Below are 72089 nucleotides of genomic sequence, written 5' to 3' on the forward strand. Positions count from 1 at the left end.
CCCGCAAAACAGTGAAACAATCAAAATAACTAAGAAATCGCAGAAAACTAGGAAGAAACTAAAGAAACTATATATAGAATATGAATACTTAAGTATCACAAAAATAAACAAAGCTAGGCTGTCCAAATTAATCGATATAATATCTAAAACAGAATATAAATATGTTTGTTATCTAAAGGATAAAAGATGAATAAAGAAGAATTCGCATTAGAAGAGAAAACATATGAGAATCCAGAAGGATTAAAAATAACAATAATATTTTCCAACTTAGGAAGAAGATATAAAAAAATAGGAAATAACCTAAACTTAATGTTAGAAAAAGAAACTGTAAAACTAGAGGATAGTTTAACCGCCATGGTTAGAATAACAAAAGAAAACGAAGAAATAGATAAAAAACGAGAGATTAAAGAAATACAACAGCAAGCTAAAGAAAAAATACAACAGATAGAGGAAGTAAAAAACACTAAAATAACTGAATTAGAAAAAGAATTAGAGATGCTAAAACAGATGTATGCAAATAAACTAAAAGAAAAGGAAAAACGTAAAGAAGAAGAAGAAGAACTAAAACTAACAAATGAGATAGAAAGATTCAAATTACAGTTAGAAGAAGTACAGGAGAGTCCATCAAAAATAAGTATAAACGAAATAAATGACCAAAGTGATAAAGACACAGAACTAGGAGAAAACTATTCAGAAACAAGTGAAACATACACAGAACTTATAGAAAAAACAGAAAAGATAAAAATAAACCCAGAAATAAATACAGGAGATATGAACGAAGATAAACCAAGCATATCAGGAATAAAAAATCCAAAACAATTAAACCCAACCTATTACAGAGTAAGTTATGATGCATATGACAGAAACAAAACATTATGGGATAAAAGGTTAAATAAGAAATGGGCACCAAGACAGACAACTGAACAATATAATTTTTTAGATCTAGATTGTGTAGCAGATATAAATAAAACAATACAATTATGGATAGGATATATCTCAAAACAACTAATAGATAATAAAATAACAATAGCGGAAACACCAGGATATATAGAAAGAACATTAATAGGAACTGTAAAATTATGGTTACAAAATTTATCAAGTGAAAGCTTAGACACATGCATACACATTGTAGACACATGCACCAGGTAGGTATCAACATTTTATGGATAATTACTTCAACCAATTAGAAAATTGTATAATATATATAGATGATATATTGCTATATTCTAGAACAGAGAACGAACATATAAAACTACTAGAAAAATTCATACACATTGTAGAAATATCAGGAATAAGTTTAAGTAAAAAGAAAGCAGAAGTAATGAAAAATCAAATAGAATTTTTAGGTATACAAATAGATAAAAACGGGATAAAAATGCAAACCCATGTAGTACAAAAAATAATTAACTTGAATGAAACACTTGATACAAAAAAGAAGTTACAATCATTTTTAGGATTGGTTAACCAAGTAAGAGAATATAGTCCTAAATTAGCAGAAAACTTAAAACCATTACAGAAAAAATTAAAAAAGGACATAGAATATCATTTTGACGAAAAAGATAAAATACATATACAGAAGATAAAAAATATGTGTAAAAAATTACCAAAACTATATTTTCCAGATGAAAAGAAACAATTTATATATATTGTAGAAACTGATTCTAGTGATCACAGCTACGGAGGAGTTCTAAAATATAAATATGATAATGAAAAAATTGAACACCATTGTAGATATTATTCCGGATCATACACGGAACCACAATTAAAATGGGAAATAAATAGGAAAGAACTATTTGGATTATATAAATGTTTGTTAGCATTTGAGCCATATATTGTTTATAACAAATTTATAGTAAGAACAGATAATACACAAGTAAAATGGTGGATAACTCGGAAAGTACAGGATTCAGTAACTACAAAGGAAATAAGGAGACTTGTATTAAATATACAAAATTTTACATTTACAATTGAAGTAATACGAACTGACAAGAATGTTATTGCAGACTACCTATCAAGACAAAGGTACCCAAACAGATGAAAGCCAAGAATCAAAAGACATATTTACAGTCCTTACTACTCTATCCTTACAGATGGAGAGTATGGGAAAAAGATTACAACAGCTAGAAAGTCAGCAGCATGACTATAAAAATGCGGAGCTAAGTCGATCGGAAGACTCTAAACTTCCAGAGGTAGAAGGAGACGTTGGGAAACTCCAAAAAACCCATAACACAGTTGCTTTATATACAGCTGCAGGTACAAGCAAACAAGTTAGCAAAAAACCACATATCAATGTAAACCTAAATACCGTATTTGATAAGCCATTTACATCAAAAAAGCCAAGAGAAGCAATAGTTATAGCCCCACAAACTTCAACCTATGCTAATAGCCTACACCACAACAAAAAGGTATATAACCATATTACTCAAACATATATTGAGAATATATATAAAATCCAGACATTTCTGAACCTAAACCCTAGATCAACGACTACTACAGATCCAACACAAGATTATGTAACCCAAAAACTACAGGGATATAATAGGCTTATAGCCCAGCCAAAAACAAAAGCAAACCTAGTAAAAACATGTTACAACTACGGACTACTTAGCACAGTATATACCCATGACGGAGAAGAAATAATTGGAATACCAGAGCTATACAAAGCATTTGTCACCTTCAAGAGAATTACAAAAGGCAACCTATTCTTCATCAAATTCTATACAGCACCAGCGGAAATACTATATGATGAAATAAAACCCATAATACAGGTGATAAAGATAGGACTAACACGAGATATGATAATACCGGAAGAGATAGAGAAACAACCGGAGATACAGAAAATGGAGATACCAAGTTTCTATGCTAATAAAAGAATAATTGGTATAGCAACTATTATTCAAGAACTAGCTAACAATTATCTACAAGGAAATGCTATCTGGAGCTACTATTCCAGAGACCAGTTGATGATATATGCCAACTCGAAGGAACTACGACAAGGAGATATGGATGAAGTCCAGAAATGGATTTTATCATTATTAAAGCCAGAAATGCAACCAACTACCAGAGCATTGAAAAAAGAATTTATTTCAAACGAGTTATTAACAAGATACTGCAAACTAGTAGGACACAAATATCCAGACCACATATGTTCAAAGTGCAACGGAGATGATAACTATGTACCAGAAGTCCAACTAGAATGAAGGTATCAACAAGAAGACAAAAGAAGAAGACAGCTACTGGAAACATATAATGTAAAGTAAATAGTACTAGTCGCATTCATGAACAGTAAAGGTCGTTCATGAATAGTAAGAGTCATAAAGTAAATAGTATATGTCATAATCATGAACAGTAAAGGTCGTTCATGAATAGTAAGAGTCATAAAGTAAATAGTATATGTCATAATCATGAACAGTAAAGGTCGTTCATGAATAGTAGGAGTCATTTGTAAACAGTAAGAGTCGTTTTAATTTTCTTTATATAGAATGTAAATCCGAGGAAGGAGGACATCCTCACCCTTACCTTCTCTCTCTAATATTCTCTCTTATCTTCTCTCTTGTAAGAAATATCTGAGTTATTTACAAGTATCTAAAACAGCTATGGAGCATTCAAACGAGTTACAAAACCAGGTAAGTTTATTTATAATCATGTTTAACTAAACTCTTATATTCCTTATAATCTCTTAAATATCATAATTGTTTATCATGTTATAGTACTGTTATAAAGAACATCTTGAGAAAGTTTGCCTGTCTAATAATGCTGAGAGTAGTTAAGCCCAGACTATGCCATCCTAAAGTGGAAACCAGTAGGCAAGGAAGCCGTTTAGGGGAGTACACAGAGTTGAGGCGCTGTTAGGGTAAATGATTGAAGCATGAAAAACATGGTAGTGACCAGAAAAGATTGTTCAGTATAACTTATTAAAATATGATAAACTCTATGATAAACAAAGAGGTTAGAGGGAATATGTTTAGTAAACACATGATAAGGATAAATAATAAATCTAAATGAACAACCACACGTATTTATTAGAAGAAAATATTGACTACAAAATACTTATGTTATATATCTTTAAGAGACTTAATAACGATGTTAAAAGAAAACTTTACGATATTTTAGTTACTTTTGAAATAATATATGTAATGGAACAAGCATTTACGGAACTAATTGTATCACATGAAATAGATATATTAGATCTATATGAACTAGATTTATATTCAGACTAATGATCACATATCGATTTAATAAAATCTGTTTATAAATGAAACATAACACTTTTCATTATATAAGATTCTATAATACCCAGAAATGGAAACTTCTTAAAAACCTCAGTAACATAAATAGAAAAATAGATTGTGTTAAATACAATATTAAAACCTGCAAAGATATTATTAGATATAATAAATTACGTAATAAAGCTTTATTAACTATAGAAAATGAAATTGAATTTTATGAAGATAAACTTGAAAGTTATCAACACAGAAAAGAAATAACACTGAGAAATATAGAAACCATGGATATATGTATCAACAGGTATACATCTCAGTATTAATATGAACAAATCAAAAATTGATAGTTACAAATATTTTAAGTACTGGTTAGAAATTCTAAAACATATAAATATGTCAAAAATAATATTAGAAAAAAATATAGAAGAATATCAAAAAACTAAAGATATTAAATACTTAGAATACACACTTGAAAATATAAAAAAAATTTCAAGGTTAATTTCGTTAGCTACAGATAATCATGAAAAAGCATTTAATTCCACAACTACATAAAAAAGATCCTATGAAAAATAAGATGAACTCAAACAACCCCCCCCCCCCCAAATAAGGGAATACAGTTCAAGTTTTGGCAATCAGGTGCCCACCTGAAAAACAAGGGAATATAGTTCATGTTTTTTGCAATCAGGCATCCACCTGGAGAACAAGGGAAAATAGTTCACGTTTTATGCAATCAGGCGCCCACATGGAGAAAAAGGGAATATAGTTCAAGTTTTGGCAATCAAACGTCCACCTGGACCACCTAGAGGACAGGGGAATACAGTTCATGTTTTGTCAATCAGGCGCCCACCTGGAGAACAAGAGAATAAAGTTCAAGTTTTTGCAATCAAGCGCCCAACTGGAGAACAAGGGTATACAGTTCAAGTTTTTGGCAATCAAGCTCCTACCTGGATCACGAGGGATTACAATTTATGTTTTTGGCAATCATGTGCCCACCTGGAGAACAAGCGAATATCGTTCGTGCTTTTGGAAATCAGGCGCCCACCTTGAAAACAAGGGAATATAGTTCAAATTTTTGGCAATCAGGTGCCCACCTAGAGAATAAGAGAATACAGTTCAAATTTTGGCAATTAGGTGCCCAGCTGGAGAACAGGGAAATGTAGTTCAAGTTTTGGCAATCAGGCGCCCACCTGGAGAACAAGTGAATACAATTCAAATAATGGCAATCAGGTGCCCAGCTGGAGAACAGGGGAATATAGTTCAAGTTTTGGCAATCAGGCGCCCACCTGGAGAACAAGGGAACAATTCAAGTTTTGGCAATCCAGCGTCCACCTGAAAAACAAGGGAATATAGTTCGAGTATTTGGCAATCAGGCACCCACTTGGAGAAAAAGGGATTATAGTTCATGTTTTGGTAATCAGGCGCCCACTTGGAGAACAAGGGAATACAGTTCAAGTTTTAGCAATCAGGTGCCCTCCTGGAAAACAAGGGAATAAAATTCAAGTTTTTGGCAATCAGGCGCCCACTTGAAGAACAAGGGAATATAGTTCAAGTTTTTGGCAATCACGCGTCCACCTGGAGATCAAGGGAATACAGTTCATGTTTTTGGCAATCATGCGCCCACCTAGAAAACAAGGGAATACCATTCGAATTTTTGACAGTCAGGCGCCCACCTAGAAAACAAGGAAATACAGTTCATGTTTTGGCAATCAAGCGCCCACTTGGAGAACAAGGGAATACAGTTCAAGTTTTTGGCAATCAGGTGCCCACCTTGAGAACAAGGGAATACAGTTCATGTTTTTGGCAATCAGGCGCCCACCTACAAAACAAGGGAATAAAGTTCGAGTTTTTGGCAATCAGGAACCCACCTGGAGAATAAGGGAGTACAGTTCAAGTTTTGGCAATCAGGCATCCACCCAGACCACCTGGAGAATAAGGGAATACAGTTCATGTTTTGTCTATCAGGCGGCCACCTAGAAAACAAGGGAATATAGTTCGAATTTTTGGCAGTCAGGCACCCACCTAGAAAACAAGGGAATACAATTCAAGTTTTGTTAATTAGGTGCTCACATGGAGAACATGGGAATATAGTTCATGTTTTGGCAATCAGGCGCCCACTTGGAGAATAAGGGAATACAATTTAAGTTTTAGGCAATCAGGTGCCCACCTGGAGAACAAGGGAATACAGTTCATGTATTTGGCAATCAGGCGCCCACCTAGAAAACAAGGGAATACAGTTCGAGTTTTTGGCAATCAGGCACCCACCTAGAGAACAAGGGAATATAGTTCAAGTTTTTGGCAATCAGGCGTCCACCTGGAAATCAAAGGAATACATTTCATGTTTTTGGCAATCAGGCGCCCACCTAGAAAACAAGGGAATACAGTTCGAATTTTTGGCAGTCAGGCACCCACCTAGAAAACAAGGGAATACAGTTCAAGTTTTGGTAATTAGGCGCTCACCTGGAGTACAAGGGAATACAGTTCATGTTTTGGAAATCAGGCGCCCACTTGGAGAACAAGGGAATACAGTTCAAGTTTTTGGCAATCAGGAGCCTACCTGGAGAACAAGGGAATACAGTTCATGTTTTTGGCAATCAGGCGCCCACCTAGAAAACAAGGGAAATACAGTTTGAGTTTTTGGCAATCAGGCACCTACCTGGAAAACAAGGGAGTACAGTTCAAGTTTTGGCAATCAAGTGTCCACCCGGACCACCTGGATAATAAGGAAATACAGTTCATGTTTTGGCTATCAGGCGGCAACCTAGAAAACAAGGGAATATAGTTCGAATTTTTGGTAGTCAGGCACCCACCTAGAAAATAAGGGAATACAGTTCAAGTTTTGTTAATTAGGCGCTCACATGTAGAACAAGGGAATACAGTTCATATTTTGGCAATCAGGCGCCCACTTGGAGAATAAGGAATACAATTCAAGTTTTAGGCAATCAGGTGCCCACCTGGAGAACAAGGGAATATAGTTCATGTTTTTGGCATCAGGCGCCCACCTAGAAAACAAGGGAATACAGTTCGAGTTTTTGGCAATCAGGCACCCACTTGGAGACAAGGGAGTACAGTTCAAGTTTTGGCAATCAGGCGTCTACACGAACCACCTGGAGAACAAGGGAATACAGTTCAAGTTTTGGCAATCAGGTACCCACCTGAAAAACAAGGGGATATAGTTCATGTTTTTGGCAATCAGGCACCCACCTGGAGAACAAGGGAAAATAGTTCAAGTTTTTGGCAATCAGGCACCCACCTGGAGAAAAAGGGAATACAGTTCAAGTTTTGGAAATCAAGCGTCCACCTGGACCACCTAGAGAAGAACGGAATACAGTTCAAGTTTTGGCAATCAGGCGCCCATCTGGAGAATAAAGTTCATGTTTTTGCAATCAAGCGCCCACCTGGAGAACAAGGGAAAACAGTTCAAGTTTTTGGCAATCAAGCGCCCACCTGGATCACAAAGGAATACAATTTATGTTTTTGGCAATCAGGTGCCCACCTGGAGAACAAGCGAATATCGTTCGTGTTTTTGGCAATCAGGCGCCCACCTAGAAAACAAGGTAATATAGTTCGAATTAGCAATCAGGTGCCCACCTGGAGAATAAGAGAATACAGTTCAAATTTTGGCAATCAGGTGCCCAGCTGGAGAACAGGGAAATGTAGTTCAAGTTTTGGCAATCAGGCGCCCACCTGGATAACAAGTGAATACAGTTCAAATAATGGCAATCAAGAGCCCAGCTGGAGAACAGGGGAATATAGTTCATGTTTTGGCAATCAGGCGCCCACCTGGAGAACAAGGGAATACAGTTCAAGTTTTGGCAATCCGGCGCCCACCTGGAAAACAAGGGAATATAGTTCGAGTATTTGGCAATCAGGCACCGACCTGGAGAAAAAGGGATTACAGTTCATGTTTTGGCAATCAGGCACCCACTTGGAGAACAAGGGAATACAGTTCAAGTTTTAGCAATTATGTGCCCTCCTGTAGAAAAAGCGATTACAGTTCATGATTTGGCAATTAGGCGCCTACTTGGAGAGCAAGGGAATACAGTTCAAGTTTTGGCAATCAGGTGCCCACCTTAAAAACAAGGGAATATAGTTCATGTTTTTTGCAATCAGGCATCCACCTGGAGAACAAGGGAAAATAGTTCACGTTTTAGGCAATCAGGCGCCCACATGGAGAAAAAGGGAATACAGTTCAAGTTTTGGCAATCAAGCATCCACCTGGACCACCTAGAGGACAAGGGAATACAGTTCATGTTTTGTCAATCAGGCGCCCACATGGAGAACAAGAGAATAAAGTTCAAGTTTTTGCAATCAATCTCCCACTTGGAGAACAAGGGTATACAGTTCAAGTTTTTTGCAATCAAGCTCCCACCTGGATCACAAGGGATTACAATTTATGTTTTTGGCAATCAGGTGCCCACCTGGAGAACAAGCGAATATCGTTCGTGTTTTTGGCAATCAGGCGCCCACCTGGAAAACAAGGGAATATAGTTCAAATTTTTGGCAATCAGGTGCCCACCTAGAGAATAAGAGAATACAGTTCAAATTTTGGCAATTAGGTGCCCAGCTAGAGAATAGGGAAATGTAGTTCAAGTTTTGGCAATCACGCGCCCACCTGGAGAACAAGTGAATACAATTCAAATAATGGCAATCAGGCGCCCAGCTGAAGAACAGGGGAATATAGTTCAAGTTTTGGCAATCAGGCGCCCACTTGGAGAACAAGGGAACAATTCAAGTTTTGGCAATCCGGCGCCCACCTGAAAAACAAGGGAATATAATTCGAGTATTTGGCAATCAGGCACCCACTTGGAGAAAAAGGGATTATAGTTCATGTTTTGGTAATCAGGCGCCCACTTGGAGAACAAGGGAATACAGTTCAAATTTTAGCAATCAGGTGCCCTCCTGGAAAATATGGGAATAAAATTCAAGTTCTTGGCAATCAGGCGCCCACTTGGAGAACAAGGGAATATAGTTCAAGTTTTTGGCAATCACGCGTCCACCTGGAGATCAAGGGAATACAGTTCATGTTTTTGGCAATCATGCGCCCACCTAGAAAATAAGGGAATACAATTCGAATTTTTGGCAGTCAGGCACCCACCTAGAAAACAAGGGAATATAGTTCAAGTTTTTGTAATTAGGCGCTCACCTGGAGTACAAGGGAATACTGTTCATGTTTTGGCAATCAAGCTCCCACTTGGAGAACAAGGGAATACAGTTCAAGTTATTGGCAATCAGGTGCCCACCTGGAGAACAAGGGAATACAGTTCATGTTTTTGGCAATCAGGCGCCTACCTAGAAAACAGGGAATACAGTTCGAGTTTTTGGCAATCATGAACCCACCTGGAGAATAAGGGAGTACAGTTCAAGTTTTGGTAATCAGGCATCCACCCAGACCACCTGGAGAATAAGGGAATACAGTTCATGTTTTGTCTATCATGCGGCCACCTAAAAAACAAGGGAATATAGTTCGAATTTTTGGCAGTCAGGCACCCACCTAGAAAACAAGGGAATACAATTCAAGTTTTGTTAATTAGGCGCTCACATGGAGAACAAGGGAATACAGTTCATGTTTTGGCAATCAGGCGCCCACTTGGAGAATAAGGGAATACAATTCAAGTTTTAGGCAATCAGGTGCCCACCTGGAGAACAAGGGAATACAATTCATGTTTTTGGCAATCAGGCGCCCACCTAGAAAACAAGGGAATACAGTTCGAGTTTTTGGCAATCAGGCACCCATCTGGAGAAAAAGGGAATATAGTTCGAGTTTTTGGCAATCAGGCGTCCACCTGGAGATCAAAGGAATACAGTTCATGTTTTTGGCAATCAGGCGCCCACCTAGAAAATAAGGGAATACAGTTCGAATTTTTGGCAGTCAGGCACTCACCTAGAAAACAAGGGAATACAATTCAAGTTTTGGTAATTAGGCGCTCACCTGGAGTACAAGGGAATAGAGTTCATGTTTTGGCAATTAGGCGCCCACTTGGAGAACAAGGGAATACAGTTCAAGTTTTTGGCAATCAGGAGCCTACCTGGAAAACAAGGGAATACAGTTCATGTTTTTGGCAATCAGGTGCCCACCTAGAAAACAAGGGAAATAAAGTTCGAGTTTTTGGCAATCAGGCACCTACCTGGAAAACAAGGGAGTACAGTTCAAGTTTTGGCAATCAAGCGTCCACCCGGACCACCTGGAGAATAAGGAAATACAGTTCATGTTTTGGCTATCAGGCGGCAACCTAGAAAACAAGGGAATATAGTTCGAATTTTTGGGAGTCAGGCACCAACCTAGAAAATAAGGGAATACAGTTCAAGTTTTGTTAATTAGGCGCTCACATGTAGAACAAGGGAATACAGTTCATGTTTTGGCAATCAGGCGCCCACTTGGAGAATAAGGGAATACAATTCAAGTTTTAGGCAATCAGGTGCCCACCTGGAGAACAAGGGAATATAGTTCATGTTTTTGGCAATCAGGCGCCCACTTAGAAAACAAGGGAATACAATTCGAGTTTTTGGCAATCAGGCACCCACCTGGAGAACAAGGGAGTAAAATTCAAGTTTTGGCAATCAGACGTCTACCCGGACCAACTGGAGATTAAGGGAATACAGTTCAAGTTTTGGCAATCAGGTACCCACCTGATAAACAAGGGGATATAGTTCATGTTTTTGGCAATCAGGCACCCACCTGGAGAACAAGGGAAAATAGTTCAAGTTTTTGGCAATCAGGCGCCCACCTGGAGAAAAAGGGAATACAGTTCAAGCTTTGGCAATCAGGCGCCCACCTAGATAATAAGAGAATAAAGTTCATGTTTTTGCAATCAAGCGCCCACCTGGAGAACAAGGGAATACAGTTCAAGTTTTTGGCAATCAAGCGCCCACCTAGATCATAAAGGAATACAATTTACGTTTTTGGCAATAAGGTGCCCACCCGGAGAACAAGCGAATATCGTTCGTGTTTTTGGCAATCAGGCGCCCACCTGGAAAACAAGGTAATATAGTTCGAATTTTTGGCAATCAGGTGCCCACCTGGAGAATAAGAGAATACAGTTCAAATTTTGGCAATCAGGTGTCCAGCTGGAGAACAGGGAAATGTAGTTCAAGTTTTGGCAATCAGGCGCCCACTTGGATAACAAGTGAACACGATTCAAATAATGGCAATCAAGCACCCAGCTGGAGAACAGGGGAATATAGTTCATGTTTTGGCAATAAGGCGCCCACTTGGAGAACAAGGGAATACAGTTCAAGTTTTGGCAATCCGGCGCCCACCTGGAAAACAAGGAAATATAGTTCGAGTATTTGGCAATCAGGCGCCCACCTAGAAAACAAGGGAATACAGTTCGATTTTTTGGTCGTCAGGAACCCACCTAGAAAACAAGGCAATACAGTTTAAGTTTTGTTAATTAGGCTCTCACCTAGAGAACAAGTGAATACAGTTCATGTGTTGGCAATCAGGCGCCCACTTGGAGAACAAGGGGATACAGTTCAAGTTTTTGGCAATCAGGTGCTACCTGGAGAACAAGGGAATACAGTTCATGTTTTTGGCAATCAGGCGCCCACCTACAAAACAAGGGAATACAGTTTGAGTTTTTGGCAATCAGACACCCACCTGGAGAACAAGGGAGTACAGTTCAAGTTTTGGCAATCAGGCGTCCACCCGGACCACCTGGAGAATAAGGGAATACAGTTCATGTTTTGGCTATCAGGCGGCCACCTAGAAAATAAGGGAATACAGTTCAAATTTTTGGCAGTCAGGCACCCACCTAGAAAACAAGGGAATACAGTTCAAGTTTTGGTAATCAGGCGCCCACTTGGAGAATAAGGGAATACAATTCAAGTTTTAGGCAATCAGGTTCCCACCTGGAGAACAAGGAAATACAATTCAAGTTATAGGCAATCAGGTGCCCACCTGGAGAACAAGGGAATACAGTTCATGTTTTTGGAAATCAGGCGCCCACCTAGAAAACAAGGGAATACGGTTCGAGTTTTTGGCAATCAGGCACCCACCTGGAGAACAATGGAGTACAGTTCAAGTTTTGTCAATCAGGCACCCACCTGGAGAACAAGGCAGTACAGTTCAAGTTTTGGCAATCAGGCACTCACCTGGAGAAAAAGTGATTACAGTTCATGATTTGGCAATTAGGCGCCCACTTGGAGAACAAGGGAATACAGTTCAAGTTTTGGCAATCAGGTGCCCACCTGAAAAACAAGGGATTATAGTTCATGTTTTCGGCAATCAGGCACCCACATGGAGAACAAGAGAAAATAGTTCAAGTTTTTGGCAATCAGGCGCCCACCTGGAGAAAAAGGTAATACAGTTCAAGTTTTGGCAATCAAGCGTCCACCCGGACCACCTAGAGAACAAGGGAATACAGTTCAAGTTTTAGCAATCAGGCGCCCACCTGGAGAACAACAGAATAAAGTTCAAGTTTTTGCAATCAAGCGCCCACCTGGAGAATAAGGGAATACAATTTATGTTTTTGGAAATCAGGTGCCCACCTGGAGAACAAGCGAATATCGTTCGTGTTTTTGGCAATCAGGCGCCCACCTGGAAAACAAGAGAATATAGTTCGAATTTTTGGCAATCAGGTGCCCACCTGGAGAATAAGAGAATACAGTTCAAATTTTGGCAATCAGGTGCCCAGCTGGAGAATAGGGAAATGTAGTTCAAGTTTTGGCAATCAGGCGCCCACCTAGAGAACAAGTGAATACAGTTCAAATAATAGCAATTAGGCGTCCAGCTAGAGAACAGGGGAATATAATTGAAGTTTTGGCAATCAGGCGCCCACCTGGAAAACAAGGGAATACAGTTCAAGTTTTGGCAATCCGGCGCCCGCCTGGAAAACAAGGGAATATAGTTCGAGTATTTGGCAATCAGGCACCCACCTGGAGAAAAAAGGATTATAGTTCATGTTTTGGCAATCATGCGCCCACTCGGAGAACAAGGGAATACAGTTCAATTTTTAGCAATCATGTGCTCCTAGAAAATAAGGGAATACAATTCAAGTTTTTTGCAATCAGGCACCCACCTAGAAAACAAGGGAATACAGTTCGAGTTTTTGGCAATCAGGCACCCACATGGAGAACAAGGGAGTACAGTTCAAGTTTTGGCAATCAAGCGTCCACCCGGACCACCTGGAGAATAAGGGAATAAAGTTCATGTTTTGGCTATCAGGCGGCCACCTAGAAAACAAGGGAATACAGTTCGAATTTTTGGCAGTCAGGCACCTACCAAGAAAACAAGGGAATACAGTTGAAGTTTTGGTAATAGGCGCTCACATGGAGAACAAGGGAATACAGTTCATGTTTTGGCAATCAAGCGCCCACTTGGAGAATAAGGGAATACAATTCAAGTTTTAGGCAATCAGGTGCCCACCTGGAGAACAAGGGAATACAGTTCATGTTTTTGTCAATCAGGCGCCCACTTAGAAAACAATGGAATACAATTCGAGTTTTTGGCAATCAGGCACCCACCTGGAGAACAAGGGAGTAAAGTTCAAGTTTTGGCAATAAGGCACCCACCTGGAGAAAAAGCGATTACAGTTCATGATTTGGCAATTAGGCGCCCACTTGGAGAACAAGGGAATACAATTCAAGTTTTAGGCAATCAGGTGCCCACCTGGAGAACAAGGGAATACAGTTCATGTTTTTGTCAATCAGGCGCCCACTTAGAAAACAATGGAATACAATTCGAGTTTTTGGCAATCAGGCACCCACCTGGAGAACAAGGGAGTAAAGTTCAAGTTTTGGCAATAAGGCACCCACCTGGAGAAAAAGCGATTACAGTTCATGATTTGGCAATTAGGCGCCCACTTGGAGAACAAGGGAATACAGTTCAAGTTTTGGCAATCAGGTGCCCACCTAAAAAACAAGGGAATATAGTTCATGTTTTTGGCAATCAGGCACCCACCTGGAGAACAAGGGAAAATAGTTCAGGTATTTGGCAATCAGGCGCCCACCTGGAGAAAAATGGAATACAGTTCAAGTTTTGGCAATCAAGCATCCACCTGGACCACCTAGAGAACAAGGGAATACAGTTCAAGTTTTGGCAATCAGGCGCCCACCTGGAGAATAAGAGAATAAAGTTCAAGTTTTTCCAATCAAGCGCCCACCTGGAGAACAAGGGAATACAGTTCATGTTTTTGGCAATCAAGCGCCCACCTAGATCACAAAGGAATACAATTTATGATTTTGGCAATCAGGTACCCACCTGGATAACAAGCGAATATCGTACGTGTTTTTGGCAATCAGGCGCCCACCTGGAAAACAATGGAATATAGTTTGAATTTTAGGCAATCAGGTGCCCACCTGGAGAATAAGATAATACAGTTCAAATTTTGGCAATCAGGTGCCCAGCTGGAGAACAGGTAAATGTAGTTCAAGTTTTGGCAATCAGGCGCCCACCTGGAGAACAAGTGAATACAGTTCAAATAATGGCGATCAAGCGCCCAGCTGGAGAACAGGGGAATATAGTTCATGTTTTGGTAATCAGGTGCCCACCTGGAGAACAAGGGAATACAGTTCAAGTTTTGGCAATCCGGCACCCACCTGGAGAACAAGGGAATATAGTTCGAGTATTTGGAAATCAGGCACCCACCTGGAGAAAAAGGGATTTTAGTTCATGTTTTGGATATCAGGCGCCCACTTGGAGAACAAGGGAATACTGTACAAGTTTTAGCAATCATGTGCCCTCTTGGAAAACAAGGGAATACAATTCAAGTTTTTGGCAATCAGGCGCCCACTTGGAGAACAAGGAAATATAGTTAAAGTTTTTGGCAATCAGGCGTCCACCTGGAGATCAAAGGAATACAGTTCATGTTTTTGGCAATCAGGCGCCCACCTAGAAAACAAGGGAATACAGTTCAAGTTTTAGTAATTAGGCGCTCACCTAGAGAACAAGGGAATACAGTTCATGTTTTGGCAATCAGGCGGCCACTTGGAGAACAAGGGAATACAGTTCAAGTTTTTGGCAATCAGGTGCCTACCTGGAGAACAAGGGAATACATTGGCGCCCACCTAGAAAACAAGGGAATACAGTTCGAGTTTTTGGCAATTAGGCACCCACCTTGAGAACAAGGGAGTACAGTTCAAATTTTGGCAATCAGGCGTCCACCCGGACCACCTGGAGAATAAGGGAATACAGTTCATGTTTTGGCTATCAGGCGGCCACCTAGAAAATAGGGGAATACAGTTCGAATTTTTGGCAGTCAGGCACCCACCTAGAAAACAAGGGAATACAGTTCAAGTTTTGTTAATTAGGCGCTCACATGGAGAACAAGGGAATATAGTTCATGTTTTGGCAATCAGGAGCCCACTTGGAGAATAAGGGAATATAATTAAAGTTTAGGCAATCAGGTGCCCACCTGGAGAACAAGGGAATACAGTTCATGTTTTTGGCAATCAGGCGCCCACCTAGAAAACAAGGGAATACAGTTCGAATTTTTGGCAATCAGGCACCCACCTGGAGAACAATGGAGTACAGTTCAAGTTTTGTCAATCAGGCACCCACTTGAAGAACAAGGGAATACAGTTCAAGTTTTGGCAATCAGGTGCCCACCTGAAAAACAAGGGAATATAGTTCATGTTTTTGGCAATCAGGGACCCACCTGGAGAACAAGGGAAAATAGTTCAAGTTTTTGGCAATCAGGCGCCCACCAGGAGAACAAGCGAATATCGTTCGTGTTTTTGGCAATCAGGTGCCCACCTGGAAAATAAGGGAATATAGTTCGATTTTTTGGCAATCAGGTGCCCACCTGGAGAATAAGAGAATACAGTTCAAATTTTGGCAATCAGGTGCCAAGCTAGAGAATAGGGAAATGTAGTTCAAGTTTTGGCAATCAGGCGCCCACCTGGAGAACAAGTGAATACATTTCAAATAATAGCAATCAGGCGCCGAGCTGGAGAACAGGGGAATATAATTCAAGTTTTGGCAATCAGGCGCCCACCTGGAAAACAAGGGAATACAGTTCAAGTTTTGGCAATCCGGCGCCCACCTGGAAAATAAGGGAATATAGTTTGAGTATTTGGCAATCAGGCACCCACCTGGAGAAAAAGGGATTATAGTTCATGTTTTGGCAATCAGGCGCCCACTTGGAGAACAAGGGAATACAGTTCAAGTTTTAGCAATCATGTGCTCTCCTAGAAAATAAGGGAATACAATTCAAGTTTTTGGCAATCAGGCGCCCACCTGGAGAACAAGGGAATATAGTTCAAGTTTTTGGCAATCAGGCGTCCACCTGTAGATTAAAGGAATACAATCATGTTTTTGGAAATCAGGCGCCCACCTAGAAAATAAGGGAATACAGTTCGAATTTTTGGCAGTCAGGCACCCACCTAGAAAACAATGGAATACAGTTAAAGTTTTGGCAATCAGGTGTCTACCCGGACCACCAGGAGAATAAGGGAATACAGTTCATGTTTTGGCTATCAGGCGGCCACCTAGAAAACAAGGGAATACAGTTTGAATTTTTGGCAGTCAGGCACCCACCTAGAAAATAAGGGAATATAGTTCAAGTTTTGTTAATTAGGCGCTCACCTGAAGAACAAGGGAATACAGTTCATGTTCTGGCAATCAGGCGCCCACTTGGAGAACAAGGGAATACAGTTCAAGTTTTTGGCAATCAGGTGCCCATCTGGAGAACAATGGAATATAGTTCATGTTTTTGGCAATCAGGCGCCCACCTAAAAAACAAGGGAATACAGTTCGAGTTTTTGACAATCAGGCACCCACCTGGAGAACAAGGGAGTACAATTCAAGTTTGGGCAATCAGGCGTCTACCCGGACCACCTAGAGAATAAGGGAATACAGTTCATGTTTTGGCTATCAGGCACCCACCTGGAGAACAAGGGAACATAGTTCAAGTTTTTGGTAATCAGGAGCCCACTTGGAGAACAAGGGAATACAGTTCAACTTTTGGCAATCAGGCGATCACATGGAGAACAAGGGAATACAGTTCATTTTTTGGCAATTAGGCGCCCACCTGGAGAAAAAAGAATTATAGTTCATGTTTTGGCAATTAGGTGCCCACCTGGAGAGCAAGGGAATACAGTTCAAGTATTGGGAACATGGCGCCCACCAGTAGAACAAGGGAATATAGTTCAAGTTTTTGGCAACAGGTGCCCACCTGGAGATCAAAGGAATACAGTTCATGTTTTTGGCAATTAGGCTCCCACCTAGAAAACAAGGGAATACAGTTCGAATTTTTGGCAGTCAGACAGCCACCTAGAAAACAAGGGAATACAGTTCAAGTTTTGTTAATTAGGCGCTCACCTGGAGAACAAGGGAATACAGTTCATGTTTTGGCAATCAGGTGCCTACTTGAAGAACAAGGGAATACAATTCAAGTTTTTGGCAATCAGGTGCCAACCTGGAGAACAAGGCAATACAGTTCATGTTTTTGGCAACCAGGCGCCCACCTACAAAACAAGGGAATACAGTTCGAGTTTTTGGAAATCAGGCACCCACCTGGAGAACAAGGGAGTACAGTTCAAGTTTTGGCAATCAGGCGTCCACCCGGACCACCTGGAGAATAAGGAAATACAGTTCATGTTTTGGCTATCAGTAGAAAACAAGGGAATACAGTTCGAATTTTTGGCAGTCAGGCACCCACCTAGAAAACAAGGGAATACAGTTCAAGTTTTGTTAATTAGGCGGTAACCTGGAGAACAAGGGAATACAATTCATGTTTTGTCAATCAGGCGCCCACTTGGAAAACAAGGGAATACAGTTCAAGTTTTTGGCAATCAGGTGCCCACCTGGAGAACAAGGGAATACAGTTCATGTTTTTGGTAATTAGACACTTACCTAGAAAACAAGGCAATACAGTTTGAGTTTTTGGCATTCAGGCACCCACCGGGAGAACAAGGGAGTACAGTTCAAGTTTTGGCAATCAGGCACCCACCTAGAGAAAAAGCGATTACAGTTCATGATTTGGCAATTAGGCGCCCACTTGGAGAACAAGGGAATACAGTTCATGTTTTGGCAATCAGGTGCCCACCTGAAAAATAAGGGAATATAGTTCATGTTTTTGGCAATCAGGCACCCACCTGGAGAACAAGGGAAAATAGTTCAAGTTTTTAGCAATCAGGCGCCCACCTGGAGAAAAAGGGAATACAGTTCAAGTTTTGGCAATCAAGCGTCCACCTGGACCACCTAGAGAACAAGGGAATACAGTTCATGTTTTGGCAATCAGGCGCCCACCTGGAGAACAAGAGAATAAAGTTCAAGTTTTTGTAATCAAGCGCCCACTTGGAGAACAAGGGAATACAGTTCAAGTTTTGGCAATCCAGCACCCACCTGAAAAACAAGGGAATATAGTTCGAGTATTTGGCAATCAGGCACCCAACTAGAGAAAAAGGGATTATAGTTTATGTTTTGGCAATCAGGCGTCCACCTGGAGATCAAAGGAATACAGTTCATGTTTTTGGCAATCAGGCGCCCACTTAGAAAACAAGGGAATACAATTCAAATTTTTGGTAGTCAGGCACCCACCTAGAAAACAAGGGAATACAGTTCAAGTTTTGGTAATTAGGCGCTCACCTATAGAACAAGGGAATACAGTTCATGTTTTAGCAATCATGTGCCCTCCTGGAAAACAAGGGAATACAATTCAAGTTTTTGGCAATCAGGCGCCCACCTAGAGAACAAGGGAATATAGTTCAAGTTTTTGGCAATCAGGCGTTCACCTGAAGATCAAAGGAATACAGTTCATATTTTTGGCAATCAGGCGCCCACTTAGGAATCAAGGGAATACAGTTCGAATTTTTGGCAGTCAGGCACCCACCTAGAAAACAAGGGAATACAGTTCAAGTTTTGTTAATTAGGCGCTCACCTGGAGAACTAGGGAATACAATTCATGTTTTGGCAATCAGGCACCCACTTGGAGAACAAGGGAATATAGTTCAAGTTTTTGGCAATCAGGTGCCCACCTGGAGAACAAGGGAATATAGTTCATGTTTTTGGCAATCAGGCGCCCACCTAAAAAACAAGGGAATACAGTTCGAGTTTTTGACAATCAGGCACCCACCAGGAGAACAAGGGAGTACAGTTCAAGTTTGGGCAATCAGGCGTCCACCCGGACCACCTGGAGAACAAGGGAATACAGTTCATGTTTTGGCTATCAGGCACCCACCTAGAGAACAAGGGAACATAGTTCAAGTTTTTGGTAATCAGGCGCCCACTTGGAGAACAAGGGAATACAGTTCAACTTTTGGCAATCAAAAATTGCCAAAAGTAATCTATTACATTGAAAAAACTATACCTAGTGGGTGCCTGATTATCATTCAGAATTTTTGGATTTTAATTTTAATACTGCGATGTATAGAAATTTTTGGATTTTAATTTTAATACTGCGATGTATAGCAATTTTTGGATTTTAATTTTAATACTGCGATGTATACCTGCTGATACATATATTCATTGTTTTAATATTTGTAAGAATTATTGTTTTTATGTGTTGATAAGTCTCAAGATTATCTCTATAAAATTCAATTTCTTTCTCTATAGTTAATAAAGCTTTATTACGTTATCTATTATATTTAATTATATCTTTGCAGGTTTTAATATTGTGTTTAACACAATCTATTTTTCTATTTATGTTACTGAGGTTTTTAAGAAGTTTCCATTTCTGGGTATTATAGAATCTTATGTAATGAAAAGTGTTATGTTTCATTTATAAACAGATTTTATTAACTTGATATGTGATCATTAATCTGAATATAAATCTAATTCATATAGATCTAATATATCTATTTCTTGTGATACAATTAGTTCTGTAAATGCTTGTTCCATTACATATATTATTTCAAAAGTAACTAGAATATCATAAATTTTTCTTTTAACATCGTTATTAAGTCTGTTAAAGATATATAATATAAGTATTTTGTAGTCAATATTTTCTTCTAATAAATACGTGTGGTTGTTCATTCAGATTTACTATTTATCCTTATCATGTGTTTACTAAACATATTCCCTCTAACCTCTTTGTTTATCATAGAGTTTATCATATTTTAATAAGTTATACTGAACAATCTTTTCTGGTCACTACCATGTTTTTCATGCTTCAATCATTTACCCTAACAGCGCCTCAACTCTGTGTACTCCCCTAAACGGCTTCCTTGCCTACTGGTTTCCACTTTAGGATGGCATAGTCTGGGCTTAACTACTCTCAGCATTATTAGACAGGCAAACTTTCTCAAAATGTTCTTTATAACAGTACTATAACATGATAAACAATTATGATATTCAAGAGATTATAAGGAATATAAGAGTTTAGTTAAACATGATTATGAATAAACTTACCTGGTTTTGTAACTCATTTGAATGCTCCATAGCTTTCAGAAGTTTCTATATAATCAGATATTTTATTGAGAGAAGATAAGCGAGAGAAGGTGAGTATGAGGATGTCTGAGGATGATCTCTCCTCTTCTGATTTACAAAATATATAGAAAATTTAAACGACTCCTACTGTTCATGAACGACCTTTACTGTTCATGAATGTGAATCGTACTATTTACTTTACGATTTTTTTACATGACTCTTACTATTCATGAACGACCTTTACTGTTCATGATTATGACTCTTACTATTTACTTTACGTCTTTTTTACATGACTCTTACTATTCATGAATGACCTTTACTGTTCATGATTATGACTCTTACTATTTACTTTACATTTTTTGTTTTCAATAGCTGTCTTCTTCTTTTGTCTTCTTGCCGATACTTTTATTCTAGTTGGACTTCTGGTACTTGGTTATCTTCTCCGTTGCATTTCGAACATATGTGGTCTGGATATTTGTGTCTCACTAGTTTGCAGTATCTTGTCAATAACTCATTAGAAATAAATTCCTTCTTCAAGGCTCTTGTAGTTGGCTGTGCTTCTGGTTTTAGCAATGATAAAATCCATTTTTGGCCTTCTTCCATATCTCCTTGTCGTAGTTCTTTTGAATTGGCATATATCATTAACTGGTCTCTGGAATAATAGCTCCAGATAGCATTTCCTTGTAGATAATTGTTAGCTAGTTCTTGAATAATAGTTGCTATACCAATTATTCTTTTGTTGGCATAGAAACTTGGTATCTCCATTTTCTGTATCTCCGGTTGTTGCTCTATTTCTTCCGGTATTATCATATCTCGTGTTAGTCCTATCTTTATCACCTGTATAATGGGTTTTATTTCATCATATAGTATTTCAGCTGGTGCTGTATAGAATTTGATGAAGAATAGGTTGCCTTTTGTAATTCTTTTGAAGGTGATAAATGCTTTGTATAGCTCTGGTATTCCAATTATTTCTTCTCCGTCGTGGGTATATACAGTGCTAAGTAGTCCGTAGTTATAACATGTCTTTACTAGGTTGGCTTTTGTTTTTGGTTGGGCTATTAGCCTATTATATCCCTGTAGTTTTTGGGTTACATAATCCTGTGTTGGATCTGTAGTGGTAGTTGACCTGGGATTTAGGTTCAGAAATATCTGGATTTTATATATATTCTCAATATATGTTTGAGTAATATGGTTATATACCTTTTTGTTGTGATGTAGGCTATTAGCATAGGTTCAAGTTTGTGGGTTTATAACTATTGCTTCTTTTGGCTTTTTTGATGTGAATGGCTTATCAAATACGTTGTTTAGATTTACATTGGTATGTAGCTTCTTGTTAACTTGTTTTCTTGTGCCTGCAGCTGTAGGTAAACAAACTTTGTCATGGGTTTTATGGAGTTTCCCAACGTCTCCTTCTACCTCTGGAAGTTTAGAGTCTTTCGATCGACTTAGCTCCGCATTTTTATAGTCATGCTGCTGACTTTCTAGCTGTTGTAATCTTTTTCCCATACTCTCCATTTGTAAGGATAGAGTAGTAAGGATTGCAAATATATCTTTGGGTTCTTGGTTCTCATCAGTTTGAGTACCTTTGTCTTGATAAGTAATCTGCAATAACATTTTTGTCAGTTCTTATTACTTCAATTGTAAATGTAAAATTCTGTATATTTAATACAAGTCTTCTTATTTCCTTCGTAGTTACTGAATCTTGTACTTTCCGAGTTATCCACCATTTCACTTGTGTATTATCTGTTCTTACAATAAACTTGTTATAAACGATATATGGCTCAAATGCTAACAAACATTTATATAATCCAAATAGTTCTTTTCTATTTATCTTCCATTTTATTTGTGGTTCCGTGTATGATCCTGAATAATATCTACAATGGTGTTCAATTTTTTCATTATCATATTTATATTTTAGAACTCCTCCGTAGCTGTGATCACTAGAATCAGTTTCTACTATGTACGTAAACTGTCTTTTTTCATCTGGAAAATATAGTTTTGGTAATTGTTTACACATATTTTTTATTTTCTTTATATGTATTTTATCTTTTTCGTCAAAATGGTATTCTACATCTTTTTTTAATTTTTTCTGTAATGGTTTTAAGTTTTCTGCTAATTTAGGAATATATTCTCTTACTTGGTTAACCAATCCTAAAAATGACTGTAACTTCTTTTTTGTATCAAGTGTTTCATTTAAGTTAATTATTTTTTGTACTATATGGGTTTGCATTTTTATTCCGTTTTTGTCTATTTGTATACCTAAAAATTCTATTTGATTTTTCATTACTTCTGCTTTCTTTTTACTTAAACTTATTCCTGATATTTCTACAATGTGTATGAATTTTTCTATTAGTTTTATATGTTCGTTCTCTGTTCTAGAATATAGCAGTATATCATCTATATATATTATACAATTTTCTAATTGGTTAAAGTAGTTATCCACAAAATGTTGATATCTACCTGGTGCATTTTTATATCCAAATGGTAATACATTCCATTCATAAAATCCTTGTGGTACTGTGAATGCTGTTAACTTCTTAGATTCGTCTTCTAGTTTTAAATGGTAAAATCCTGATTTACAATCAAACTTACTGAAATAGTTATATCCTTGTATTTGTCTGATTTTTAGTATTTTATTTGGTATCGGGCAATTATATATTTTTGTTTTTGCATTTAATTTTCTATAATCTATAACCATACGGCTTTTTCCTCGTTTTTGTTCACTATGCTTATTTACTATAAATGTCGGGCTAGTATGTTTACTATTACTTTCTTGTATGTACTTATTGTCTAATAATTCCTTTATATGCATTTTAAATTCTGTTAAATCATTAAAGTTGTATTTTAAAGGTTTTTGTGTTACTATGCTATTTTCATCTATTAGTTCAATCTTTATTTTTGTTTTATGTTTTTCCCATCCTTGGAGTGGATTATCATTATATAGTAATTCTAATTTATCTTGCAGTAGTTTTATTTTATTTATTGAGAAAATGATTATCTCTATATTATGGTTGCTTTGTATTACATTTTCTAATTTTTGGGTAATCTTTTCACTTCCTTTAATCCAGGGTGTTATTTTTCTTACTTTATTATTTACTCTTTTTGCTCCTAATTTTTGTTTACACGGGGTAGTAAACCACCAATGTGTTTTTGTTATTATATGTGGGTATAATTTATCTAAAAATGGCATTCCTAATAATATATCTTTATTTGTGAATTCATAACTATATATTTCTTCTATGGTTAATATTTTATCCCATATTTGTATCTTTATATTTCTTGCTTTGTATGTTATCATACTTCCCTCATTATTGAATCATGTTACTACTATGGGGTTTTTAGCTTTTCCCATTTACTTTCTGGTAAACAATTATGTCTACACATGTTAGCTTCTGCCCCTGTATCCATCATAGGTGTATAGTATCTATTATAATATCCTTCTACTATTATCTTGGCAAGTATGTATATCTTTGGCATTATATCAAAGTTCTTTTTATTATTATTTTCTTATTTTCATAACATATCGTTAATTGTCTATCTTCTAATTTGTATGGTTTGACTTTTTCTAACCATTTTATTCCTAGTGTAATGTTTTTATCGCCTTGATATATTTTAAAATTTATTAATATTGGTATTCCTCCAATAATTAATTCTTTTTCAGTTGTTTCTTCGTTTTTTCTTAACGCTTTTGGTAGTTCTGAATTTTGCTGTTCTATTGTTACTATCTCTTGTTCTGGTATTAATTTCCTTATAACATAATTCTCTTCCTGCCCTGTATTTATTAATATTAAATATTTTCTTTGGTCCATTATTCCCGTTATATAATAATGATGTGGGTTTATTTCTTCTATTTTTTGTTCTATTAATTTTTGTGGAGTTATATAATTTATTCTTCTTGATGTACTTCTTGATGTACTTATTCTTGATGACGTTTCTGGCATTTCGTTATTTGTTCGTTTCGACGTGCTTAATCTTTCTTTTACTATTTCTAAATCTTCTTCCATGTCCATTTCCGTATAACTGTAATCATTGTTGTCTATAACTGATACTATTCTTTCGAATGGATTTTCTATTTTTATTTTATTTATTTTATTTTTAGCTGTTATCATATGTTTTGTTGTTAGGACATATAGATTTTTACATCTTGCTGTGAATATTTTACTTCCTGGTGCTAATTCTATTCCAGACATTTTCCAGTATAGCACTAATGATTTATCTATATTTTTATCATCTATTGCTACTGAATAGTTGGCACTTACTATAAATTTAAATTTTTGGTATATTAAGTTACCTCTTACGGCACTTATTATACTCTTTTCTATAGGTTGTACAATTCTATCATCTGCCAAGTATATTTCTATAGGGGTATCTATTCCTTCCCTAAAACATGCTTTTATTAGGATTTCTGTTCCTCCTAAGTGTACGTATTTTATTGGATTTTTTGCTTTTATATCTTGTATTTCTTTATTTAGTAGTTTTTTATTTAAAATTGGTATTTATGCTTTACCTTTGATGTATTTACAATCTATTATATGTTCTCTCTGGCTCACTACATAGTATTCTTCTTTCTGTCTTTTAAACCAATTCTTTATTGTTGGTACTTCTAATATTTTGTCTATGCTTAGATCCAATTCTTTTCCTTTTATCTGTTCAAATATATTAGCGTCAAATATTATTTTTTGTTCTGAAGATTGTTCATCTTGGTGTTCTTCTTGTTGTATAATTTGTATATCTTTTTCAGTCATTACTTTCTTCGTCTGATTCTTCTATATTATTGTCTATTTCTTTTTCATTTTCGGGGAACTCGTTTTCTGATATCTCATATATGCTGTCTTCACTGCTTAATTCATAATCTACATATTCTATTTGTGTATATTTATCATTATCTATCATTATTTCGGTAATTTGTTTTTTCTTTGGGTTTTTTGGTAATCTACAATCTTTGGCTAAGTGTCCTAGCTTTCCACAATTATAGCAAGTACATTCTGTTAGTTTTTTCTTTTTTCTATATGGTTTTTTATGTTTATAATTTTTTACATAATATCTTCCTCTTGGTTTCCTATATTTATATTTTGAATATTTTGATTTAAATTTCTTTCTCTTTCCTTCTTTTTTTGTAATATTTATCTGTGCAGCCAAATTGGGGTGCTATTCTACTTTTGCAACATGCCAAATTTTTTACTAATATTTTATCCATTTTGATATTTTCTTTATACTTTTCGCATAATTCTATAAACCAGTTTTGTAGAAATTTTATTCGCGCTCCTACAGTATCTGCTAGGTCTGCTTCATTCCAGTTTTTTATTATTTTTGAGCTAAACGGTTCTGGTAATTTTGTAAAATATAATTTTCTTATTTCCTTACTTTCATCTGGACTATATGTTCCTTTATAATAATAGTCTCTAAATGCACAAGTATATTCGTCTATATAACACATATTACATATTGCTAATTTTGTCATCAAATTTCTATTTGTAGTTTTTTCTTTATTTTGTTCTTCTACTTCTGTTGTCATACTACTAAACTCATTTCTTATTGCTATTTCATATTTATTCAATATATCTGTCACTGTTGTTGCTGTTGTTCCATCAAGTTTTTTATTACTTCTTAATGTATCTAGGCTTTCACTTGATAAATTTTGTAACCATAGTTTTATCGTTCCTATAAGTGTTCTTTCTATATATCCTGGTGTTTCAGCTATTGTAATTTTATTATCTATTAGTTGTTTGGAGATGTACCCTATCCATAATTGGATTGTTTTATTTATATCTGCTACACAATCTAGATCCAAAAAATTACATTGTTCAGTTATCTGTCTTGGTGTCAATTTCCTATTTAGCCTTTTATCCCATAATGTTTTATTTCTATCATATGAATCATAACTTACTTTGTAATAGGTTGGGTTTAGTTGTCTTGGATTTTTTACTCCTGATGTGCTTGGTTTATCTTCAATCATATCTCCTATATTTATTTCTGGATTTGTTTTCATCTTTTCCGTTTTTTCTATTAGTTCTGTATATGTTTCACTTGTTTCTGAATAGTCTTCTCCTAGATTTGTGTTGTTATCACTTTGGTCATTTATTTCGTTCATGCTTATTTTTGGTGGATTATCCTGTATTTCTTCTAACTGTAATTTGAACTTTTCTATCTCATTTGTCAGTTTTAGCTCTTGTTCTTCTTCTTTACGTTTTTCTTTTTCTTTTAGTTTATTAGTGTATAGCTGTTTTAGCATTTCTAATTCTTTTTCTAATTCTGTTATCTTAGTGTTTTTTACTTCTTCTATATGTTGTATTTTTTCTTTAGCTTGTTGTTGTATTTCTTTTATTTCTTCGTTTTCTTTTGTTATTCTAACCATTGCGGTTAAACTATCTTCTAGTTTTACAGTTTCTTTTTCTAACATTAAGTTCAGGTTATTTCCTATTTTCTTGTATCTTCTTCCTAAGTTGGAAAATATTATTGTTATTTTTAATCCTTCTGGACTTTCATATGTTTTCGCTTCTAGTGCAAACTCTTCTTTATTCATCTTTTATTTATAAGATAGCAAATATATTTATATTCTGTTTTAGATATTATATCGATTAATCCAGATAGCCTAGCTTTGTTTGTTGATGTAATACTTATGTATTCATATTCTAGGTATAGTTTTTTCAGTTTCTTCCTTATTTTCCTTGATTTTTTAATTATTTTAATCTGTGTATTTTCTGTAATTGTCTCATTATTTATGGGTATTTCTTGCAGATTTGTACTATTAATGTCAATGTTCCTTTCCATAGTTTTGTTTCTTAAAGTATATGTTTATTTGTCATAGCTCTGATACCAACTTGCATTTTTGGCAATCAGGTGCTTACCTAGGAAACAAGGGAATACAGTTCCAGTTTTTGGCAATAAGGCACCCACCTGGAGAACAAGGGAAAATAGTTCAAGTTTTTGGCAATCAGCCGCCCACCTGGAGAAAAAGGGAATACAGTTCAAATTTTGGCAATCAAGCATCAACCTGGACCACCTAGAGAACAGGGGAATACAATTCAAGTTTTGGAAATCAGGCGCCCACCTGGAGAACAAGAGAATAAATTTCAAGTTTTTGCAATCAAGCGCCCACCTGGAGAACAAGGGAATACAATTCAAGTTTTGGCAATCAGGTGTCCACCCGGACCACCTGGAGAATAAGGGAATACAGTTCATGTTTTGGCTATCAGTAGAAAACAAGGGAATACAGTTCGAATTTTTGGCAGTCAGGCACCCACCTAGAAAACAAGGGAATACAGTTCAAGTTTTGTTAATTAGGCGCTCACCTGGAGAACAAGGGAATACAATTAATGTTTTGGCAATCAGGCGCCGACTTGGAGAACAAGGGAATACAGTTTAAGTTTTTGGCAATCAGGTGCCCACCTGGAGAACAAGGGAATACAATTGATGTTTTTGGCAATCAGGCACTTATCTAGAAAACAAGGGAATACATTTCGAGTTTTTGGCAATCAGGCACTCACCTGGAGAACAAGGGAGTACAGTTAAAGTTTGGCAATCAGGCACCCACCTGGAGAAAAAGCGATTACAGTTCATGATTTGGCAATTAGGGGCCCACTTGGAGAACAAGAGAATACAGTTCAAGTTTTGGCAATCAGGTGCCCACCTGAAAAACAACGGAATATAGTTCATGTTTTTGGCAATCAGGCACCCACCTAGAGAACAAGGGAAAATAGTTCAAGTTTTTGGCAATCAGGCGCCCACCTGGAGAAAAAGGGAATACAGTTCAAGTTTTGGCAATCAAGCGTCCACCTGGACCACCTAGAGAACAAGGGAATACAGTTCATCTTTTGGAAATCAGGCGCCCACCTGGAGAAGAAGAGAATAAAGTTCAAGTTTTTGCAGTCAAGCGCCCATCTGGAGAACAAGGGAATACATTTCAAGTTTTGGTAATTAGGCGCTCACCTAGAGAACAAGAGAATACAGTTCATGTTTTGGCAATCAGGCATCCTCTTGGAGATCAAGGGAATATAGTTCAAGTTTTTGGCAATCAGGTGCCTACCTGGAGAACAAGGGAATACAGTTCATGTTTTTGGCAATCAGGCGCCCACCTAGAAAACAAGGGAATACAGTTCGAGTTTTTGGCAATCAGGCACCCACCTGGAGAACAAGGGAATACAGTTCGAGTTTTGGCAATCAGGTGTCCACCTGGACCACCTGGAGAATAAGGGAATACAGTTCATGTTTTGGCTATCAGTAGAAAACAAGGGAATACAGTTCGAATTTTTGGTAGTCAGGCACCCACCTAGAAAACAAGGGAATACAGTTCAAGTTTTGTTAATTAGGCGCTCACCTGGAGAATAAGGGAATACAGTTGATGTTTTGGCAATAAGGCGCCCACTTAGAGAACAAGGGAATACAATTCAAGTTTTAAGCAATCAGGTGCCCACTTGGAGAACAAGGGAATACAGTTCATGTTTTTGTCAATCAGGCACCTACCTAGAAAACAAGGGAATATAGTTCTAGTTTTTGGCAATCAGGCACCCACCTGGAGAACAAGCGAATATCGTTCGTGTTTTTGGCAATCAGGCTCCCACCTGGAAAATAAGGGAATATAGTTAGAATTTTTTTCAATCAGGTGCCCACTTGGAGAATAAGAGAATACAGTTCAAGTTTTGGCAATCAGGCGTCCACCCGGACCACCTGGAGAATAAGGGAATACATTTCATATTTTGGCTATCAGTAGAAAACAAGGGAATACAGTTCGATTTTTTGGCAGTCAGGCACCCACCTAGAAAACAAGGCTATACAGTTCAAGTTTTGTTAATTAGGCGCTCACCTGGAGAACAAGGGAATACAGTTCATGTATTGGCAATCAGGCGCCCATTTGGAGAACAAGGGAATAAAATTCAAGTTTTTGGCAATCAGGTGCCCACCTGGAGAAAAAGGGAAAGCAGTTCATGTTTTTGGCCACCAGCCGCCCACCTAGAAAACAAGGGAATACAATTCGAGCTTTTGGAAATCAGGCACCCACCTAGAGAACAAGGGAGTACAGTTCAAGTTTTGGCAATTACAGTACATGATTTGGCAATTAGGCGCCCACTTGGAGAACAAGGGAATACATTTCAAGTTTTGTCAATCAGGTGTCCACCTGAAAAACAAAGGAATATAGTTCATGTTTTTGGCAATCAGGCACCCACCTGGAGAACAAGTGAAAATAGTTCAAGTTTTTGGCAATCAAGCGCCCACCTGGAAAAAAAGGGAATACAGTTCAAGTTTTGGCAATCAAGCGTCCACCTGAACCACCTAGAGAACAAGGGAATACAGTTCATGTTTTGACAATCAGGCGCCCACCTGGAGAAGAAGAGAATAAAGTTTTGTTAATTAGGTGCTCACCTGGAGAACAAGGGAATGCAGTTCAAGTTTTGTTAATTAGGCGCTCACCTGGAGAACAAGGGAATACAGTTCAAGTTTTGTTAATTAGGCGCTCACCTGGAGAACAAGGGAATACAGTTCAAGTTTTTGGCAATCAGGTGCCCACCTGGAGAACAAGGGAATACAGTTCATGTTTTTGGCAATCAGGTGCTTACCTAGGAAACAAGGGAATACAGTTCGAGTTTTTGGAAATCAGGCACCCACCTAGATAACAAGGGAATACAGTTCAAGTTTTGTTAATTAGGCGCTCACCTGGAGAACAAGGGAATACAATTAATGTTTTGGCAATCAGGCGCCGACTTGGAGAACAAGGGAATACAGTTCATGTTTTTGGCAATCAGGTGCCCACCTGGAGAACAAGGGAATACAATTGATGTTTTTGGCTATCAGGCACTTATCTAGAAAACAAGGGAATACATTTCGAGTTTTTGGCAATCAGGCACCCACCTGGAGAACAAGGGAGTACAGTTAAATTTTGGCAATCAGGCACCCACCTGGAGAAAAAGCGATTACAGTTCATGATTTGGCAATTAGGGGCCCACTTGGAGAACAAGAGAATACAGTTCATGTTTTGGTGCCTGACTGCCAAAAATTCGAACTGTATTCCCTTGTTCATCTTTTGGCAATCAGGCGCCCACCTGGAGAAGAAGAGAATAAAGTTCAAGTTTTTGCAATCAATCGCCCACCAGGAGAACAAGGGAATACATTTCATGTTTTGGTAATTAGGCGCTCACCTAGAGAACAAGGGAATACAGTTCATGTTTTGGCAATCAGGCATCCTATTGGAGAACAAGGGAATACAGTTCAAGTTTTTGGCAATCAAGTGCCTAGATGGAGAACAAGGGAATACAGTTCATGTTTTTAGCAATCTGGCGCCCACCTAGAAAACAAGGGAATACAGTTCAAGTTTTTTGCAATCAGGCACCCACCTGGAGAACAAGGGAATACAGTTCGAGTTTTGGCAATCAGGTGTCCACCCGGACCACCTGGAGAATAAGGGAATACAGTTCATGTTTTGGCTATCAATAGAAAACAAGGGAATACAGTTCGAATTTTTGGCAGTCAGACACCCACCTAGAAAACAAGGGAATACAGTTCAAGTTTTGTTAATTAGACGTTCACCTGGAGAACAAGGGAATATAGTTCATGTTTTGGCAATTAGGCCCTCACCTAGAGAACAAGGGAATACAGTTCATGTTTTGGATATCAGTAGAAAACAAGGGAATACAGTTCGAATTTTTCGCAGTCAGGCACCCACCTAGAAAACAAGGGAATACATTTCAAGTTTTGTTAATTAGGCGCTTACCTGGAGAACAAGAGAATACAGTTGATGTTTTGGCAATCAGGCGCCCACTTAGAGAACAAGGGAATACAGTTCAAGTTTTAAGCAATCAGGTGCCCACCTGGAGAACAAGGGAATATAGTTCATGTTTTTGGCAATCAGGCACCTACCTAGAAAACAAGGGAATATAGTTCGAGTTTTTGGCAATCAGGCACCCACATGGAGAACAAGCGAATATCGTTCGTGTTTTTGGCAATCAGGCGCCCACCTGGAAAATAAGGGAATATAGTTAGAATTTTTGTCAATCAGGTGCCCACCTGGAGAATAAGAGAATACAGTTCAAGTTTTGGCAATCAGGCGTCCACCCGGACCACCTGGAGAATAAGGGAATACATTTCATATTTTGGCTATCAGTAGAAAACAAGGGAATACAGTTCGATTTTTTGGCAGTCAGGCACCCACCTAGAAAACAAGGCAATACAGTTCAAGTTTTGTTAATTAGGCGCTCACTTGGAGAACAAGGGAATACAGTTCATGTTTTGGCAATCAGGCGCCCACTTGGAGAACAAGGGAATACAATTCAAGTTTTTGGCAATCAAGTGCCCACCTGGAGAAAAAAGGAAAGCAGTTCATGTTTTTGGCCACCAGCCGCCCACCTAGAAAACAAGGGAATACAGTTCGAGTTTTTGGCAATCAGGCACCCACCTAGAGAACAAGGGAATACAGTTCGAGTTTTGGCAATCAGGTGTCCACCCGGACCACCTGGAGAATAAGGGAATACAGTTCATGTTTTGGCTATCAGTAGAAAACAAGGGAATACAGTTCGAATTTTTGGCAGTCAGGCACCCACCTAGAAAACAAGGGAATACAGTTCAAGTTTTGTTAATTAGACTCTCACCTGGAGAACAAGGGAATATAGTTCATGTTTTGGCAATCAGGCGCCCACTTGGAGAACAAGGGAATACAGTTCAAGTTTTTGGAAATCAGGTACCCACCTGGAGAACAAGGGAATACAGTTCATGTTTTTGGCAATCAGGCACCCACCTGGAGAACAAGGGAATACAGTTCAAGTTTTGGCAATCAGGCTCCCACCTGGAGAAAAAGCGATTACAGTTCATGATTTGGCAATTAGTCGCCCACTTGGAGAACAAGGGAATACAGTTCAAGTTTTGGCAATCAGGTGTCCACCTGAAAAACAAGGGAATATAGTTCATGTTTTTGGCAATCAGGCACCCACCTGGAGAACAAGTGAAAATAGTTCAAGTTTTTGGCAATCAAGCGCCCACCTGGAAAAAAAGGGAATACAGTTCAAGTTTTGGCAATCAAGCGTCCACCTGAACCACCTAGAGAACAAGGGAATACAGTTCATGTTTTGACAATCAGGCGCCCACCTGGAGAAGAAAAGAATAAAGTTTTGTTAATTAGGCGCTCACCTAGAGAACAAGGGAATACAGTTCAAGTTTTGTTAATTAGGCGCTCACCTGGAGAACAAGGGAATACAGTTCAAGTTTTGTTAATTAGGCGCTAGCCTGGAGAACAAGGGAATACAGTTCAAGTTTTTGGCAATCAGGTGCCCACCTGGAGAACAAGGGAATACAGTTCATGTTTTTGGCAATCAGGTGCTTACGTAGGAAACAAGGGAATACAGTTCGAGTTTTTGGAAATCAGGCACCCACCTAGATAACAAGGGAATACAGTTCATCTTTTGGCAATCAGGCGCCCACCTGGAGAAGAAGAGAATAAAGTTCATGTTTTTGCAATCAAGCGCCCACCAGGATAACAAGGGAATACATTTCATGTTTTGGTAATTAGGCGCTCACCTAGAGAACAAGGGAATACAGTTCATGTTTTGGCAATCAGGCATCCTATTGGAGAACAAGGGAATACAGTTCAAGTTTTTGGCAATCAAGTGCCTACCTGGAGAACAAGGGAATACAGTTCATGTTTTTGGCAATCTGGCGCCCACCTAGAAAACAAGGGAATACAGTTCGAGTTTTTGGCAATCAGGCACCCACCTGGAGAACAAGGGAATACAGTTCGAGTTTTGGCAATCAGGTGTCCACCCGGACCACCTGGAGAATAAGGGAATACAGTTCATGTTTTGGCTATCAATAGAAAACAAGGGAATACAGTTCGAATTTTTGGCAGTCAGGCACCTACCTAGAAAACAAGGGAATACAGTTCAAGTTTTGTTAATTAGACGCTCACCTGGAGAACAAGGGAATATAGTTCATGTTTTGGCAATTAGGCGCTCACCTAGAGAACAAGGGAATACAGTTCATGTTTTGGATATCAGTAGAAAACAAGGGAATACAGTTCGAATTTTTCGCAGTCAGGCACCCACCTAGAAAACAAGGGAATACATTTCAAGTTTTGTTAATTAGGCGCTCACCTGGAGAACAAGGGAATACAGTTGATGTTTTGGCAATCAGGCGCCCACTTAGAGAACAAGGGAATACAGTTCAAGTTTTAAGCAATCAGGTGCCCACCTGGAGAACAAGGGAATACAGTTCATGTTTTTGGCAATCAGGCACCTACCTAGAAAACAAGGGAATATAGTTCGAGTTTTTGGCAATCAGGCACCCACATGGAGAACAAGCGAATATCGTTCGTGTTTTTTGCAATCAGGCGCCCACCTGGAAAATAAGGGAATATAGTTAGAATTTTTGTCAATCAGGTGCCCACCTGGAGAATAAGAGAATACAGTTCAAGTTATGGCAATCAGGCGTCCACCCGGACCACCTGGAGAATAAGGGAATACAGTTCATGATTTGGCAATCAGGTACCCACCTGAAAAACAAGGGAATATAGTTCATGTTTTTGGCAATCAGGCTCCCACCTGGAGAACAAGTGAAAATAGTTCAAGTTTTTGGCAATCAAGCGCCCACCTGGAAAAAAAGGGAATACAGTTCAAGTTTTGGCAATCAAGCGTCCACCTGAACCACCTAGAGAACAAGGGAATACAGTTCATGTTTTGACAATCAGGCGCCCACCTGGAGAAGAAGAGAATAAAGTTCAAGTTTTTGCAATCAAACGCCCACCTAGAGAACAGGGGAATACAGTTCATGTTTTGGTAATTAGGCACTCACCTAGATAACAAGGGAATACATTTCATGTTTTGGCAATCTGGCACCCTCTTGGAGAACAAGGGAATACAGTTCGAGTTTTTGGCAATCAGGCACCCAACTGGAGAACAAGGGAGTAGAGTTCAAGTTTTGGCAATTAGGCGTCAAACCGGACCACCTGGAGAATAAGGGAATACAGTTCATGTTTTGGCTATCAGTAGAAAACAAGGGAATACAATTCGAATTTTTGGCAGTCAGGCACCCACCTAGAAAACAAGGGAATACAGTTCAAGTTTTGTTAATTAGGCGCTCACCTGGAGAACAAGGGAATACAGTTCATGTTTTGGCAATCAGGCACCCACTTGGAGAACAAGGGAATACAGTTCAAGTTTTAAGCAATCTGGTGCCCACCTGGAGAACAAGGGAATACAGTTCAAGTTTTCGCAATCAGGTGCCCACCTGAAAAACAAGGGAATATAGTTCATGTTTTTGGCAATCATGCACTCACCTAGAGGACAAGGGAAAATAGTTCAAGTTTTTGGCAATCAGCCGCCCACCTGGAGAAAAAGGGAATACAGTTCACGTTTTGGCAATCAAGCATCCACCTAGACCACCTAGAGAACAAGGCAATACAGTTCAAGTTTTGTAAATCAGGCGCCCACCTGGAGAACAAGGGAATACAGTTCAAGTTTTGTAAATCAGGCGCCCACCTGGAGAACAAGAGAATAAAGTTCAAGTTTTTGCAATCAAGCGCCCACCTGGAGAACAAGGGATTACATTTCAAGTTTTTGGCAACCAGGCACCCACCTAGAAAACAAGGGAATACAATTCGAGTTTTTGGAAATCAAGCACCCACCTGGAGAACAAGGGAATACAGTTCAAGTTTTGGCAATCAGGCATCCACCCGGACCACCTGGAGAATAAGGGAATATAGTTCATGTTTTGGCTATCAGTAGAAAACAAGAGAATACAGTTCGAATTTTTGGCAGTCAGGCACCCACCTAGAAAACAAGGGAATACAGTTCAAGTTTTGTTAAGTAGGCGCTCACCTGGAGAACAAAGGAATACAGTTCATGTTTTGGCAATCAGGCGCCCACTTGGAGAATAAGGGAATACAGTTCAAGTTTTTGGCAATCAGGTGCCCACCCGGAGAACAAGGGAATACAGTTCATGTTTTTGGCAATCAGGCGCTTACCTAGAAAACAAGGGAATACAGTTCGAGTTTTTGGCAATCAGGCACCCACCTGGAGAATAAGGGAATACAGTTCAAGTTTTGGCAATCAGGTGTCCACCCGGACCACCTGGAGAATAAGGGAATACAATTCATGTTTTGGCTATCAGTAGAAAACAAGGGAATACATTTCAAATTTTTGGCAGTCAGGAACCTACCTAGAAAACAAGGGAATACAGTTCAAGTTTTGTTAATCAGGCACTCACCTGGAGAACAAGGGAATACAGTTAATGTTTTGGCAATCAGGCGCCCACTTGGAGAACAAGGGAATACAGTTCAAGTTTTTGGCAATCAGGTGCCCACCTGGAGAACAAGGGAATACAGTTCATGTTTTTGGCAATCAGGCACTTATCTAGAAAACAAGGGAATACATTTCGAGTTTTTGGCAATCAGGCACCCACCTGGAGAACAAGGGAATACAGTTAAAGTTTTGGCAATCAGGCACCCACCTGGAGAAAAAGCGATTACAGTTCATGATTTGGAAATTAGGGGCCCACTTGGAGAACAAGAGAATACAGTTCAAGTTTTGGCAATCAGGTGCCCACCTGAAAAACAAGAGAATGTAGTTCATGTTTTTGGCAATCAGGCACCCACCTAGAGAAGAAGGGAAAATAGTTCAAGTTTTTGGCAATCAGGCGCCCAGCTGGAGAAAAAGGGAATACAGTTCAAGTTTTGGCAATCAAGCGTCCACCTGGACCACCTAGAGAACAAGGGAATACAGTTCATCTTTTGGCAATCAGGCGCCCACCTGGAGAAAAAGAGAATAAAGTTCAAGTTTTTGCAATCAAGCGCCTACCTGGAGAACAAGGGAATACATTTCAAGTTTTGGTAATTAGGCGCTCACATAGAGAACAAGGGAATACAGTTCATGTTTTTGGCAATCTGGCGCCCACCTAGAAAACAAGGGAATACAGTTCGAGTTTTTTGCAATCAGGCATCCACCTGGAGAACAAGGGAATACAGTTCGAGTTTTGGCAATCAGGTGTCCACCCGGACCACCTGGAGAATAAGGGAATACAGTTCATGTTTTGGCTATCAATAGAAAACAAGGGAATACAGTTCGAATTTTTGGCAGTCAGGCACCCACCTAGAAAACAAGGGAATACAGTTCAAGTTTTGTTAATTAGACGCTCACCTGGAGAACTAGGGAATATAGTTCATGTTTTGGCAATTAGGCGCTCACCTAGAGAACAAGGGAATACAGTTCATGTTTTGGATATCAGTAGAAAACAAGGGAATACAGTTCGAATTTTTGGCAGTCAGGCACCCACCTAGAAAACAAGGGAATACAGTTCAAGTTTTGTTAATTAGGCGCTCACCTGGAGAACAAGGGAATACAGTTTATGTTTTGGCAATCAGGCGCCCACTTGGAGAACAAGGGAATACAGTTCATGTTTTTTGCAATCAGGTGCTTACCTAGGAAATAAGGGAATACAGTTCGAGTTTTTGGAAATCAGGCACCCACCTAGAGAACAAGGGAATACAGTTCATCTTTTGGGAATCAGGGGCCCACCTGGAAAAGAAGAGAATAAAGTTCAAGATTTTGCAATCAAGCACCCACCAGGAGAACAAGGGAATACATTTCAAGTTTTGGTAATTAGGCGCTCACCTAGAGAACAAGGGAATACAGTTCATGTTTTGGCAATCAGGCATCCTATTGGAGAACAAGGGAATACAGTTCAAGTTTTTGGCAATCAGGTGCCTACCTGGAGAACAAGGGAATACAGTTCATGTTTTTGGCAATCTGGCGCCCACCTAGAAAACAAGGGAATACAGTTCGAGTTTTGGGCAATCAGGCACCCACCTGGAGAACAAGGGAATACAGTTCGAGTTTTGGCAATCAGGTGTCCACCTGGACCACCTGGAGAATAAGGGAATACAGTTCATGTTTTGGCTATCAGTAGAAAACAAGGGAATACAGTTCGAATTTTTGGCAGTCAGGCACCCACCTGAAAAACAAGGGAATATAGTTCATGTTTTTGGCAATCAGGTACCCACCTGGAGAACAAGGGAAAATAGTTCAAGTTTTTGCAATCAGGCGCCCACCTGGAGAAAAAGGGAATACAGTTCAAGTTTTGGCAATCAAGCATCCACCTGAACCACCTAAAGAACAAGGGAATACAGTTCATGTTTTGGCAATCAGGCGCCCACCTGGTGAGGAAGAGAATAAAGTTCAAGTTTTTGCAATCAAGCGCCCACCTGGAGAACAGGGGAATACAGTTCATGTTTTGGTAATTAGGCACTCACCTAGATAACAAGGGAATACAGTTCATATTTTGGCAATCAGGCACCCACTTGGAGAATAAGGGAATACAGTTCAAGTTTTTGGCAATCAGGTGCCTACCTGGAGAACAAGGGAATACAGTTCATGTTTTTGGCAATCAGGCGCCCACCTAGAAAACAAGGGAATACAGTTCGAGTTTTTGGCAATCAGGCACCCACCTGGAGAACAAGGGAGTAGAGTTCAAGTTTTGGCAATCAGGCGTCCAACCGGACCACCTGGAGAATAAGGGAATACAGTTCATGTTTTGGCTATCAGTAGAAAACAAGGGAATACAATTCGAATTTTTGGCAGTTAGGCACCCACCTAGAAAACAAGGGAATACAGTTCATGTTTTGTTAATTAGGCACTCACCTGGAGAACAAGGGAATACAGTTCATGTTTTGGCAATTAGGCACCCACTTGGAGAACAAGGGAATACAGTTCAAGTTTTAAGCAATCAGGTGTCCACCTGGAGACCAAGGGAATACAGTTCAAGTTTTGGCAATCTGGCGCCCACCTAGAAAACAAGGGAATACAGTTCGAGTTTTTTGCAATCAGGCATCCACCTGGAGAACAAGGGAATACAGTTCGAGTTTTGGCAATCAGGTGTCCACCCGGACCACCTGGAGAATAAGGGAATACAGTTCATGTTTTGGCTATCAAGTAGAAAACAAGGGAATACAGTTCGAATTTTTGGCAGTCAGGCACCCACCTAGAAAACAAGGGAATACAGTTCAAGTTTTGTTAATTAGACTCTCACCTGGAGAACAAGGGAATATAGTTCATGTTTTGGCAATCAGGCGCCCACTTGGAGAACAAGGGAATACAGTTCAAGTTTTTGGAAATCAGGTACCCACCTGGAGAACAAGGGAATACAGTTCATGTTTTTGGCAATCAGGCACCCACCTGGAGAACAAGGGAATACAGTTCAAGTTTTGGCAATCAGGCTCCCACCTGGAGAAAAAGCGATTACAGTTCATGATTTGGCAATTAGTCGCCCACTTGGAGAACAAGGGAATACAGTTCAAGTTTTGGCAATCAGGTGTCCACCTGAAAAACAAGGGAATATAGTTCATGTTTTTGGCAATCAGGCACCCACCTGGAGAACAAGTGAAAATAGTTCAAGTTTTTGGCAATCAAGCGCCCACCTGGAAAAAAAGGGAATACAGTTCAAGTTTTGGCAATCAAGCGTCCACCTGAACCACCTAGAGAACAAGGGAATACAGTTCATGTTTTGACAATCAGGCGCCCACCTGGAGAAGAAAAGAATAAAGTTTTGTTAATTAGGCGCTCACCTAGAGAACAAGGGAATACAGTTCAAGTTTTGTTAATTAGGCGCTCACCTGGAGAACAAGGGAATACAGTTCAAGTTTTGTTAATTAGGCGCTAGCCTGGAGAACAAGGGAATACAGTTCAAGTTTTTGGCAATCAGGTGCCCACCTGGAGAACAAGGGAATACAGTTCATGTTTTTGGCAATCAGGTGCTTACGTAGGAAACAAGGGAATACAGTTCGAGTTTTTGGAAATCAGGCACCCACCTAGATAACAAGGGAATACAGTTCATCTTTTGGCAATCAGGCGCCCACCTGGAGAAGAAGAGAATAAAGTTCAAGTTTTTGCAATCAAGCGCCCACCAGGATAACAAGGGAATACATTTCATGTTTTGGTAATTAGGCGCTCACCTAGAGAACAAGGGAATACAGTTCATGTTTTGGCAATCAGGCATCCTATTGGAGAACAAGGGAATACAGTTCAAGTTTTTGGCAATCAAGTGCCTACCTGGAGAACAAGGGAATACAGTTCATGTTTTTGGCAATCTGGCGCCCACCTAGAAAACAAGGGAATACAGTTCGAGTTTTTTGCAATCAGGCACCCACCTGGAGAACAAGGGAATACAGTTCGAGTTTTGGCAATCAGGTGTCCACCCGGACCACCTGGAGAATAAGGGAATACAGTTCATGTTTTGGCTATCAATAGAAAACAAGGGAATACAGTTCGAATTTTTGGCAGTCAGGCACCTACCTAGAAAACAAGGGAATACAGTTCAAGTTTTGTTAATTAGACGCTCACCTGGAGAACAAGGGAATATAGTTCATGTTTTGGCAATTAGGCGCTCACCTAGAGAACAAGGGAATACAGTTCATGTTTTGGATATCAGTAGAAAACAAGGGAATACAGTTCGAATTTTTCGCAGTCAGGCACCCACCTAGAAAACAAGGGAATACATTTCAAGTTTTGTTAATTAGGCGCTCACCTGGAGAACAAGGGAATACAGTTGATGTTTTGGCAATCAGGCGCCCACTTAGAGAACAAGGGAATACAGTTCAAGTTTTAAGCAATCAGGTGCCCACCTGGAGAACAAGGGAATACAGTTCATGTTTTTGGCAATCAGGCACCTACCTAGAAAACAAGGGAATATAGTTCGAGTTTTTGGCAATCAGGCACCCACATGGAGAACAAGCGAATATCGTTCGTGTTTTTTGCAATCAGGCGCCCACCTGGAAAATAAGGGAATATAGTTAGAATTTTTGTCAATCAGGTGCCCACCTGGAGAATAAGAGAATACAGTTCAAGTTATGGCAATCAGGCGTCCACCCGGACCACCTGGAGAATAAGGGAATACAGTTCATGATTTGGCAATCAGGTACCCACCTGAAAAACAAGGGAATATAGTTCATGTTTTTGGCAATCAGGCTCCCACCTGGAGAACAAGTGAAAATAGTTCAAGTTTTTGGCAATCAAGCGCCCACCTGGAAAAAAAGGGAATACAGTTCAAGTTTTGGCAATCAAGCGTCCACCTGAACCACCTAGAGAACAAGGGAATACAGTTCATGTTTTGACAATCAGGCGCCCACCTGGAGAAGAAGAGAATAAAGTTCAAGTTTTTGCAATCAAACGCCCACCTAGAGAACAGGGGAATACAGTTCATGTTTTGGTAATTAGGCACTCACCTAGATAACAAGGGAATACATTTCATGTTTTGGCAATCTGGCACCCTCTTGGAGAACAAGGGAATACAGTTCGAGTTTTTGGCAATCAGGCACCCAACTGGAGAACAAGGGAGTAGAGTTCAAGTTTTGGCAATTAGGCGTCAAACCGGACCACCTGGAGAATAAGGGAATACAGTTCATGTTTTGGCTATCAGTAGAAAACAAGGGAATACAATTCGAATTTTTGGCAGTCAGGCACCCACCTAGAAAACAAGGGAATACAGTTCAAGTTTTGTTAATTAGGCGCTCACCTGGAGAACAAGGGAATACAGTTCATGTTTTGGCAATCAGGCACCCACTTGGAGAACAAGGGAATACAGTTCAAGTTTTAAGCAATCTGGTGCCCACCTGGAGAACAAGGGAATACAGTTCAAGTTTTCGCAATCAGGTGCCCACCTGAAAAACAAGGGAATATAGTTCATGTTTTTGGCAATCATGCACTCACCTAGAGGACAAGGGAAAATAGTTCAAGTTTTTGGCAATCAGCCGCCCACCTGGAGAAAAAGGGAATACAGTTCACGTTTTGGCAATCAAGCATCCACCTAGACCACCTAGAGAACAAGGCAATACAGTTCAAGTTTTGTAAATCAGGCGCCCACCTGGAGAACAAGGGAATACAGTTCAAGTTTTGTAAATCAGGCGCCCACCTGGAGAACAAGAGAATAAAGTTCAAGTTTTTGCAATCAAGCGCCCACCTGGAGAACAAGGGATTACATTTCAAGTTTTTGGCAACCAGGCACCCACCTAGAAAACAAGGGAATACAATTCGAGTTTTTGGAAATCAAGCACCCACCTGGAGAACAAGGGAATACAGTTCAAGTTTTGGCAATCAGGCATCCACCCGGACCACCTGGAGAATAAGGGAATATAGTTCATGTTTTGGCTATCAGTAGAAAACAAGAGAATACAGTTCGAATTTTTGGCAGTCAGGCACCCACCTAGAAAACAAGGGAATACAGTTCAAGTTTTGTTAAGTAGGCGCTCACCTGGAGAACAAAGGAATACAGTTCATGTTTTGGCAATCAGGCGCCCACTTGGAGAATAAGGGAATACAGTTCAAGTTTTTGGCAATCAGGTGCCCACCCGGAGAACAAGGGAATACAGTTCATGTTTTTGGCAATCAGGCGCTTACCTAGAAAACAAGGGAATACAGTTCGAGTTTTTGGCAATCAGGCACCCACCTGGAGAATAAGGGAATACAGTTCAAGTTTTGGCAATCAGGTGTCCACCCGGACCACCTGGAGAATAAGGGAATACAATTCATGTTTTGGCTATCAGTAGAAAACAAGGGAATACATTTCAAATTTTTGGCAGTCAGGAACCTACCTAGAAAACAAGGGAATACAGTTCAAGTTTTGTTAATCAGGCACTCACCTGGAGAACAAGGGAATACAGTTAATGTTTTGGCAATCAGGCGCCCACTTGGAGAACAAGGGAATACAGTTCAAGTTTTTGGCAATCAGGTGCCCACCTGGAGAACAAGGGAATACAGTTCATGTTTTTGGCAATCAGGCACTTATCTAGAAAACAAGGGAATACATTTCGAGTTTTTGGCAATCAGGCACCCACCTGGAGAACAAGGGAATACAGTTAAAGTTTTGGCAATCAGGCACCCACCTGGAGAAAAAGCGATTACAGTTCATGATTTGGAAATTAGGGGCCCACTTGGAGAACAAGAGAATACAGTTCAAGTTTTGGCAATCAGGTGCCCACCTGAAAAACAAGAGAATGTAGTTCATGTTTTTGGCAATCAGGCACCCACCTAGAGAAGAAGGGAAAATAGTTCAAGTTTTTGGCAATCAGGCGCCCAGCTGGAGAAAAAGGGAATACAGTTCAAGTTTTGGCAATCAAGCGTCCACCTGGACCACCTAGAGAACAAGGGAATACAGTTCATCTTTTGGCAATCAGGCGCCCACCTGGAGAAAAAGAGAATAAAGTTCAAGTTTTTGCAATCAAGCGCCTACCTGGAGAACAAGGGAATACATTTCAAGTTTTGGTAATTAGGCGCTCACATAGAGAACAAGGGAATACAGTTCATGTTTTTGGCAATCTGGCGCCCACCTAGAAAACAAGGGAATACAGTTCGAGTTTTTTGCAATCAGGCATCCACCTGGAGAACAAGGGAATACAGTTCGAGTTTTGGCAATCAGGTGTCCACCCGGACCACCTGGAGAATAAGGGAATACAGTTCATGTTTTGGCTATCAATAGAAAACAAGGGAATACAGTTCGAATTTTTGGCAGTCAGGCACCCACCTAGAAAACAAGGGAATACAGTTCAAGTTTTGTTAATTAGACGCTCACCTGGAGAACTAGGGAATATAGTTCATGTTTTGGCAATTAGGCGCTCACCTAGAGAACAAGGGAATACAGTTCATGTTTTGGATATCAGTAGAAAACAAGGGAATACAGTTCGAATTTTTGGCAGTCAGGCACCCACCTAGAAAACAAGGGAATACAGTTCAAGTTTTGTTAATTAGGCGCTCACCTGGAGAACAAGGGAATACAGTTTATGTTTTGGCAATCAGGCGCCCACTTGGAGAACAAGGGAATACAGTTCATGTTTTTTGCAATCAGGTGCTTACCTAGGAAATAAGGGAATACAGTTCGAGTTTTTGGAAATCAGGCACCCACCTAGAGAACAAGGGAATACAGTTCATCTTTTGGGAATCAGGGGCCCACCTGGAGAAGAAGAGAATAAAGTTCAAGATTTTGCAATCAAGCACCCACCAGGAGAACAAGGGAATACATTTCAAGTTTTGGTAATTAGGCACTCACCTAGAGAACAAGGGAATACAGTTCATGTTTTGGCAATCAGGCATCCTATTGGAGAACAAGGGAATACAGTTCAAGTTTTTGGCAATCAGGTGCCTACCTGGAGAACAAGGGAATACAGTTCATGTTTTTGGCAATCTGGCGCCCACCTAGAAAACAAGGGAATACAGTTCGAGTTTTGGGCAATCAGGCACCCACCTGGAGAACAAGGGAATACAGTTCGAGTTTTGGCAATCAGGTGTCCACCTGGACCACCTGGAGAATAAGGGAATACAGTTCATGTTTTGGCTATCAGTAGAAAACAAGGGAATACAGTTCGAATTTTTGGCAGTCAGGCACCCACCTGAAAAACAAGGGAATATAGTTCATGTTTTTGGCAATCAGGTACCCACCTGGAGAACAAGGGAAAATAGTTCAAGTTTTTGCAATCAGGCGCCCACCTGGAGAAAAAGGGAATACAGTTCAAGTTTTGGCAATCAAGCATCCACCTGAACCACCTAAAGAACAAGGGAATACAGTTCATGTTTTGGCAATCAGGCGCCCACCTGGTGAGGAAGAGAATAAAGTTCAAGTTTTTGCAATCAAGCGCCCACCTGGAGAACAGGGGAATACAGTTCATGTTTTGGTAATTAGGCACTCACCTAGATAACAAGGGAATACAGTTCATATTTTGGCAATCAGGCACCCACTTGGAGAATAAGGGAATACAGTTCAAGTTTTTGGCAATCAGGTGCCTACCTGGAGAACAAGGGAATACAGTTCATGTTTTTGGCAATCAGGCGCCCACCTAGAAAACAAGGGAATACAGTTCGAGTTTTTGGCAATCAGGCACCCACCTGGAGAACAAGGGAGTAGAGTTCAAGTTTTGGCAATCAGGCGTCCAACCGGACCACCTGGAGAATAAGGGAATACAGTTCATGTTTTGGCTATCAGTAGAAAACAAGGGAATACAATTCGAATTTTTGGCAGTTAGGCACCCACCTAGAAAACAAGGGAATACAGTTCATGTTTTGTTAATTAGGCACTCACCTGGAGAACAAGGGAATACAGTTCATGTTTTGGCAATTAGGCACCCACTTGGAGAACAAGGGAATACAGTTCAAGTTTTAAGCAATCAGGTGTCCACCTGGAGACCAAGGGAATACAGTTCAAGTTTTCGCAATCAGGTGCCCACCTGAAAAACAAGGGAATATAGTTTATGTTTTTGGCAATCAGGCACTCACCTAGAGGACAAGGGAAAATATTTCAAGTTTTTGGCAATCAGCCGCCCACCTGGAGAAAAAGGGAATACAGTTCACGTTTTGGCAATCAAGCATCCACCTAGACCACCTAGAGAACAAGGCAATACAGTTCAAGTTTTGTAAATCAGGCACCCACCTGGAGAACAAGAGAATAAAGTTCAAGTTTTTGCAATCAAGCGCCCACCTGGAGAACAAGGGATTACATTTCAAGTTTTTCGCAACCAGGCACCCACCTAGAAAACAAGGGAATACAATTCGAGTTTTTGGAAATCAAGCACCCACCTGGAGAACAAGGGAATACAGTTCAAGTTTTGGCAATCAGGCGTCCACCCGGACCACCTGGAGAATAAGGGAATATAGTTCATGTTTTGGCTATCAGTAGAAAACAAGAGAATATAGTTCGAATTTTTGGCAGTCAGGCACCCACTTAGAAAACAAGGGAATACAGTTCAAGTTTTGTTAAGTAGGCGCTCACCTGGAGAACAAAGGAATACAGTACATGTTTTGGCAATCAGGCGCCCACTTGGAGAATAAGGGAATACATTTCAAGTTTTTGGCAATCAGGTGCCCACCTGGAGAACAAGGGAATACAGTTCATGTTTTTGGCAATCAGGCGCTTACCTAGAAAACAAGGGAATACAGTTCGAGTTTTTGGCAAGCAGGCATCCACCTGGAGAACAAGGGAATACAGTTCAAGTTTTGGCAATCAGGTGTCCACCCGGACCACCTGGAGAATAAGGGAATACAATTCATGTTTTGGCTATCAGTAGAAAACAAGGGAAAATAGTTCGAATTTTTGGTAGTCAGGCACCTACCTAGAAAACAAAGTAATACAGTTCAAGTTTTGTTAATCAGGCACTCACCTGGAGAACAAGGGAATACAGTTAATGTTTTGGCAATCAGGCGCCCACTGGGAGAACAAGGGAATACAGTTCAAGTTTTTGGCAATCAGGTGCCCACCTGGAGAACAAGGGAATACAGTTCATGTTTTTGGCAATCAGGCACTTATCTAGAAAATAAGGGAATACATTTTGAGTTTTTGGCAATCAGGCACCCACCTGGAGAACAAGGGAGTACAGTTAAAGTTTTGGAAATCAGGCACCCACCTGGAGAAAAAGCGATTCCAGTTCATGATATGGCAATTAGGGGCCCACTTGGAGAACAAGAGAATACAGTTCAAGTTTTGGCAATCAGGTGCCCACCTGAAAAACAAGGGAATATAGTTCATGTTTTTGGCAATCAGGCACCCACCTAGAGAACAAGGGAAAATAGTTCAAGTATTTGGCAATCAGGCGCCCACCTGGAGAAAAAGGGAATACAGTTCAAGTTTTGGCAATCAAGCGTCCACCTGGACCACCTAGAGAACAAGGGAATACAGTTCATCTTTTGGCAATCAGGCGCCCACCTGGAGAAAAAGAGAATAAAGTTCAAGTTTTTGCAATCAAGCGGCCACCTGGAGAACAAGGGAATACATTTCAAGTTTTGGTAATTAGGCGCTCACCTAGAGAACAAGGGAATACAGTTCATGTTTTGGCAATCAGGCATCCTATTGGAGATCAAGGGAATATAGTTCAAGTTTTTGGCAATCAGGTGCCTACCTGGAGAACAAGGGAATACAGTTCATGTTTTTGGCAATCAGGCGCCCACCTAGAAAACAAGGGAATACAGTTCGAGTTTTTGGCAATCAGGCACCCACCTAGAGAACAAGGGAATACAGTTCGAGTTTTGGCAATCAGGTGTCCACCCGGACCACCTGGAGAATAAGGGAATACAGTTCGAATTTTTGGTAGTCAGGCACCCACCTAGAAAACAAAGGAATACAGTTCAAGTTTTGTTAATTAGGCGCTCACCTGGAGAATAAGGGAATACAGTTGATGTTTTGGCAATCAGGCGCCCACTTAGAGAACAAGGGAATACAGTTCATCTTTCGGCAATCAGGGGCCCACCTGGAGAAGAAGAGAATAAAGTTCAAGTTTTTGCAATCAAGCACCCACTAGGAGAACAAGGGAATACATTTCAAGTTTTGGTAATTAGGCGCTCACCTAGAGAACAAGGGAATACAGTTCATGTTTTGGCGCTCACCTTGTTCAAGTTTTTGTCAATCAGGTGCCCACCTGGAGAATAAGATAATACAGTTCAAGTTTTGGCAATCAGGCGTCCACCCGGACCACCTGGAGAATAAGGGAATACAGTTCATATTTTGGCTATCAGTAGAAAACAAGGGAATACAGTTCGATTTTTTGGTAGTCAGGCATACACCTAGAAAACAAGGCAATACAGTTCAAGTTTTGTTAATTAGGCGTTGACCTGGAGAACAAGGGAATACAGTTCATGTTTTGGCAATCAGGCGCCCACTTGGAGAACAAGGGAATACAATTCAAGTTTTTGGCAATCAGGTGCCCACCTGGAGAAAAAGGGAATGCAGTTCATGTTTTTGGCCACCAGCCGCCCACCTAGAAAACAAGCGAATACAGTTCGAGTTTTTGGAAATCAGGCACCCACCTGGAGAACAAGGGAGTACAGTTCAAGTTTTGGAAATCAGGCACCCACCTGGAGAAAAAGCGATTACAGTTCATGATTTGGCAATTAGGAGCCCACTTGGAGAACAAGGGAATACAGTTCAAGTTTTGGCAATCAGGTGCCCACCTGAAAAACAAGGGAATATAGTTCATGTTTTTGGCAATCAGGCACCCACCTGGAGAACAAGGGAAAATAGTTCAAGTTTTTGGCAATCAGGCGCCCACTTAGAAAAAAAGGGAATACAGTTCAAGTTTTGGAAATCAAGCATCCACCTGAACCACCTAGAGAACAAGGGAATACAGTTCATGTTTTGGCAATCAGGCGCCCACCTGGAGAAGAAGAGAATAAAGTTTAAGGTTTTGTTAATTAGACGCTCACCTGGAGAACAAGGGAATATAGTTCATGTTTTGGCAATTAGGCGCTCACCTAGAGAACAAGGGAATACAGTTCATGTTTTGGATATCAGTAGAAAACAAGGGAATACAGTTCGAATTTTTCGCAGTCAGGCACCCACCTAGAAAACAAGGGAATACAGTTCAAGTTTTGTTAATTAGGCGCTCACCTGGAGAACAAGGGAATACAGTTGATGTTTTGGCAATCAGGCGCCCACTTAGAGAACAAGGGAATACAATTCAAGTTTTAAGCAATCAGGTGCCCACCTGGAGAACAAGGGAATACAGTTCATGTTTTTGGCAATCAGGCACCTACCTAGAAAACAAGGGAATATAGTTCGAGTTTTTTGCAATCAGGCACCCACATGGAGAACAAGCGAATATCGTTCGTGTTTTTGGCAATCAGGCGCCCACCTGGAAAATAAGGGAATATAGTTAGAATTTTGGACAATCAGGTGCCCACATGGAGAATAAGGGAATACAGTTCAAGTTTTGGCAATCAGGCGTCCACCCGGACCACCTGGAGAATAAGGGAATACAGTTCATATTTTGGCTATCAGTAGAAAACAAGGGAATACAGTTTGAATTTTTGGCAGTCAGGCACCCACCTAGAAAACAAGGGAATACAGTTCAAGTTTTGTTAATTAGGCGCTCACCTGGAGAACAAGGGAATACAGTTCATGTTTTGGCAATCAGGCGCCCACTTGGAGAACAAGGGAATACAATTCAAGTTTTTGGCAATCAGGTGCCCACCTGGAGAACAAGGGAATATAGTTCATGTTTTTGGCAATCAGGTGCTTACCTAGGAAACAAGGGAATACAATTCGAGTTTTTGGAAATCAGGCACCCACCTAAAGAACAATGGAATACAGCTCATCTTTTGGCAATCAGGCGCCCACCTGGAGAAGAAGAGAATAAATTTCAAGTTTTTGCAATCAAGAACCCACCAGGAGAACAAGGGAATACAGTTCATGTTTTGGCAATCAGGCATCCTATTGGAGAACAAGGTAATACAGTTCAAGTTTTTGGCAATCAGGTGCCTACCTGGAGAACAAGGGAATACAGTTCATGTTTTTGGCAATCTGGCGCCCACCTAGAAAACAAGGGAATACAGTTCGAGTTTTTGGCAATCAGGCACCCACCTGGAGAACAAAGGGAATACAGTTCGAGTTTTGGCAATCAGGTGTCCACCCGAACCACCTGGAGAATAAGGGAATACAGTTCATGTTTTGGCTATCAGTAGAAAACAAGGGAATACAGTTCGAATTTTTGGCAGTCAGGCACCCACCTAGAAAACAAGGGAATACAGTTCAAGTTTTGTTAATTAGGCGCTCACCTGGAGAACAAGGGAATACAGTTCATGTTTTGGCAATCAGGCTCCCACTTAGAGAACAAGGGAATACAATTCAAGTTTTTGGCAATCAGGCACCCACTTGGAGAATAAGGGAATACAGTTCAAGTTTTTGGCAATCAGGTGCCTACTTGGAGAACAAGGGAATACAGTTCATGTTTTTGGCAATCAAGCACCCACCTAGAAAACAAGAGAATACAGTTCGAGTTTTTGGCAATCAGGCACCCACATGGAGAACAAGGGAGTAGAGTTCAAGTTTTGGCATTCAGGCGTCCACCCGGACCACCTGGAGAATAAGGGAATATAATTCATGTTTTGGCTATCAATAGAAAACAAGGGAATACAGTTCGAATTTTTGGCAGTCAGGCACCCACCTAGAAAACAAGGGAATACAGTTCAAGTTTTGTTAATTAGACGCTCACCTGGAGAACAAGGGAATATAGTTCATGTTTTGGCCATCAGGCGCCCACTTGGAGAACAAGGGAATACAGTTTAAGTTTTTGGAAATCAGGTGCCCACCTGGAGAACAAGGGAATACAGTTCAAGTTTTTGGAAATCAGGTACCCACCTGGAGAACAAGGGAATACAGTTCATGTTTTTGGCAATCAGGCACCCACCTGGAGAACAAGGGAATACAGTTCAAGTTTTGGCAATCAGGCTCCCACCTGGAGAAAAAGCGATTACAGTTCATGATTTGGCAATTAGTCGCCCACTTGGAGAACAAGGGAATACAGTTCAAGTTTTGGCAATCAGGTGCCCACCTGAAAAACAAGGGAATATAGTTCATGTTTTTGACAATCAGGCACCCACCTGGAGAACAAGGGAAAATAGTTCAAGTTTTTGCAATCAGGCGCCCACCTGGAGAAAAAGGCAATACAGTTCAAGTTTTGGCAATCAAGCATCCACCTGAACCACCTAGAGAACAAGGGAATACATTTCATGTTTTGGCAATCAGGCACCCACTTGGAGAATAAGGGAATACAGTTCAAGTTTTTGGCAATCAGGTGCCTACCTGGAGAACAAGGGAATACAGTTCATGTTTTTGGCAATCAAGCGCCCACCTACAAAACAAGGGAATACAGTTCGAGTTTTTGGCAATCAAGCACCCACCTGGAGAACAAGGGAGTACAGTTCAAGTTTTGGAAATCAGGTGTCCACCCGGACCACCTGGAGAATAAGGGAATACAATTCATGTTTTGGCTATCAGTAGAAAACAAGGGAATACAGTTCGAATTTTTGGCAGTCAGGCACCCACCTAGAAAACAAGGGAATACAGTTCAAGTTTTGTTAATTAGGCGCTTACCTGGAGAACAAGGGAATACAATTCATATTTTGGCAATCAGGCGCCCACTTGGAGAACAAGGGAATACAGTTCAAGTTTTAAGCAATCAGGTACCCACCTGGAGAACAAGGGAATACAGTTCAAGTTTTGGCAATCAGGTGCCCACCTGAAAAACAATGGAATATTGTTCATGTTTTTGGTAATCAGGCACCCACCTGGAGAACAAGGGAAAATAGTTCAAGTTTTTGGCAATCAGCCGCCCACCAGGAGAAAAAGGGAATACAGTTCGAGTTTTTGGCAATCAGGCACTCACCTGGAGAACAAGGGAATACAGTTCAAGTTTTGGCAATCAGGTGACCACTTGTAAAACAATGGAATATAGTTCATATTTTTGGCAATCAGGCACCCACTGAGAGAACAAGGGAAAATAGTTCAAGTTTTTGGCAATCAGGTGCCCACCTGGAGAAAAAGGGAATACAGTTCAAGTTTTGGCAATCAAGCGTCCACCTGGACCACCTAGATAACAAGGGAATACAGTTCATCTTTTGGCAATCAGGCGCCCACCTGGAGAAGAAGAGAATAAAGTTCAAGTTTTTGCAATCAAGCGCCCACCTGGAGAACAAGGGAATACATTTCAAGTTTTGGTAATTAGGCGCTCACCTAGAGAACAAGGGAATACAGTTCATGTTTTGGCAATCAGGCATCCTCTTGGAGAACAAGGGAATACAGTTCAAGTTTTTGGCAATCAGGTGCCTACCTGGAGAACAAGGGAATACAGTTGATGTTTTTGGCAATTTGGCGCCCACCTAGAAAACAAGGGAATACAGTTCGAGTTTTTGGCAATCAGGCACCCACCTGGAGAACAAGGGAATACAGTTCGAGTTTTGGCAATCAGGTGTCCACCCGGACAAACCTGCAGAATAAGGGAATACAATTCATGTTTTGGCTATCAGTAGAAAACAAGGGAATACAATTCGAATTTTTTGTAGTCAGGCACCCACCTAGAATACAAGGGAATACAGTTCAAGTTTTGTTAATTAGGCGCTCACTTGGAGAACAAGGGAATACAGTTGATGTTTTGGCAATCAGGCGCCCACTTATAGAACAAGAGAATACAGTTTAAGTTTTAAGCAATCAGGTGCCCACCTGGAGAACAAGGGAATACAGTTCATGTTTTTGGCAATCAGGCACCTACCTAGAAAACAAGGGAATATAGTTCGAGTATTTGGCAATCAGGAACCCACCTGGAGAACAAGCGAATATCGTTCGTGTTTTTGGCAATCAGGCGCCCACCTGGAAAATAAGGGAATATAGTTAGAATTTTTGTCAATCAGGTGCCCACCTGGAGAATAAGGGAATATAGTTAGAATTTTTGTCAATCAGGTGCCCACCTGGAGAATAAGAGAATACAGTTCAAGTTTTGGCAATCAGGCGTCCACCCGGACCACCTGGAGAATAAGGGAATACAATTCATATTTTGGCTATCAGAAGAAAACAAGGGAATACAGTTCGAATTTTTGGCAGTCAGGCACCCACCTAGAAAATAAGGGGATACAGTTCAAGTTTTTTTAAATAGGCGCTCACCTGGAGAACAAGGGAATACAATTCATGTTTTGGCAATCAGGCGCCACTTGGAGAACAAGGGGAATACAATTCAAGTTTTTGGCAATCAGGTGCCCACCTGGAGAACAAAGGAATGCAGTTCATGTTTTCGGCAACCAGGCGCCCACTTAGAAAACAAGGGAATACAGTTCGAGTTTTTGGAAATCAGGCACACAACTGGAGAACAAGGGAGTACAGTTCAAGTTTGGGCAATCAGGCGTCCACCCAGACCACCTGGAGAATAAGGGAATACAGTTCATATTTTGGCTATTAGTAGAAAAGAAGGGAATATAGTTTATGTTTTTTGGCAGTCAGGCCCCACCTAGAAAACAAGGGAATACAGTTCAAGTTTTGTTAATTAGGCGCTCACCTGGAGAACAAGGGAATACAGTTCATGTTTTGGCAATCAGGCGCCCACTTGGAGAACAAGGGAATACAGTTCAAGTTTTTGGCAATCATGTGCCCACCTGGAGAACAAGGGAATACAGTTCATGTTTTTGGCAATCAGGTGCTTACCTAGGAAACAAGGGAATAAAGTTCCATGTTTTTGGCAATCAGGCACCCACCTGGAGAACAAGGGAATACAGTTCAAGTTTTGGCAATCAGGCTCCCACCTGGAGAAAAAGCGATTACAGTTCATGATTTGGCAATTAGTCGCCCACTTGGAGAACAAGGGAATACAGTTCAAGTTTTGGCAATCAGGTGTCCACCTGAAAAACAAGGGAATATAGTTCATGTTTTTGGCAATCAGGCACCCACCTGGAGAACAAGTGAAAATAGTTCAAGTTTTTGGCAATCAAGCGCCCACCTGGAAAAAAAGGGAATACAGTTCAAGTTTTGGCAATCAAGCGTCCACCTGAACCACCTAGAGAACAAGGGAATACAGTTCATGTTTTGACAATCAGGCGCCCACCTGGAGAAGAAGAGAATAAAGTTCAAGTTTTTGCAATCAAGCGCCCACTTGGAGAACAAGGGAATACAGTTCAAGTTTTGGTAATTAGGCGCTCACCTAGAGAACAAGGGAATACAGTTCATGTTTTGGCTATCAGTAGAAAACAAGGGAATACAGTTCAAATTTTTGGCAGTCAGGCACCCACCTAGAAAACAAGGGAATACAGTTCAAGTTTTGTTAATTAGGCGTTCACCTGGAGAACAAGGGAATACAGTTGATGTTTTGGCAATCAGGTGCCCACTTAAAGAACAAAGGAATACAGTTCAAGTTTTAAGCAATCAGGTGCCCACCTGGAGAACAAGGGAATACAGTTCATGTTTTTGGCAATCAGGCACCCACCTAGAAAAAAAGAGAATATAGTTCGAGTTTTTCGCAATCAAGCACCCACCTGGACAACAAGCGCATATCGTTCATGTTTTTGGCAATCAGGCGCCCACCTGGAAAATAAGGGAATATAGTTAGAATTTTTGTCAATCAGGTGCCCACCTGGAGAATAAGAGAATACAGTTCAAGTTTTGGCAATTAGGCGTCCGCCCGGACCACCTGGAGAATAAGGGAATACAGTTCATATTTTGGCTATCAGTAGAAAACAAGGGAATACAGTTCAAGTTTTGTTAATTAGGCGCTCACTTGGAGAACAAGGGAATACAGTTCATGTTTTGGCAATCAGGAGCCCACTTGGAGAACAAGAGAATACAATTCAAGTTTTTGGCAAACAGGTGCCCACCTGGAGAACAAGGGAATGCAGTTCTGTTTTTGGCAACCAGGCGCCCACCTAGAAAACAAGGGAATACAGTTCGAGTTTTGGGAAATCAGGCACACAACTGGAGAACAAGGGAGTACAGTTCAAGTTTGGGCAATCAGGCGTCCACCCAGACCACCTGGAGAATAAGGGAATACAGTTCATGCTTTGGCTATCAGTAGAAAACAAGGGAATACAGTTCGAATTTTTGGCAGTCAGGAACCCACCTAGAAAACAAGGGAATACAGTTCAATTTTTGTTAATTAGGCGCTCACCTGGAGAACAAGGTAATACAGTTGATGTTTTGGCAATCAGGTGCCCACTTAGAGAACAAGGGAATACAGTTCAAGTTTGAAGCAATCAATTGCCCACATGGAGAACAAGGGAATACAGTTCATGTTTTTGGCAATTAGGAACCTACCTAGAAAACATGAGAATATTGTTCGAGTTTTTGGCAATCAGGCACCCACATGGAGAACAAGCGAATATCGTTCGTGCTTTTGGCAATCAGGCGCCCACCTGGAAAATAAGGAAATATAGTTAGAATTTTTGTCAATCAGGTGCCCACCTGGAGAAAAAGAGAATACAATTCAAGTTTTGGCAATCAGGCGTCCACCCGGACCACCTGTAGAATAAGGGAATACAGTTCATATTTTGGCTATCAGTAGAAAACAAGGGAATACAGTTCAAATTTTTGGCAGTCAGGCACCCTCCTAGAAAACAAGGGAATACAGTTCAAGTTTTATTAATTAGGCGCTCACTTGGAGAATAAGGAAATACAGTTTATGTTTTGGCAATCAGGCGCCCACTTGGAGAACAAGGGAATACAATTCAAGTTTTTGGCAATCAGGTGCCCACCTGGAGAACAAGGGAATGCAGTTCATGTTTTTGGAAACCAGGCGCCCACCTAGAAAACAAGGGAATACAGTTCGAGTTTTGGGTAATCAGGCACACAACTGGAGAACAAGGGAGTACAGTTCAAGTTTGGGCAATCAGGCGTCCACCCAGACCACCTGGAGAATAAGGGAATACAGTTCATGTTTTGGCTATCAGTAGAAAACAAGGGAATACAGTTCGAATTTTTGGCAGTCAGGAACCAACCTAGAAAACAAGGGAATACAGTTCAAGTTTTGTTAATTAGGCGCTCACCTGGAGAACAAGGGAATACAGTTCACGTTTTGGCTATCAGGCGCCTACTTGGAGAACAAGGGAATACAATTCAAGTTTCTGGCAATCAGGTGCCCACCTGGAGAACAAGGGAATACAATTCATGTTTTTGGCAATCAGGTGCTTACCTAGGAAACAAGGGAATACAGTTCCAGTTTTTGGCAATCAGGCACCCACCTGGAGAACAAGGGAGTACAGTTCAAGTTTTGGCAACGAGGCACCCACCTGGAGAAAGAGCGATTACAGTTCATGATTTGGCAATTAGGCGCCCACTTGGAGAACAAGGGAATACAATTCAAGTTTTGGCAATCAGGTGCCCACCTGAAAAACAAGGGAATATAGTTCATGTTTTTGGCAATCAGGCACCCACCTGGAGTACGAGGGGAAATAGTTCAAGTTTTTGGCAATCAGGCACCCACCTGGAAAAAAAGGGAATACAGTTCATGTTTTGGTAATCAGGCACCCACTTGGAGAATAAAGGAATACAGTTCAAGTTTTTGGCAATCAGGAGCCTACTTGGAGAACAAGGGAATACAGTTCATGTTTTTGGCAATCAGGCACCCACCTAGAAAACAAGAGAATACAGTTCGAGTTTTTGGCAATCAGGCACCCACCTGGAGAACAAGGGAGTAGAGTTCAAGTTTTGGCATTCAGGCGTCCACCCGGACCACCTGGAGAATAAGGGAATACAGTTCATATTTTGGCTATCAGTAGAAAACAAGTGAATACAGTTCGAATTTTTGACAGTAAGAAACCCACCTAGAAAACAAGGGAATACAGTTCAAGTTTTGTTAATTAGGCGCTCACCTGGAGAACAAGGGAATACATTTCACGTTTTGGCAATCAGGCGCCCACTTAGAGAAGAAGGGAATACAGTTCAAGTTTTAAGCAATCAGGTGCCCACCTGGAGAACAAGGGAATACAGTTCAAGTTTTGGCAATCAGGTGCCCACCTGAAAAATAAGGGAATATAGTTCGAGTTTTTGGCAATCAGGCACCCACTTGGAGAACAAGCGAATATCGTTCGTGTTTTTGGCAATCAGGCGCCCACCTAGAAAATAAGGGAATATAGTTAGAATTTTCGTCAATCAGGTTCCCACCTGGAGAATAAGAGAATACAGTTCATGTTTTGGCAATCAGGCGTCCACCCGGACCACCTGGAGAATAAGGGAATACAGTTCATATTTTGGCTATCAGTAGAAAACAAGGGAATACAGTTCGAATTTTTGGCAGTCAGAAACCCACCTAGAAAACAAGGGAATACAGTTCAAGTTTTGTTAATTAGGCGCTCACCTGGAGAACAAGGGAATACAGTTCACGTTTTGGCAATCAGGCGCCCACTTGGAGAATAAGGGAATACAATTCAAGTTTCTGGCAATCAGGTGCCCACCTGGAGAACAAGGGAATACAGTTCATGTTTTTGGCAATCAGGTGCTTACCTAGGAAACAAGGGAATACAGTTCCAGTTTTTGGCAATCAGGCACCCACCTGGAGAACAAGAGAGTACAGTTCAAGTTTTGGCAACGAGGCACCCACCTGGAGAAAAAGCGATTACAGTTCATGATTTGGCAATAAGGCGCCCACTTGGAGAACAAGGGAATACAGTTCAAGTTTTAGCAATCAGGTGCCCACCTGAAAAACAAGGGAATATAGTTCATGTTTTTGGCAATCAGGCACCCACCTGGAGTACGAGGGGAAATAGTTCAAGGTTTTGGCAATCAGGCACCCACCTGGAAAAAAAGGGAATACAGTTCATGTTTTGGCAATCAAGCACCCACTTGGAGAATAAGGGAATACAGTTCAAGTTTTTGGCAATCAGGTGCCTACCTTGAGAACAAGGGAATACAGTTCATGTTTTTGGCAATCAGGCACCCACCTAGAAAACAAGGGAATACAGTTCGAGTTTTTGGCAATCAGGCACCCACCTGGAGAACAAGGGAGTAGAGTTCAATTTTTGGCATTCAGGCGTCCACCCGGACCACCTGGAGAATAAGGGAATACAGTTCATGTTTTGGCTATCAGTAGAAAACAAGGGAATACAGTTCGAATTTTTGGCAGTCATGCACCCACCTAGAAAACAAAGGAATACATTTCAAGTTTTATTAATTAGGAGCTCACCTGGAGAACAAGGGAATACAGTTCATGTTTTGGCAATCAGGCGCCCACTTGGAGAACAAGGGAATACAGTTCAAGTTTTAAGCAATCAGGTGCCCACCTGGAGAACAAGGGAATACAGTTCAAGTTTTGGCAATCAGGTGCCCACCTGAAAAACAAGGGAATATAGTTCGAGTTTTTGGCAATCAGGCACCCACCTGGAGAACAAGCGAATATCGTTCGTGTTTTTGGCAATCAGTCGCCCACCTGGAAAATAAGGGAATATAGTTAGAATTTTTGTCAATCAGGTGCCCACCTGGAGAATAAGAGAATACAGTTCAAGTTTTGGTAATCAGGCGTCCACCCGGACCACCTGGAGAATAAGGGAATACAGTTCATATTTTGGCTATCAGTAGAAAATAAGGGAATACAGTTCAAGTTTTGTTAATTAGGCGCTCACTTGGAGAATAAGGAAATACAGTTCATGTTTTGGCAATCAAGCGCCCACTCTGAGAACAAGGGAATATAATTCAAGTTTTTGGCAATCAGGTGCCCACCTGGAGAACAAGGGAATGCAGTTCGTGTTTTTGGCAACCAGGCGCCCACCTAGAAAACAAGGGAATACAGTTCGAGTTTTGGGAAATTAGGCACACAACTGGAGTACAAGGGAGTACAGTTCAAGTTTGGGCAATCAGGCGTCCACCCAGACCACCTGGAGAATAAGGGAATACAGTTCATGTTTTGGCTATCAGTAGAAAACAAAGGAATACAGTTCAAATTTTTGGCAGTCAGGAACCCACCTAGAAAACAAGGGAATACAGTTCAAGTTTTGTTAATTAGGCGCTCACCTGGAGAACAAGGAATACAGTTCAAGTTTTGGCAATCAGGCGCCCACTTGGAGAACAAGGGAATACAATTCAAGTTTCTGGCAATCAGGTGCCCACCTGGAGAACAAGGGAATATAGTTCATGTTTTTGGCAATCAGGTGCTTACCTAGGAAACAAGGGAATACAGTTCCAGTTTTTGGCAATCAGGCACCCACCTGGAGAACAAGGGAGTACAGTTCAAGTTTTGTCAACGAGGCACCCACCTGGAGAAAAAGCGATTACAGTTCATGATTTGGCAATTAGGCGCCCACTTGGAAAACAAGGGAATACAGTTCAAGTTTTGGCAATCAGGTGCCCACCTGAAAAACAAGGGAATATAGTTCATGTTTTTGGCCATCAGGCACCCACCTGGAGTACGAGGGAAAATAGTTAAAGTTTTTGGCAATCAGGCACCCACCTGGAAAAAAAAGGGAATACAGTTCATGTTTTGGCAAACAGGCACTCACTTGGAGAATAAGGGAATGCAGTTCAAGTTTTTGGCAATCAGGTGCCTACCTGGAGAACAAGGGAATAAAGTTCATGTTTTTGGCAATCAGGCACCCACCTAGAAAACAAGGGAATACAGTTCGAGTTTTTGGCAATCAGGCACCCACCTGGAGAACAAGGGAGTAGAGTTCAAGTTTTGGCATTCAGGCGTCCACCCGGACCACCTGGAGAATAAGGGAATACAGTTCATGTTTTGGCTATCAGTAGAAAACAAGGGAATACAGTTCGAATTTTTGGCAGTCATGCACCCACCTAGAAAACAAAGGAATACAGTTCAAGTTTTATTAATTGGGCGCTCACCTGGAGAATAAGGGAATACAGTTCATGTTTTGGCAATCAGGCGCCCACTTGAAGAACAAGGGAATACAGTTCAAGTTTTAAGCAATCAGGTGCCCACCTGGAGAACAAGGGAATACAGTTCAAGTTTTGGCAATCAGGTGCCCACCTGAAAAACAAGGGAATATAGTTCGAGTTATTGGCAATCAGGCACCCACCTGGAGAACAAGCGAATATCGTTCGTGTTTTTGGCAATCAGGCGCCCACCTGGAAAATAAGGGAATATAGTTAGAATTTTTGTCAATCAGGTGCCCACCTGGAGAATAAGGGAATATAGTTAGAATTTTTGTCAATCAGGTGCCCACCTGGAGAATAAGAGAATACAGTTCAAGTTTTGGCAATCAGGCGTCCACCCGGACCACCTGGAGAATAAGGGAATACAGATCATATTTTGGCTATCAGTATAAAACAAGGGAATACAGTTCAAGTTTTGTTAATTAGGCGCTTACTTGGAGAACAAGGGAATACAGTTCATGTTTTGGCAATCAGGCGCCCACTTGGAGAACAAGGGAATACAATTCAAGTTTTTAGCAATCAGGTGCCCACCTGGAGAACAAGGGAATGCAGTTTATGTTTTTGGCAACCAGGCGCCCACCTAGAAAACAAGGGAATACAGTTCGAGTTTTGGGAAATCAGGCACACAACTGGAGAACAAGGGAGTACAGTTCAAGTTTGGGCAATCAGGCGTCCACCCAGACCACCTGGAGAATAAGGGAATACAGTTCATGTTTTGGCTATCAGTAGAAAACAAGGGAATACAGTTCGAATTTTTGGCAGTCAGGCACACACCTAGAAAACAAGGGAATACAGTTCAAGTTTTGTTAATTAGGCGCTCACCTGGAGAACAAGGGAATACAGTTCACGTTTTGACAATCAGGCGCCCACTTGGAGAACAAGGGAATACAATTCAAGTTTTTGGCAATCAGGTGCCCACCTGGAGAACAAGGGAATACAGTTCAAGTTTTGGCAATCAGGTGCCCACCTGAAAAACAAGGGAATATAGTTCCAGTTTTTGGCAATCAGGCACCCACCTGTAGAACAAGGGAGTAAGTTCAAGTTTTTGCAATGAGGCACCCACCTGGAGAAAAAGTGATTACAGTTCATGATTTGGCAATTAGGCGCCCACTTGGAGAACAAGGGAATACAGTTCATGTTTTGGCAATCAGGTGCCTACCTGAAAAACAATGGAATATAGTTCATGTTTTTGGCAATCAGGCACCCACCTGGAGTACAAGGGAAAATAGTTCATGTTTTTGGGAATCAGGCGCCCGCCTGGAAAAAAAGGGAATACAGTTCATGTTTTGGCAATCAGGCACCCACTTAGAGAATAAGGGAATGCAGTTCAAGTTTTTGGCAATCAGGTGCCTACCTAGAGAACAAGGGAATACAGTTCATGTTTTTGGCAATCAGGCACCCACCTAGAAAACAAGGGAATACAGTTTGAGTTTTTGGCAATCAGGCACCCACCTGGAGACAAGGGAGTAGAGTTCAAGTTTTGGCATTCAGGCGTCCACCCGGACTACCTGGAGAATAAGGGAATACAGTTCATGTTTTGGCTATCAGTAGAAAACAAGGGAATACAGTTCGAATTTTTGGCAGTCAGGCACCCATCGAGAAAACAAAGGAATACAGTTCAAGTTTTGTTAATTAGGCTCTCACCTGGAGAACAAGGGAATACAGTTCATGTTTTGGCAATCAGGCGCCCACTTGGAGGACAAGGGAATACAGTTCATGTTTTAAGCAATCAGGGGCCCCCTGGAGAACAAGGGAATATCGTTCGTGTTTTTGGCAATCAGTCGCCCACCTGGAAAATAAGGGAATATAGTTAGAATTTTTGTCAATCAGGTGCCCACCTGGAGAATAAGAGAATACAGTTCAAGTTTTGGTAATCAGGCGTCCACCCGGACCACCTGGAGAATAAGGGAATACAGTTCATATTTTGGCTATCAGTAGAAAATAAGGGAATACAGTTCAAGTTTTGTTAATTAGGCGCTCACTTGGAGAATAAGGAAATACAGTTCATGTTTTGGCAATCAAGCGCCCACTCTGAGAACAAGGGAATATAATTCAAGTTTTTGGCAATCAGGTGCCCACCTGGAGAACAAGGGAATGCAGTTCGTGTTTTTGGCAACCAGGCGCCCACCTAGAAAACAAGGGAATACAGTTCGAGTTTTGGGAAATTAGGCACACAACTGGAGTACAAGGGAGTACAGTTCAAGTTTGGGCAATCAGGCGTCCACCCAGACCACCTGGAGAATAAGGGAATACAGTTCATGTTTTGGCTATCAGTAGAAAACAAAGGAATACAGTTCAAATTTTTGGCAGTCAGGAACCCACCTAGAAAACAAGGGAATACAGTTCAAGTTTTGTTAATTAGGCGCTCACCTGGAGAACAAGGAATACAGTTCAAGTTTTGGCAATCAGGCGCCCACTTGGAGAACAAGGGAATACAATTCAAGTTTCTGGCAATCAGGTGCCCACCTGGAGAACAAGGGAATATAGTTCATGTTTTTGGCAATCAGGTGCTTACCTAGGAAACAAGGGAATACAGTTCCAGTTTTTGGCAATCAGGCACCCACCTGGAGAACAAGGGAGTACAGTTCAAGTTTTGTCAACGAGGCACCCACCTGGAGAAAAAGCGATTACAGTTCATGATTTGGCAATTAGGCGCCCACTTGGAAAACAAGGGAATACAGTTCAAGTTTTGGCAATCAGGTGCCCACCTGAAAAACAAGGGAATATAGTTCATGTTTTTGGCCATCAGGCACCCACCTGGAGTACGAGGGAAAATAGTTAAAGTTTTTGGCAATCAGGCACCCACCTGGAAAAAAAAGGGAATACAGTTCATGTTTTGGCAAACAGGCACTCACTTGGAGAATAAGGGAATGCAGTTCAAGTTTTTGGCAATCAGGTGCCTACCTGGAGAACAAGGGAATAAAGTTCATGTTTTTGGCAATCAGGCACCCACCTAGAAAACAAGGGAATACAGTTCGAGTTTTTGGCAATCAGGCACCCACCTGGAGAACAAGGGAGTAGAGTTCAAGTTTTGGCATTCAGGCGTCCACCCGGACCACCTGGAGAATAAGGGAATACAGTTCATGTTTTGGCTATCAGTAGAAAACAAGGGAATACAGTTCGAATTTTTGGCAGTCATGCACCCACCTAGAAAACAAAGGAATACAGTTCAAGTTTTATTAATTAGGCGCTCACCTGGAGAATAAGGGAATACAGTTCATGTTTTGGCAATCAGGCGCCCACTTGAAGAACAAGGGAATACAGTTCAAGTTTTAAGCAATCAGGTGCCCACCTGGAGAACAAGGGAATACAGTTCAAGTTTTGGCAATCAGGTGCCCACCTGAAAAACAAGGGAATATAGTTCGAGTTATTGGCAATCAGGCACCCACCTGGAGAACAAGCGAATATCGTTCGTGTTTTTGGCAATCAGGCGCCCACCTGGAAAATAAGGGAATATAGTTAGAATTTTTGTCAATCAGGTGCCCACCTGGAGAATAAGGGAATATAGTTAGAATTTTTGTCAATCAGGTGCCCACCTGGAGAATAAGAGAATACAGTTCAAGTTTTGGCAATCAGGCGTCCACCCGGACCACCTGGAGAATAAGGGAATACAGATCATATTTTGGCTATCAGTATAAAACAAGGGAATACAGTTCAAGTTTTGTTAATTAGGCGCTTACTTGGAGAACAAGGGAATACAGTTCATGTTTTGGCAATCAGGCGCCCACTTGGAGAACAAGGGAATACAATTCAAGTTTTTAGCAATCAGGTGCCCACCTGGAGAACAAGGGAATGCAGTTTATGTTTTTGGCAACCAGGCGCCCACCTAGAAAACAAGGGAATACAGTTCGAGTTTTGGGAAATCAGGCACACAACTGGAGAACAAGGGAGTACAGTTCAAGTTTGGGCAATCAGGCGTCCACCCAGACCACCTGGAGAATAAGGGAATACAGTTCATGTTTTGGCTATCAGTAGAAAACAAGGGAATACAGTTCGAATTTTTGGCAGTCAGGCACACACCTAGAAAACAAGGGAATACAGTTCAAGTTTTGTTAATTAGGCGCTCACCTGGAGAACAAGGGAATACAGTTCACGTTTTGACAATCAGGCGCCCACTTGGAGAACAAGGGAATACAATTCAAGTTTTTGGCAATCAGGTGCCCACCTGGAGAACAAGGGAATACAGTTCAAGTTTTGGCAATCAGGTGCCCACCTGAAAAACAAGGGAATATAGTTCCAGTTTTTGGCAATCAGGCACCCACCTGTAGAACAAGGGAGTAAGTTCAAGTTTTTGCAATGAGGCACCCACCTGGAGAAAAAGTGATTACAGTTCATGATTTGGCAATTAGGCGCCCACTTGGAGAACAAGGGAATACAGTTCATGTTTTGGCAATCAGGTGCCTACCTGAAAAACAATGGAATATAGTTCATGTTTTTGGCAATCAGGCACCCACCTGGAGTACAAGGGAAAATAGTTCATGTTTTTGGGAATCAGGCGCCCGCCTGGAAAAAAAGGGAATACAGTTCATGTTTTGGCAATCAGGCACCCACTTAGAGAATAAGGGAATGCAGTTCAAGTTTTTGGCAATCAGGTGCCTACCTAGAGAACAAGGGAATACAGTTCATGTTTTTGGCAATCAGGCACCCACCTAGAAAACAAGGGAATACAGTTTGAGTTTTTGGCAATCAGGCACCCACCTGGAGACAAGGGAGTAGAGTTCAAGTTTTGGCATTCAGGCGTCCACCCGGACTACCTGGAGAATAAGGGAATACAGTTCATGTTTTGGCTATCAGTAGAAAACAAGGGAATACAGTTCGAATTTTTGGCAGTCAGGCACCCATCGAGAAAACAAAGGAATACAGTTCAAGTTTTGTTAATTAGGCTCTCACCTGGAGAACAAGGGAATACAGTTCATGTTTTGGCAATCAGGCGCCCACTTGGAGGACAAGGGAATACAGTTCATGTTTTAAGCAATCAGGGGCCCCCTGGAGAACAAGGGAATACAGTTCAAGTTTTGGAAATCAGGTGCCCACTTGAAAAACAAGGGAATATAGTTCATGTTTTTGGCAATCAGGCACCCACCTGGAGAACAAGGGTAAATAGTTCAAGTTTTTGGCAATCAGCCGCCCACCTGGAGAAAAAGGGAATACAGTTCAAGTTTTTGGCAATCAGGCACTCACTTGGAGAACAAGGGAGTACAATTCAAGTTGTGGCAATCAGGCATCCACCCGGACCACCTAGAGAATAAGGGAATATAGTTCATGTTTTGGCTATCTGTAGAAACAAGGGAATACAGTTCAAATTTTTGGTAGTCAGGCACCCACCTAGAAAACAAAGGAATACAGTTCAAGTTTTGTTAATTAGGCGCTCACATGGAGAACAAGGGATTACAGTTCATGTTTTAACAATCAGGCGCCCAATTGGAGAACAAGGGAATACAGTTCATGTTTTTGGCAATCAAGTGCCCACGTGGAGAACAAGGGAATGCAGTTCATGTTTTGGGCAACCAGGCGCCCACCTAGAAAACAAGGGAATACAGTTCGAGTTTTTGGAAATCAGGCACACACCTGGAGAACAAGGGAGTACAGTTCAAGTTTGGGCAATCAGGCGTCCACCCGGACCACCTGGAGAATAAGGGAATACAGTTCATGTTTTGGCTATCAGTAGAAGACAAGGGAATACAGTTCGAATTTTAGGCAGTCAGGCACCCACCTAGAATACAAGGAAATGCAGTTCTAGTTTTGTTAAATAGGCGCTCACCTGGAGAACAAGGGAATATAGTTTATGTTTTGGCAATCAGGCGCCCACTTGGAGAACAAAGGAATACAGTTCAAGTTTTTGGCAATCAGGTGCCCACCTCGAGAACAAGGGAATACAGTTCATGTTTTTGGCAATTAGGCGCTTACCTAGGAAACAAGGGAATACAGTTCGAGTTTTTGGCAATCAGGCACCCACCTGGAGAACAAGGGAGTACAGTTCAAGTTTTGGCAATCAGGCACCCACCTGGAGAAAAAGCGATTACAGTTCATGATTTGGCAATTAGACGCCCACTTGGAGAACAAGGGAATACAGTTCAAGTTTTGGCAATCAGGTGCCCACATGAAAAACAAGGGAATATAGTTCATGTTTTTGGCAATCAGGCGCCCACCTGGAGAAAAAAGGAATACAGTTCAAGTTTTGGAAATCAAGCATCCACCTGAACCACCTAAAGAACAAAGGAATACAGTTCATGTTTTGGCAATCAGGCGCCCACCTGGTGAAGAAGAGAATAAAGTTCAAGTTTTTGCAATCAAGCGCCCACCTAGAGAACAAGGGAATACAGTTCAAGTTTTGGTAATTAGGCGCTCACCTAGATAACAAGGCAATACAGTTCATGTTTTGGCAATCAGGCACCCACTTGGAGAATAAGGGAATACAATTCAAGTTTTTGGCAATCAGGTGCCTACCTGGAGAACAAGGGAATACAGTTCATGTTTTTGGCAATCAGGCACCCACCTAGAAAACAAGGGAATACAGTTCGAGTTTTTGGCAATCAGGCACCCACCTAGAGAACAAGGTATTAGAGTTCAAGTTTTGGCAATCAGGCGTCCACCCGGACCACCTGGAGAATAAGGGAATACAGTTCATGTTTTGGCTATCAGTAGAAAACAAGGGAATACAGTTCGAATTTTTGGCAGTCAGGCACCCACCTAGAAAACAAGGGAATGCAGTTCAAGTTTTGTTAATTAGGCGCTCACCTGGAGAACAAGGGAATACAGTTCATGTTTTAGCAGTCAGGAGCCCACTAGGAGAACAAGGGAATACAGTTCAAGTTTTTGGCAATCAGGTGCCCACCTCGAGAACAAGGGAATACAGTTTATGTTTTTGGCAATCAGACGCTTACCTAGGAAACAACGGAATACAGTTTGAGTTTTTGGCAATCAGGAACCCACCTGGAGAACAAGAGAGTACAGTTCAAGTTTTGGCAATCAGGCACCCACCTGGAGAAAAAGCGATTACAGTTCATGATTTGGCAATTAGGCGCACACTTGGAGACAAGGGAGTAGAGTTCAAGTTTGGGCAATCTGGCGTCCACCCAGACCACCTGGAGAATAAGGGAATACAGTTCATGTTTTGGCTATCAGTAGAAAACAAGGGAATACAGTTCGAATTTTTGGCAGTCAGGCACCCACCTAGAAAACAAGGGAATACAGTTCAAGTTTTGTTAATTAGGCGCTCACCTGGAGAACAAGGGAATACAGTTCACGTTTTGACAATCAGGCGCCCACTTGGAGAACAAGGGAATACAATTCAAGTTTTTGGCAATCAGGTGCCCACCTGGAGAACAAGGGAATACAGTTCAAGTTTTGGAAATCAGGTGCCCACCTGAAAAACAAGGGAATATAGTTCCAGTTTTTGGCAATCAGGCACCCACCTGTAGAACAAGGGAGTAAGTTCAAGTTTTTGCAATGAGGCACCCACCTGGAGAAAAAATGATTACAGTTCATGATTTGGCAATTAGGCGCCCACTTGGAGAACAAGGGAATACAGTTCATGTTTTGGCAATCAGGTGCCTACCTGAAAAACAATGGAATATAGTTCATGTTTTTGGCAATCAGGCACCCACCTGGAGTACAAGGGAAAATAGTTCATGTTTTTGGGAATCAGGCGCCCGCCTGGAAAAAAAGGGAATACAGTTCATGTTTTGGCAATCAGGCACCCACTTAGAGAATAAGGGAATGCAATTCAAGTTTTTGGCAATCAGGTGCCTACCTAGAGAACAAGGGAATACAGTTCATGTTTTTGGCAATCAGGCACCCACCTAGAAAACAAGGGAATACAGTTTGAGTTTTTGGCAATCAGGCACCCACCTGGAGACAAGGGAGTAGAGTTCAAGTTTTGGCATTCAGGCGTCCACCCGGACTACCTGGAGAATAAGGGAATACAGTTCATGTTTTGGCTATCAGTAGAAAACAAGGGAATACAGTTCGAATTTTTGGCAGTCAGGCACCCACCGAGAAAACAAAGGAATACAGTTCAAGTTTTGTTAATTAGGCTCTCACCTGGAGAACAAGGGAATACAGTTCATGTTTTGGCAATCAGGCGCCCACTTGGAGGACAAGGGAATACAGTTCATGTTTTAAGCAATCAGGGGCCCCCTGGAGAACAAGGGAATACAGTTCAAGTTTTGGAAATCAGGTGCCCACTTGAAAAACAAGGGAATATAGTTCATGTTTTTGGCAATCAGGCACCCACCTGGAGAACAAGGGTAAATAGTTCAAGTTTTTGGCAATCAGCCGCCCACCTGGAGAAAAAGGGAATACAGTTCAAGTTTTTGGCAATCAGGCACTCACTTGGAGAACAAGGGAGTACAATTCAAGTTTTGGCAATCAGGCATCCACCCGGACCACCTAGAGAATAAGGGAATACAGTTCATGTTTTGGCTATCTGTAGAAAAAAGGGAATACAGTTCAAATTTTTGGTAGTCAGGCACCCACCTAGAAAACAAAGGAATACAGTTCAAGTTTTGTTAATTAGGTGCTCACATGGAGAACAAGGGATTACAGTTCATGTTTTAACAATTAGGCACCCACTTGGAGAATAAGGGAATACAATTCAAGTTTTTGGCAATCAGGTGCCTACCTGGAGAACAAGGGAATACAGTTCATGTTTTTGGCAATCAGGCACCCACCTAGAAAACAAGGGAATACAGTTCGAGTTTTTGGCAATCAGGCACCCACCTGGAGAACAAGGTATTAGAGTTCAAGTTTTGGCAATCAGGCGACCACCCGGACCACCTGGAGAATAAGGGAATACAGTTCATGTTTTGGCTATCAGTAGAAAACAAGGGAATACAGTTCGAATTTTTGGCAGTCAGGCACCCACCTAGAAAACAAGGGAATGCAGTTCAAGTTTTGTTAATTAGGCGCTCACCTGGAGAACAAGCGAATACAGTTCATGTTTTAGCAGTCAGGAGCCCACTTGGAGAACAAGGGAATACAGTTCATGTTTTTGGCAATCAGGCGCCCACCTAGAAAATAAGGGAATACAGTTCGAATTTTTGGCAGTCAGGCACCCACCTAGAAAACAAGGGAATGCAGTTCAAGTTTTGTTAATTAGGCGCTCACCTGGAGAACAAGCGAATACAGTTCATGTTTTAGCAGTCAGGAGCCCACTAGGAGAACAAGGGAATACAGTTCAAGTTTTTGGCAATCAGGTGCCCACCTCGAGAACAAGGGAATACAGTTTATGTTTTTGGCAATCAGGCGCTTACCTAGGAAACAACGGAATACAGTTTGAGTTTTTGGCAATCAGGCACCCACCTGGAGAACAAGAGAGTACAGTTCAAGTTTTGGCAATCAGGCACCCACCTGGAGAAAAAGCGATTACAGTTCATGATTTGGCAATTAGGCGCACACTTGGAGAACAAGGGAATACAGTTCAACTTTTGGCAATCAGGTGCCCACCTGAAAAACATGGGAATATAGTTCATGTTTTTGGCAATCAGGCACCCACCTGGAGAACAAGGGAAAATAGTTCAAGTTTTTGGCAATCAGGCGCCCACCTGGAGAAAAAGGGAATACAGTTCAAGTTTTGGCAATCAAGCATCCACCTGAACCACCTAAAGAACAAGGGAATACAGTTCATGTTTTGGCAATCAGGCGCCCACCTGGTGAAGAAGAGAATAAAGTTCAAGTTTTTGCAATCAAGCGCCCACCTAGAGAATAAGGGAATACAGTTCAAGTTTTTGGCAATCAGGTGCCTACCTGGAGAACAAGGGAATACAGTTCATGTTTTTGGCAATCAGGCGCCCACCTATAAAACAAGGGAATAGAGTTCGAGTTTTTGGAAATCAGGCACCCCACCTGGAGAACAAGGGAGTAGAGTTCAAGTTTTGGCAATCAGGCATCCACCCGGACCACCTGGAGAATAAGGGAATACAGTTCATGTTTTGGCTATCAGTAGAAAACAAAGGATTACAGTTCGAATTTTTGGCAGTCAGGCACCCACCTAGAAAACAAGGGAATACAGTTCAAGTTTTGTTAATTAGGCGCTCACCTGGAGAACAAGGGAATATAGTTCATGTTTTAGCAATCAGGAGCCCATTTGGAGAACAAGGGAATACAGTTCAAGTTTTAAGAAATCAGGCGCCGACCAGGAGAACAAGGGAATACAGTTCAAGTTTTGGCAATCAGGTGCCCACCTGAAAAACAAGGGAATATAGTTAATGTTTTTGGCAATCAAGCACTCACCTAGAGAACAAGGGAAAATAGTTCAAGTTTTTGGCAATCAGCCGCCCACCTGGAGAAAAAGTGAATACAGTTCAAGTTTTGGCTATCAAGCATCCACCTGGACCACCTAGAGAGCAAGGGAATACAGTTCAAGTTTTGGAAATCAGGCGCCCACCTGGAGAACAAGAGAATAAAGTTCAAGTTTTTGCAATCAAGCGCCCACCTGGAGAACAAGGGATTACAATTCAAGTTTTTTTGCCAACCAGGCGCCCACATAGAAAACAAGGGAATACAATTCGAGTTTTTGGAAATCAAGCACCCACCTGGTGAACAAGGGAATACAGTTCAAGTATTGGCAATCAGCCGTCCACCCGGACCACCTGGAGAATAAGGGAATACAGTTCATGTTTAGGCTATCAGTAGAAAACAAGGGAATACAGTTCGAATTTTTGGCAGTCAGGCACCCACCTAGAAAACAAGGGAATACAGTTCATGTTTTGTTAAGTAGGCGCTCACCTGGAGAACAAAGGAATACAGTTCATGTTTTGGCAATCTGGCGCCCACTTGGAGAATAAGGGAATACAGTTCAAGTTTTTGGCAATCAAGTGCCCACCTGGAGAACAAGGGAATACAGTTCATGTTTTTGGCAATCAGGCGCTTACCTAGAAAACAAGAGAATACAGTTCGAGTTTTTGGCAATCAGGCGCCCACTTGGAGAACAAGGGAATACAGTTCAAGTTTTGGCAATCAGGTGCTCACCTAAAAAACAAGGGAATATAGTTCATGTTTTTGGAAATCAGGCACCCACCTGGAGAACAAGGGAAAATAGTTCAAGTTTTTGGCAATCAGCCGCCCACTTGGAGAAAAAGGGAATACAGTTCAAGTTTTGGCAATCAAGCATCCACCTGGACAACCTAGAGAACAAGGGAATACAGTTCAAGTTTTGGAAATCAGGCGCCCACCTGGAAAACAAGAGAATAAAGTTCAAGTTTTTGCAATCATGCGCTCACCTGGAGAATAAGGGAATACAGTTCATGTTTTTGGCATCCAGGCGCCCACCTAGAAAATAAGGGAATACAGTTTGAGTTTTTTGAAATCTGGCATCCACCTGGAGAACAAGAGAGTACAGTTCAAGTTTTGGCAATCAGGTGTCCACCCGGACCACCTGGAGAATAAGGGAATACAGTTCATGTTTTGGCTATCAATAGAAAACAAGGGAATACAGTTCGAATTTTTGGCAGTCAGGCACCCACTTAGAAAACAAGGGAATACAGTTCAAGTTTTGTTAAGTAGGCGCTTACCTGGAGAACAAGGGAATACAGTTCATGTTTTGGCAATCAGGCGCCCACTTGGAGAACAAGGGAATACAGTTCATGTTTTAAGCAATCAGGTTCCCACCTAGAGAACAAGGGAATACAGTTCAAGTTTTGGCAATCAGGTGCCCACCTGAAAAACAAGGGAATATAGTTCATGTTTTTGGTAATCAGGCACCCACCTGGAGAACAAGGGAAAATAGTTCAAGTTTTTGGCAATCAGCCGCCCACCTGGAGAAAAAGGGAATACAGTTCGAATTTTTGGCAATCAGGCACTCACCTGGAGAATAAGGGAATACAGTTCAAGTTTTGGTAATCAGGTGCCCACCTGAAAAACAAGGGAATATAGTTCATGTTTTTGGCAATCAGGCACCCACCTAGAGAACAAGGGAAAATAGTTCAAATTTTGGCAATCAAGCGTCCACCTGGACCACCTAGAGAACAAGGGAATACAGTTCATCTTTTGGCAATCAGGCGCCCACTAGGAGAACAAGGGAATACAGTTCATGTTTTAAGCAATCAGGTGCCCACCCGGAGAACAAGAGAATAAAGTTCAAGTTTTTGCAATCAAGCGCCCACCTGGAGAACAAGGGAATACATTTCAAGTTTTGGTAATTAGGCGCTCACCTAGAGAACAAGGGAATACAGTTCATGTTTTGGCAATCAGGCACCCACTTGGAGAACAAGGGAATACAGTTCAAGGTTTTGGCAATCGGGTGCCTACCTGGAGAACAAGGGAATACAGTTCATATTTTTGGCAATCAGGCGCCCACATAGAAAACAAGGGAATACAGTTCGACTTTTTGGCAATTAGGCACCCACTTGGAGAACAAGGGAGTAGAGTTCAAGTTTTGGCAATCAGGTGTCCAACCGGACCATTTGGAGAGTAAGGGAATACAATTCATGTTTTGGCTATCAGTAGAAAATAAGGGAATACAGTTCGAATTTTTGGTAGTTAGGCACCCACCTAGAAAACAAGGGAATACAGTTGAAGTTTTGTTAATTAGGCGCTCACCTGGAGAACAAGGGAATGCAATTCATGTTTTGGCAATCAGGCGCCCACTTAGAGAACAAGGGAATACAGTTCATGTTTTTGGCAATCAGGCGCCTACCTAGAAAACAAGGGAATATAGTTCGAGTTGTTGGCTATCAAGCATCCACCTGGAGAACAAGCGAATATCAGTCGTGTTTTTGGTAATCAGGCGCCGACCTGGAAAATAAGGGAATATAGTTCGAATTTTTGGCAATCAGGTGCCCACCTGGAGAATAAGAGAATACAGTTAAAATTTTGGCAATCAGGTGCCTATCTGGAGAACAGGGAAATGTAGTTCAAGTTTTGGCAATCAAGCGCCCACCTGGAGAACAAGTGAATACAGTTCAAATAATGGCAATCAGGCTCCCAGCTGGAGAACATGGGAATATAATTCAAGTTTTGGCAGTCAGGCGCCCACCTGGAAAACAAGGGAATACAGTTCAAGTTTTGGCAATCCGGCGCCCACCTGCAAAACAAGGGAATATTGTTCGAGTATTTGGCAAATAGGCACCCACCTGGATAAAAAGGGATTATAGTTCATGTTTTGGCAATCAGGCGCCCACTTGGAGAACAAGAGAATACAGTTCAAGTTTTAGCAATCATGTGCCCTCCTGGAAAACAAGGGAATACAATTCAAGTTTTTAGCACTCAGGCGCCCACCTGGAGAACAAGGGAATATAGTTCATGTTTTTGGTAATCAGGCGCCCACCTAGAAAATAAGGGAATACAGTTCGAATTTTTGGCAGTCAGGCACCCACCTAGAAATCAAGGGAATGCAGTTCAAGTTTTGTTAATTAGGCGCTCACCTGGAGAACAAGCGAATACAGTTCATGTTTTAGCAGTCAGGAGCCCACTTGGAGAACAAGGAAATACAGTTCAAGTTTTTGGCAATCAGGTGCCCACCTCGAGAACAAGGGAATACAGTTTATGTT

The 72089-nt window shown here is 40.9% G+C and overlaps 1 protein-coding gene and 1 pseudogene across 1 annotated transcript; one reads left to right on the forward strand and one right to left on the reverse strand.

The window, feature by feature from the left end:
• The first annotated feature begins 2090 nt into the window (after positions 1-2090).
• Positions 2091-8224, forward strand: LOC142175975 (uncharacterized). The gene is made up of 2 exons (XM_075242988.1): positions 2091-2959; positions 8203-8224. Exons 1-2 carry the CDS (start codon positions 2091-2093, stop codon positions 8222-8224), a joined length of 891 nt encoding a protein of 296 aa, XP_075099089.1.
• A 10562-nt stretch (positions 8225-18786) lies between these two features.
• On the reverse strand, positions 18787-26761 carry LOC107781271 (uncharacterized; annotated as a pseudogene).
• Positions 26762-72089: the final 45328 nt, after the last annotated feature.

Source organism: Nicotiana tabacum, chromosome 22 (genome assembly GCF_000715075.1).
Source record: "Nicotiana tabacum cultivar K326 chromosome 22, ASM71507v2, whole genome shotgun sequence".
Classification (NCBI taxonomy): Eukaryota; Viridiplantae; Streptophyta; class Magnoliopsida; order Solanales; family Solanaceae; genus Nicotiana; species Nicotiana tabacum.

Bases quoted from the DNA above. Each gene is read 5' to 3' on its own strand.
- LOC142175975 (XM_075242988.1), top strand. From the start codon at position 2,091: ATGGAGAGTATGGGAAAAAGATTACAACAGCTAGAAAGTCAGCAGCAT. The intron at 2,960-8,202 runs GTTGATGATATA...GCCCTCCTGTAG, and splicing joins AGCTACTATTCCAGAGACCA to AAAAAGCGATTACAGTTCAT.